Below are 72,089 nucleotides of genomic sequence, written 5' to 3'. Positions count from 1 at the left end.
CTTTCAAACATTCTTATATTTTATTTTCCTTTATTGGTTTCATATTAACTTGTTATGAATTTTAAAACGAAAACGACCACTATCTTCAAACTTCATCACAAGGCCATACGAACTCACAAAAATGCTAATAAATTATAAGAATTTTTAAAATCCATAACCTATATTTTCTAGTAATTTTTATACAAGAAAAGTTATTATGTATACCTTTTTTTATAATGTTAATAACACTAATAATCTCATGTTGTTTAAACACTATGTTTTCCTGAATACAACTGAAATGAGCATAAAGGTAATAATTGTTTTGAACATTTTTATATATTATTTGTATATTTATTAGTTCATATGCACTTGTTACGAGTTTTCAAAGTATTGGTCAAATGGTCAAATTGACTCAAACGATCTCAAATATAAATCTATGGGTAAAACTTAGGAAAACCGGAAAGCACGCCGAAACACATGGGCTGGCACAACTAGTTGTAAAACTATAATTGTTCCAAGTAGCCGGACAAATACATTTTCCCCATAGTCTGAACCATCCCACGTGTTATTCCCTTGCTTTTCGGATTTCTCAATTGATAGAGGCGAGCGTGTCCTGATCTTTCGATGAGATGATAATTATTGATTTGGTGGACGACTTTGACGACCGACTGCAAATATGCACAATGTTGAGCCTTAGCAATCGCTAAACCAACTCCAAGAGGTTATTGACCACGCCGGAGCACAATCAACCTTACCACGAAGGTCTCTTCCTCCAAGCAATTGAAGAACAAGCAAGAATATGATAAAAGCAATCTTAATATTGTGAATATATATGAATTATTGATATGGGTGGGGATCCGAAAGCGGTCTTGGTCTGGTTGTTGGACACAAACGAAGTACATGAAGTTGCAGTGGAAAACTTTTAACTAACCAAATCCAATCCAAAAAGCTACTAGGTTGATCAACTTATATAAGATCAAGGGTTGGTGGCCAAGGAGGTGGTAGGACGTTCCAAGGCAGCCTAAAACTAACCCTAGGTCGTACAAGGCTCATGGACCCAAGTGGAGGTGCTGCAACACCTTTAGACTTGTAGTTTGACTCGGAGTCTGGTGCAACATCACATTGTTTCATAAATATCGCCATGCTTAGAACAAATTTTTTGGTGATTCCAATTGGGCTGGAAAGAAAATAAAATCTTCTTTCCAGAAAAAAAAGAATCAACCAATTTGGAGTTCGTATGAAAAAGTTTTTGACGTTTTTAGACAGTTATGTCTATGCAGTCCGAATTTGAGTCCAGAACGTGAGAGACTTGGACTTTATCTTTTCTTGGGCTAAAAGTGACGTGAGAGAACTTCTTGAATAGAACATAATAATTTCCTTTGATGTGGGAGGACTTGTTGAACAACACCTAATGATTTCCGCTTCCTTTATCTTCACACGTGGTTCGTGCAAGCGTTCGACAATTCTGCATTTAGGCATGGAGTAAAAATAGGTGAAGTATTTTTGTTCCGGATAACATAACGAAATTATTGCATAATTATTATAAGAAATAAGCTCACAAATATAGAAATATGAAATATTTTTGGTCGTGTCCAAGGTAGATATGCCCTCATCACCCTCCCCTTCTTGAAAACAAAGCCGTCCTCGGCGTTGCTTAATCTGAAATATGGCAAAAAAGAGACAAATCATACATGTTGTATATGTATATGTCATCTATTTTTACTTCCCTTGTTTTTTTCACATATGACACATGTATACATGAGTAACTTTCATATGTTATGAAATTTAAAGCCAAAATATTATCATAAGACGTAGAAGGCATGAAAATATTGCAACTAAGTTTGCACATACAAGTGAAGTCCTTATTCATATCAAAAGATTGACAATGTTCATCATTAAACCATCCTAACATTAGTGGTTACACTTCCATTGTTTCAAATTTACATGCTACAACATGCTTAAATAAACAAACATGCAACAAGTCAATTGACATAGAATCATCACAAAGATTAGAGGTCATATGAAAATGATTAAACATTGGCATAATTATTTTCAAAACATATTTGATGCAAATTTGATTTATTCTATGATTGACATGGTTCTTTCTCATCAACAGTTAATTCAATGGGTTCACTCAACATTGTTGATATTGTAGTTACTTAATCACATGGCAAAGTTGAATCATGAACATAGTCCTCCAAAATAGGTTGTGTGACGAAAGTAATGGGTAGGTCATCACACGGTACATTGGAATTGACAAGGCATTCATCATACCCATGTGGAGGTGGAAGATAAGTACATTTTTCATTACCTCTTATGATTAACTCAGATGATGTAGGAATTCCCGATGGAAACGTGTCACATGGTGAAGGTGATGTAGCCCTCACAACAATTGATGTGGTTGTCATTGTACGCCCAGTAGTGGAAGGAACAACCATATCACCTCTTGGAATAAACACCTTGCGCTCGTTCTCCTTATGGGCAATACGTCGTTTTATTTCCTGTTCAGCTTTGCAAGCAAGATGAGACAAACAATCCATAGGATAACACTTTTCATGAATTAATATCCTGAATATCATGATTTAATCCTCCCCAAAATCTATCCATAAAATTTTCTTCACTTTCTTTTAATAAGGAATTCAACAAGGTCGTTTGTAAATCATCATAATATTTTGTTACGGTGTCACTAACTTGTTTTAAATGTTGTAACTTTTTAATCATGTCACGAGTATAATAAGAAGGAACGAATGTGTGTCTCATGGCAAGTTTCAAATCATCCCAAGTAGTAGGTATATAATCAGGGTGTAACCGACAATATCCGCTCCACTAAACTGAAGCATAAGTGCTGAAAGAATCAACCGCGACCTTAACTTTCTTATGTTCAGCAAAATTATGGGAAGAAAATATATAATTTATTTCAAATTCCCATTCAATATATAAAGCATGTCAAAACCGGCCATTAAATGGTGGTGTAGAAACAAGAACCTGATCATGCACATTTGGATCGTTATGCACCTCTTGTAACCGTTGTTTTGGTACCATGTCTCCCACGATCGAAGAAACCCATGAACTGACAACTCTGGATCATGTCATGATTAGTAGAAAAAAACAAAAAAAATTAAGAATATTGTTTCTATGAACTACCGGGTGTGGTGGTAAAACGCTCATAATAAAGCAAATATCAATGTCTTACAAATTCTTACCATGCAGCCGGCGGTGACCGGCAACAGACAGTGTCAATATCTCCGAAGATTGAGTAAAGTGATTACAAGGTGAACATATGTATACATGGTGTAGAAATATGTGGAGCTAGGAAGGCTTAATATATGGTAGCAAAAGAGTAGCAATAATCAATTCAAAGATGCAATGTTGAATAAGCTCTCAACAACGGTACTAGAGACGCGAGCCTAAAACACTAATGGAGTCATGACATACCACAAGTATCAGCAATGTATGATATGAAGTAGGTCTAAATAGCAAGATATAAGTAAAGGTCAAAATGGCAGTAAAGATAATGATGATAAATGACAGCTAAGCATGATATACCAAAAATCTCTATGCAACTTTCCTTCGGAAAATATATGTCAAATTTATCATTTTTTTCTCAAGATTGCCACTGAACCAAGCTTGTCAATGCAAAAAGAATCACTCAATTACGATTTTGTAAGAGGAATCGAAAAATTCAGGAACGAACAACAAAAATATTGACAAACTGTGTTCGCGACCTTCCGAGCGCAAAAAGTCCTATAGAAGCCGATTTGGAGGTGACAATAATGAACATGGTTGATGAACTATTCAGATGCGGCTCGTTGATAGCTCGAATTTGAATGCTCGTGGAGTCAAAACGGACTTTGTATGAGGAAGATATGCCTGTTTTACTGAACCGTGCATAAAAGAGTTTCCAATCCAAATTCAGATACGGGATTGAGTCTACCTAGATCAGAAATTTGTTTTTTTCTCTTCTCTCGTTTTTTCTCACTTTTTTCTCACTTTTTCTATTTTTTTGCTCTCACTTTTTTCTCTTCTCTCCAACAACCAAATAATATGTATATTGGATCAAGCGGGGATGGAAATGACCTCAAGTGAGATAATGACAATGATCGATGGGAATTGGTGGTGGAAATTCATGGACGGTGGTGGAGGACAACGAAAGGGATTACGGGGCAGCGGTGGCATGAGTAATGTGAATATAACACAAAACTCTAAAGGACTAGACACTAAGACCAGCAACTCGACGCGACGATGCAACCGATCATTCAACTATACAAGCACTAAAAAGAAAATTGCAAAGGCTCAGACTGGTTTGGACAAATGATGAATAGATCTAACTTTTTTTGTGTGAATTTTTCTTGGGTAATAGGAAATAAATATAATTCTAATCTTGGGACAAGTGGAAATTCTCACCGAACAACCTGAAAACTAATACCACTTGATAGAGGCGAGGGTGTCCCGATCTTTCGATGAGATGATAAATATCTATTTGGTGGAGACGACTTTGATGATCCGACTACAAACATGCACAACGTTGCGTCTTAGCAATTGCTAAACCAACTCCCAGATGTTATTGACCACGCTGGAGCACGATCAACCTGACCACGAAGGTCTCTTCCTGCAATCAATCGAAGAACAAGCAACAATATGATAAAAGCAATACGAATATTGCAAATATATATGAAATATTGATAAGGGTGGGGATCTGAAAGCAGTCTTGGTCTGGTCATTGGACACAAACAAAGTACACAAAGTTGCAGTCGCTAACTTTTAACTAAATAAATCACATCCAAAAAGCTACTAGGTGGATCTACTTATATAGGAGCAAGGGGTGGCGGTCAAGGATGAGGGAGGACGTCCCAAGGCAGCCTAAAACTAACCCGAGGTCGTACAAGGCCTATGGGCCCAAGTGGAGGTGATGCAACACCTTTGGACTTGTAGTTTGACTCGGATTCTGGTGCAACATCATATTGTTTTGTCAATATTTCCATGCTCAGAACGAATTTTAAGGTGATTCCTATTGGGATGGAACCCACATAAAATCTTCTTTCCAGAAAAAGAACCAACCAATTTGGAGTCCGTACGAAAACGTTGTTGACGTTTTGATACAGGTATGTCTACGCAGTCCGAATTTGATTCCAGAACGTGAGAAACTTGGACTTTATCTTGTCTTCGGCTAAAAGTGATGTGAGAGAACTTCTTGAACAACACATAGTCATTTCCTTTGATGTGAGAGAACTTCTTGAACAACACCTAATCATTTTGTCTTTCGTTATCTTCACACGTGGTTTGTGCGAGCGTTCGACAATTTTGCATTTAGGCATAGATTAAAAATAGGTGAAGTATTTTTGTTCCGGTTAACATAAACAAATTATTGCATAATTATTATAATAAATCACCTCACAAATATGCAAATATGAATTTTTTTGGTCGTATCCAAGGTAGACATGTCCTCATCATCAATTTTGCTAGTAGATCTGTCTCTCGGGTCGTGCGAGTGCCCTTGGACCATTTGACCAATACTTATAAATTTCATATCAAATTCATATGTACCTATCAAAATGATAATAAGATATCAAAATGCTCAAAAAGACCTTACCTTTTTGTGCATGCCATTTGCATCAAGGAAAAAGTAATGTTCAAACTACCTGAGATTGTTAATGTTATTAATATTATTAAATATAAAAATATAAACACAATATTTTTTTCACGAATAAACATTACTTGCAAACGTATGTGATGTTTTCTAAACATTCTAATATTTTATTTCCTTTTTCTGATTTCATATCAACTTGTTATGAATTTTCCAACGACTTTGGCCATTATTTTGAAACTTCATAACGAGGTCGGATGAACTCACAACAATGTAAATAAGATATATTTTCGTGTAAAATTTTTTAAGGAAAAACTATTGTTACATCTTTTTAATTTCAATAATGTTAATAAAATTAATAACCTCATGTCGTTTACACACTAATTGTTTCTTGAATGAAAATGCCATGCAAATAAAGATAACTGTTTTTTAACATTTTGATATCTTATTTGCATATTTATTAGTTCATACACATTTTTTACGAGTTTTGAAAGTATTGGTCAAACGATCAAACGACACTCACACAACCTCAAAGATAAATCTAAGGGCAAAATTGAGCAGAACCTAAAAGTAAGGCAAAAACCCACGGGCTAGCACATCTAGGTGCAAACGGCTAATTGTTCCCACTAAAAATGTTAGCTTTCCAAGCATTGATTAGAATGATTACATGGTCAGCTTAAGAAATGCTCATCTGGTATACATAAAGAAATATGTTTTAAAAGATCATATTTAATTGATGGATTTAGGTATGATCCATAATTACAATTATAGAAGAAGTTTTAGGAAACAAAATATATTACGTAAGGCTGATGTGCTAAACGAAATCATTTACCGAAAAGCTCCCGATAAAAATGAAAACTGGCTTGCCAGCCACATGGCTTTCGTGCCAAATTGGATGACCAGATTGCCACTAATCTTAGTGCTTTCACCATTTTGATATGAAGCAGAGATCAGTAATCAGATCCATTCTTTGTAGGGATCCCAGGGCAAGAGCCTTTTACGTGGAACAAACACATGGAGAGTTGAAAGTTTGTGTGAAGAAAAACCTCCATGTTAGATATAAAAAATTCATCACCCACACTTGCTCTCACTCAATTGATGTGTACCAATAGCTACCTGGGACCCACTACATCGCAGCTAACCTTCCAAGACAAACGTGTGTGCCTCGTGTACGTGGACCGTAGAGATAGAGTTGGGTAGTGACGGGATGCAACGCCCATCTTTCATCTCTCTCATGAACCTATTTGTGAAATGTGATAAAGGTGGAGCATAAGATGAATGACTGAGCTGGTACCTCCTCCTCTATATTAAGCACGTCCTTAATCTTGACATCGAGTTGCCTTTTTCCCTTTGTCAAACTCCGAATTTATCTCTCGCCCGATCCCTCCAAACTTGCAACCCCTTTGAAGTTCCTCACTTGCTTCCAATATCGAGTAAATCCCATTGCATCGTTCGTGGACATGCTTTTCAACCGAGAGCAGGTGCCAACTGCGGTCATCACGGCTAAGGTGGAAGAGCGGTTTGAACGGTACGTCCCGACCTCTAGCCATGTTTTTCGCACTAATATAAAGGTGGCACCGCTCCGACCAGAGTCCTCAACATGGGGTCGTTCGATTCTGTCCAAAAGAGCGTGGACGCACCAAGAGGAGGAGTACGTGAAATGGCTAAGTCTAATTTGTTTTTCAGTAGCTTGACTTCGTGACATCCATCTTGTTCTCCTTAATTTCCTTCATCAATGAATGATCTTGGTTGCAAATTTCTCAAGAGATAGGTGGTTGGGGATGGAAACCATAGATGACGGGAGATTTAAAAACACCTCCCACGATGGATTGGAAAGCACTGTCATAAGCGATGAACAAATCACCTGCACCCGGACCTTATGGTCTGCGCATTCTTTTCATGCATAGAAGCTTATATTTTTTTCTTAAATTAGGGGAAATCTTGGATGCATCTATATATGACTTAGAAGTTAAGTCATTGAGCTAAGTTTTAACTAGGTTCGTGCTAAAACAATTTAGACTAAGTTATTTGAAATTTTATTGTCATATGCCATCTATGCTCTCTTCTTTTGCTATGTTATAAGCGTATAATTAATAAATACTAAGCGCTGATCGAAGTCGCGAATCTCTAGCCTCTATTCTTACACTTGGATACAAATAAATAGTTGGTACGCATGATTAATTAACGCAAAATCCAACTTTTAAACATTGAATAACAATCGTTTTTCTCCATTGTTACACAAACCCTCTCACATTTTGTTCACGAACCTTCCATACTTCTAATATAAATGATTTTTAAAAACTAATCATATCTTTTAAACTCTGACTCTAGTTGAAAAAAATATATATGGAATTTGATTAGGAAAATGTGTAGAATCTACATATGACATTATTTTACCCGTTAAATACTTATAAATGCTATTTTAGATTCAACTTCAATTAGTACCATATAATCTATCTTTCTTTCATACCGGTGTCGATCTGAATTCCAAATGAACACCTGAGCAAAACCAGATTGGAGATGAAACAAAACATCCATAGTCATTGATGCATTCTTGGAGAAAAACTAGCAAAATTCTCCTATTATGTAGAGAGGGAGATAGAGAGAGAACTTAGGATTGACCACATTCAAATGCATTGTGGTTGTCTACGAATTAAAGCCATGGTCGTCGAGGGTGAGAAGGTGGGCAAGCAGCCACGAAGATGAGATGACATGTTGAAATAAAGGACATGGAGCTATTGGGGTCACGCGTCATGGTTACTAGATTAGGGGCTTGTAGTATATTTTTCTACCATTGCAATGCACAAGAACTTCTTCTAGTATGACCTAAACCATAATGGACAATTGCATTTTCACTCCTAGTTGGAACCTACCTACGGGGTTTGCCCTTACTTTTCGACTCTCCTCAATTTTGCCCATATATTTGCCTCTAAGGTCATGCGTGTTCTTTTTTCCCATTTTAACAATACTTTGAAAAGTCATATCAAATTCATATGAACCCATCAAAATGAAAATCAGACCTAGAAATGTACAAAAATACATTATCTTTGTGTGCATATCATTTGCATTAAGGAAAAATAATAATGTTCAAGCTACCCAAGATTATTAATGTTATTAATATCGTTAGAAAGAAAAGGTATACCCGATACTTTTTCATCAATAAAAAATAATTACAAACATCGTGATATTTTATTTTCCTTTTTTGGTTTCATATCAACTTGTTATGAATTTTCAAGCGACTTCGACCACTAACTTGAACTTCATCACAAGGTCATACCAACTCACAAAAAATGCAAAAAAGGTATAAGAATGTTCAAAAAACATAACCTATATTTGCTTGTAATTTTTTTACAAGAAAAGTGATTATCTATACCTTTTTCTTTTTAATAATGTTAATAACACTAATAACCTCATGTTGTTTAAACAATACTTTTTCCCAAATACAAATGATATGCGCATAAAGGTAATGCTTTTCTCAACATTTTGATATATTATTTGTATAGTCGTTAGTTCATATGCACTTGTTACGAGTTTTCAAAGTATTGGTCAAATGAACAAACTCACTCAAACGACATCAAAGAAAAATCTAAGGGTAAAACTTAAGAGAACCGAAAAGTAGGGCAAAACACACGGGCTGGCACAACTTATTTTAAAACTGTAATTCTTCAAGTAGTGGGACAAATACGTTTTTTCCCTTAGTCGGAACCATCCCACATGTTATTCCCTTGCTTTTCGGCTCTCTTAGTTTTTCCATTAGATTTGTCTCTAGGGTCGTGCGAGTGCCCTTTGACCGTTTGACCAATACTTTGAAATTTCATATCAAATTCATATATACCCATCAAAATGAAAATAAGGTATCAAAATGCTCAAAAAGACATTACCTTTTTATGCATGTCATTTGCATTAAGGACAAAAGTAATGTTCAAACTACTAGATATTGTTAATGTTATTAATATTATTAAATATAAAAAAGTAAACACAATAATTTTTCGTGAATAAAAATTACTTACAAAGGTATGTGATGTTTTCTGAACATTCTAATATTTTATTCCAATTTTTCTCATTTGATATCAACTTATTTTGAATTTTCAAACGACTTTGACAATTATTTTGAAACTTCATAACGAGGTCATATCAACTCACAAAAATGCAAATAAGATATCTAAATGTGTAGAAAACATTAACTTATATTTTCCTATAATTTTTTAATAAAAAATGTTATCTATAACTTTTTAATTTCAATAATGTTAATAACATTAATAACCTCATGTTGTTTAAAGACTACTTTTTCTTGAATGCAAATGCCATGCAAATAAAGGTAACATTTTTTTAACATTTTGATATCTTATTTGCATATTTATTAGTTCATACACATTTGTTACTTCAAAGTCTTGGTCAAACCATCAAAGGGCACTCACACGACCTGAGAGATAAATCTAAGGGCAAAACTAAGTAGAACCAAAAAGTATGGCCACATCTACGGGCTCATACATCTAAGTGCAAAAGTGTAATTGTCCCCATTAAAAATATTACCTTTCCATGCATTGATAAGAATGATTATATGATCAGCTTAAGAAATGCCTATTTTGTATACATAAAGAAATATGTTTTAATAGGTCATATTTAATTGAAGGATTTAGTTATGATCTATAATTACAATTATGGAAGAAGTTTTAGGAAACAAAATGTATTATGTATGGCTGGTGTGATAAACGGAATCATTTATCGAAAAGTTGGCGACAAAAATTAAAACTAGCTTGCCAGCCGCATGGCTTTCGTGCCAAATTGGATGACTAGTTTGCCTCTAATCATTGTGCTTTCACCAATTTGATACGAACTAGAGATTAGTGGTTAGATCCATTCTCTGTAGGGATCCCATGGGGAAGAGCATTTTATGTGCACACAAACACATGAAGAGTTGGAAGTTTGTGTGAAGAAAAACCTCTGTGTTAGGTATAGAAAATTCGTCACCTAGACTTGCTCTCACTCAATTGAGGTGTACCGATTGCTGTCTGGGACACACTACACGACAGCCAACCTGCCAAGACAAATGTGTGTGCCTGGTGTACATGGACCGCACAGATGGAGTTGGATACTAATGGGATCCAACGCCCATCCTTCACCTCCCTCGTGAACCTATTTGTGAAATGTGTTTACTTGGAATGTTATATATTAGAAGGTTATATGCTATCTGATGAAGGTGGAGCTAGAGATGAATGACTAAAGAGGTACCTCCTCCTTTATATTAAGCATGTCCTCAATCTTGATATCGACTTGCCTTTTTCTTTGTATCAAGCTCTTCCTTTATCTCTTGCCCGATCCCTCCGAACGTCCACCCCCTTCGTAGTTCTTGACTTGCTTCCATCTCTCTTCAAGCCCATGGCATCGTTGGTAGAAATGCTTTTCAACCAAGAGAAGGCGCTGACGGCGGTCATGACGGTTGAGGTGGAAGGGTGGGTTGTAGGGTACGACCGGAGTCCTTGACGTGGGGTCGTTCGATCCCATCCAAAGGACCATGGATGAGCCAAGAGGAGGAGCACATGAAATGGCAAAATCTAATTTGTTTTTTAGTAGCTTGATCTCGTGACATCCATGTTGTTCTTCTTAATTTCCTTGATCAATGAATGGTATTGGTTGCAAATTTCTCAAGAAATTGGTGGTTGTGGATGGAAACCATAGATGGGCGGAGATTTAGAAACACTTCCAAGGACGGATTGGAAAGCAATGTCGTGAGGGTTGAATAAATCACCTCCACCCTGACCTCATGGTATGCGCTTCTTTTCACGCATAGTAGCATATAGTTTTTGTTTTAATTAAGGGAAATCTTGCATGCTTCTATATATGACTTGGAAGTTAAGTTATTTGAGCTAAGTTGTAACTAGGTTCGCACTAAAACAATTTAGACTAACTTATTAGAAATTTTAGTGGCATGTGCCTTCCATGCTTTCTGGTTTTTTGCTATGTTATGAGCATATAATTAATAATAATTTAAACCTAATCGATGTCACGAATCTCTAGCCTTTGTTCTTATATTTGGATAATAATAATTAGTTGGTACACACGATTTATTTCCCTCTTCATTTATAGGTGTCAAATAAAAATTTCCTTTTTTGATCACACAAGTTTTTGGAGTCATCGATGATGGCATTGAGGGGTGGGCAAGGGGGTGGCATGGTCGCCCTACAAGTTCTAGAAAATCTCACACGCGCACACACACAAACACACTGACACACACACACACACATATCCTTCAAGACAATGAATTATTATATACCATGAAAATTGACGATGACATTGCCCTTTGAAGAAGTTCTGAAAAATCATTAAGTTTCTTCTAGGTATGTGTCCCTCTTGGGTTACACTAGTCGAGTTTTACATGGGCCATTATAGTTTATCTAACATTGAAATGTCTATATTATCTATACCTACTAATAAAGAGAGGAGAGCTTGTGCCCGCCTGTCACACATTTTTTAGAAATCCTATGCCTTTTCTACTATTAAACCCATGGTCCATCTTTAAGTCAAAGTAAAATGAATCATTTTATGTATTTTTACGGAAACACCCAAAATTTTCTGCTAATTAATCCCCAATCCAACTTTTAAACATTGAATAATGAATCGTTTTTCTCCATTGTTACACAAAGCCTCCGATATGTTGCTAACCAACCTACCATACTTCTAAATTAAATATTTTTTTAAAATAACCATATCTTTTAAACTCTCACTCCAATTTTAACTAATTATATATGGAATTTGGTTAGGAAAATTTGTAGAATATACATATGACATTATTTTACAAATTAAAAACTTATAATGTTGTTGTGGATTAAATTCGAAATAGTACCATATAATCTATCTTTCTTTCATACCGGTATCGATCTTAATTCCAAGTGAACACTTGAGCAAAACCAAATTGAAGACGAAAGAAACCATCTATAGTAAGGGATGCATGCTCGACAAAACCTCATTGAGAAAAACTAGCAGATTTCTCCAATTATGTAGAGAGAGAGATTAGGATTGACCACATTCAAATGCATTGTGGTTGTCTAAGAATTGAGGCCACAGTCAACGAGGGTGAGAAGGTGGGCAACCGGCCACAGAGATGAGATGACATGTTGAAATAAAGGGCATGGAGCTATTGGGATCACGAGTCAATGTTACTAGACTAGGGGCTTGTATTATATTTTTCTACCATTAGAATGCATGAGCTCTTTTGCTAGTATGACCTAAATCATAATAGAAAATTGCATTTACACCCCTAGTTGGAACCTACCTACGGGGTTTGCCCTTACTTTTCAACTCTTCTCAGTTTTGTCCATAGAATTGCCTCTAAGGTCGTGCATGTGCCTTTTGCCCGTTTGAACAATACTTTGAAAATTCATATAAAATTCATATGAACCCATCAAAATGAAAATGAGGTATCAAAATGTTCAAAAATACATCCCCTTTGTGTGCATGCCATTTGCATTCAGAATTTTTTTTATCTTCAAGCTACCCAAGGTTATTAATGTTACTGATATCATTAAAATTAATAAGTTATACCCAATAATTTTTTTCATCAATAAAAAATACTTGCAAATATCCTAATATTTTATTTTCCTTCTTTGGTTTCATATCAACTTGTTATGGATTTTCAAACGAATTCGGCCACTAACTTCAAACTTCATCACAAGGTCATACGATCTCACAAAACTACAAAAAAAGATATAAGAATATTCAAAGAACATAACCTATATTGCGTGTAATTTCTATACAAGAAAAGTTACTGCCTATACCTTTTATTTTTAATAATGTTAATAACACTAATAACCTCATGTTGTTTAAACACTAGTTTTCCGAGAATACAAATGACATTCACATAAAGGTAATGATTTTTTGAACATTTTTATATATTATTTGTATAGATATTAGTCAGTATGCACCTGTTACGAGTTTTCAAAGTATTGGTCAAATGGTCAAAGTCACTCAAACTACATCGAGAAAATCTAAGGGTAAAACTTAGGAGAACCTAAAAGTAGGTCCAAACACACGGGTTGGGACAACTAATTGTAAAACTGTAATTTTTCCCTTAGTCGGAACCATCCCACGTGTTATTCCATTGCTTTTCGGTGTCTCAATTTTGCCATTAGGTTTGTATATCGGGTCGTGCGAGTAACCTTTGACCGTTTGACCAATACTTTGAAATTTCATATCAAATTCATATATACCATCAAAATTAAAAAATATATATCAAAATTTTTAAAAAGACATTACCTTTTTGGGCATGCCATTTGCATCAAGGAATAAAGTAATGTTCAAACTACCCGAGATTGTTAATGTTATTAATATTATTAAATAGAAAATGTAAACACAATAATTTTTTCATTAATAAAAAATACTTGCAAACATATGTGATGTTTTGTAAACATTCTAATATGTTATTTCCTTTTTCTCACTTCATATTAACTTGTTATGAATTTCAAACGACTTTGACCATTACTTTGAATCTTCATAACTAGGTCATATGAACTCACAAAAATGCAAATAAGATATTTGAATGTTTAGAAAACATCACCTATATTTTCCTATAACTTTTTTTCAAAAAAAGTTTTGTCTATATATTTTAAATTTCAATAATATTAATAACATTAATAACCTCATGTTGTTTAAAGACTACTTTTTTACTGAATGTAAATACCATGTAAAGTTTTTTTAACATTTTGGTATCTTATTTGCATATTTATTAGTTCAGACACATTTGTTACTTCAAAGTCTTGGAAAAACGATCAAATGGCACTCACACGACCTGAGAGTAAATGGGCAAAACTGAGGAGAACTTAAAAGTAAGGCCAAAACCCATGGTGTGACATCCTCAACTATTGCTACAGTAACCTCTCTATTTAAATTACAGTAAAACTATGCAAAGGATAACACGTCACTTTAATTGCTATTGTCAATCTCGTGTTAGTTCGAAATGGGTCCAATTCAAGTTTAAAATAAAGACACATGATCAAAGTTTTCAAGTATAAAAATAAAAGTGTTCGATGTTTGTCAAACATTACGTAGGGAATTGTCCTTTAAAAATTATTAAATGTGATAGGTATTTATTGCATTGAAATAAAATAAATCTAAAACTATAATTAATTAGAAAACATAAATAAAACAAAAAAAGGAAAAGGAACAAAACCCCCACCCCAACTGGGCCGCCGGCCCATCCAATCTACCCAACAGCCGACCCCCACTATCTCGGGTATAAAACCACCAAACCCTAAACGAACCAGCACCTCCCCATCCCACCTCGCGCCACCACACCTTCCCCACGATCCCCACCAACCCCCCTAGCGCCAGCCCCGTCACCCTCACCCCACGTCCCTGTCGCCCCACTCCCCATCCCAGCGCCGCCACCCCCTCTCCTGGCCTCGCTCCGACCCCAGCGACCGAAGACCCCTGGCTCGATCCAGATCTCCTCTCGCAACCTTCTCCTCAGGTCGATCCCCATCCCCCTCGCTGTTTCGCCCGTACCCCCACATCCCCTCGTCACCCACGAAGCCTCACTGCTCCCCTCGTTTTCCCCAGATTCCACGAGCCCCTGCCTCACAGCCGACGCCCTACCTCGCCTCCTCCACCCCGCGCCAGAGCCCCACATCGCCAGCTCACCGCGCCTCCCTCCCCATCCCGCGCTCGCCAGCGCGCCCCTCGCTGGCTGACCCCCACCGCGTCGGCGGCCGAGCCACCCTCAACGTTCGGCTTCACCCCCGACGGCCTCTCACCTCCGCGCCCCACCGGCCTCCTACATCGCCGGCCGGCCTGGGGCCCTTCACCGGCGCCCTCGACCGGGAACCCTCCGACCACGGTGGTCCTCCGCCGCGCCGCCCCGTCATCGGAGCTCCACCGCCCCTAGCTTATAAGCAGAAAGTTGATCAGCAGAACGAGACGAACCCGGATACATGGTCCATTCGTGTGTCACGCGTCCCTAGCTTATCAAACATGGAACTTTTCCATCGTTTTCAATCTGACCAGTAGTAGCCACACACCCAGAAAATATCATGTGATATTTTCCCGACCCGTCTATGACGGATGTTACTGCGTTAGATCATGCCTAGCTTGCATATTGCCATGTCATGCTTAGTGTTGCACCTGTTGCTGCTATTTATTGTTTCTCCCCCTATTATTACCGGTAGACCCCGAGACTGACGCTGCTGTCGGATACATCTACGACCCTGCCGACCAGCCCTTTGCCGCAGAGCAACAAGGCAAGCAAACACCCCTTGATCATCCCTATATCGCCTATGTCTTTCTCACTCATGCTTGCATTAGTATTTTTGCTACTCTTGTAGTTAGCTACTATATCCGATGCACAGCCTGTTTTTGATGAACTGCTACTTTCACTACTTTTCCTTTAAACTGTTTAGTATAGGTGGAGCAGTCTTTTCTTCTCACCCCGTAATCCAGTTGCCCCGCTTTGCTTTCAAATCTCGATTCCGGATCGACGAGCCAAACTCGGCACAACACTTACATCCCCTTAGTTGTGCGACACTACAGAGATAATATCGGGTACCAAGGGTGACACCTCGCGAAGTACTCCTGATGATATCTCTATAGTACAGCTAGTCGGTCGTGGTTATCGAGGGTGATTCCTTTTTCACCATTCGCGACGATGCCTCTGTCGTGCGACCCCTCAAGTGTGGGACCCTCGAAGGTGATTCCTCTAGGTCCATCTTGACGGATACATCGTTTGGAATCCAACGAGGGTGATACCTCGAATTCCCCTCGATGTTACAACCACACAGTTACTCGACCATGTTACTGGGATCATTGGTGATTAGTTGTTAGGCGGGTGGATTCCCGCGTGTTTGTGTCGATGGCTTAATTAAAATGATAATGGATTTGGGTATTTGATATGGGTTGGTCGGAAGGCCTTATTACACACTAACAATCTGCATGGGAAGAATTATGGATACTCGACGTCGCGGTATGAGCCGACACTCTTCAAACGTCAGCGATGTAGCGACGCGCGCCCGAGTGGTCCCGAGATGCATCGCTCTTGTATTAAGGGGTGATAGGACTGAGATCGGCCGGCCTCGCATCGTACAGGAGCGTGGAGGGCAAGTGGGCCCATGAACCCTCTATGCTTAATTAGGAGCTAGACCGGCGGGCTGGCCTCTCTGCTGAGCTTAGGTGGGGCTGTGATGTGTCGATATTCCGAGGCCGGGTATGACCCAGAAAAGTGTGTCCGGCCAGAGTGTTATCGAGCGCGTCGGGGAATATGTTGTGCACCCCTGCAGGGAAGAACTTATCTATTCGAATAGTCGTGTCCACGGTTACAGGACGACTTGGAGTTGTGCCATGATCTTATACAACTACAACTGTTACTTAACTGGATGTAGTTGCCCCGTGATTTCTTCCTCGCAGGGAGTCGAGGGAGGATCTCTGGGCGTGACCTCATTTTAATATGGCTGCAACAATATGACTATTAATTGTGATACACCTGTTCTACTCTCGTATTTTGCTGCAAGACCCTGAAGATGCTAGTCTTCGATAGGACTAGGCTTTCTCTCTATTCTCGCATTGCTGCAGTCAGTCCACATATAACCCCCGTCATTTGATACTGTTGCATACTTAGCGTAGTTTTGATGTAAGTCTTGCGAGTATTTTGGATGAGTACTCACCGTTGCTTTGCTCCCCCCTTTGGCCCTTGATCCGTTGCTGCGACCAGATGATTGAGCCCAGGAGATGGAGTTTCCTGCCGACGCCTGCCGTCCCGATGGTGTCTTCTTCGTGGAGGCCGCTGAAGAATAGGAGTAATTAGGAGGTTCCCACGCAGGAGGCGTCGCCTCGTTCGATCGTGTTTCTTTTTTGCTAGCCTTCTCTAAGGCACCCCATGTTTTATGTCTGTACTCAGATATTGTTGCTTCCGCTGACTCGTGTGTTTATCGAGCTCCCGTATTCTAGCCCTCGAGGCCCCTGGCTTGTAATATGAAGCTGATATTGTTTTATTTGTGTCTAGAGTTATGTTGTGATATCTTTCCGTGAGTCCTTGAGTTTGATCGTATGCATTTGAATATATGATTAGCATACGATTAAATCGAGGACGTCATACATGGGCTCGCACATATGAGTGCAAAAGCGTAATTGTCCCCATTAAAAATATTACCTTCCCATGCATTGATAAGAATGATTATATGGTCAGCTTAGGAAATGCTTATGTTGTATACATAAAGAAATGTATTTTAAAATATCATATTTAATTGAGGGATTTCGTTATGATCCGTAATTACAATTGTGGAAGAAGTTTTAGGGAAAAAATGTATGATGTATGGTTGGTGTAATAAACATAATCATTTACAGAAAAGCTGGCGATAAAAATGAAAACTCACTTGCCAACCACATGGCTTTCGTGCCAAATTAGATGACCAATTTGTCTATAACATTAGTGCTTTCGCAATTTGGTACGAACCAAAGATCAGTAGTCAGATCCATTCATAGGGATCCCACGAGCAAGAGCCTTTTATGAGCATACAAACACATGGAGACTTGGAATTTCGTGTGAAGAAAAACCTCCGAGTTAGGTGTTAAAAGTTCGTCACCCAGACTTGCGCTCGCTCAATTGAGGTGTATCGATAGTTACCTTGGACCCACTACACGGCAGCTGACTTGCGAAGACATATGTGTGTGCTTGGTGTACATGGACCGCAGAGACAGAGCTGGATAGTGATGGGATCCAACGCCCATCCTTTACCTCTCTCGTGAACCCATTTCTGCAGTCTGTTTACTTGGAATGTTATATCTTGGGCGGTTATATGTCATCCGATAAAGGTGGAGCCAAAGATGAATGACTGAAGCGGTACCTCCTCCTCTATTTTAAGCACGTCCTCAATCTTTACATCAACTTGCCTTTTTCATTCCGTCAAACTCTTCGTTCATCTCTCGCCCGATCCCTCCAAACTTCTAACGCCTTTGTAGTTCCTGATTTGCTTCCAATCTCCGATAAAGCCCATCGCATCATTGGTGGACAAGATTTTCAAACAAGAGCAGGCGTCGACGACGGTCATGACGGGTGAGGTGGAAGGGCGGGTTGAAAGGTACGTCTCGAGCTCTAGCCATGTTTTTTCACACTTCTCGCAAGGTGGCGCTGCTCCGACCGGAGTCCTCGACATGGGGTCATTCTATTCCGTCCAAAGGAGCGTGGACGCACCAAGATGAGGAGCACGTAAAATGGCTAAATCTAATTTGTTATTTCAGTACCTTGATCTCGTGACATCCATGTTGTTCTCTTTAATTTCCTTGATCAGTGTATGGTCTTGGTTGCAATTTCTTAAGTGATTGGTGGTTGGGGATGGAAACCGTAGATGAACGGAGATTTAAAAACACGTCCGAGGACGGATTGGAAAGCAATGTCGTGAGTGATGAACAAATCACCCACACCTTGACCTCAAGGTCTACGCATTCTTTTCATGCGTAGCAGCTTATCATTTTTGTTTTAATTGCGGAAAATGTTGCATGCATCTATATATGACATGGAAGTTAAGTCATTATAGTAAGTACTCCTATTAAATATGTTTGCATTAAAACAATTTTGAGTAACTTATTAGAAATTTTAGTGGCATGTGCCATCTATGCTCTCATGTCCTTGTTTTATTATGAGCTTATAATTAATAATTATTGAAACCCGATCGAGGTCGCGAATCTCGAGCCTCTATTCTTATTTTTGGAGAAAATTGAATAGTTGGTATGCATGATTAACTTCTCTCTTCATTTATAGATGTCAATTAAAAGTTTTCTTTTTCTATCACAAGAGTTTTTGGAGTCTTCGACAATGGCATTGAGGGATGGGCGGGGGGCATGGCCGCTCCAAGTTTTAGAAAATCGCACACAAATACACACACAGAGACACACACACACAAATATGTATGTATATATATATATATATATATATATATATATATATATGTATATCCTTAACGACGATGAATTATTATATACCATCAGAATTGGCGAGGACATTGCCTTTTGAAGAGGTTTCAACTTTTCATTCAATTTCTAGTAAATATGTATCACTCTTGCCTTGCACTAGTCGAGTTTTACCTAGGCATTATAGTTTATCTAACTTTGAAATGTCTATATTATCTATACCTACTAATAAAGGGAGGAGAGCTTTTGCTCCCCGTCACACATTTTTTAGAAATCCCCTCCCTTTTCCACTATTAAATTCGTGGTCCATCTTTAAGTGAAAGTAAAATGAATCATTTTATGTATATTTAGATAAACACCATACCTTTTCTGTAATTAACACATAATCCAACTTTCAAACATTGAATAACAAATTGTTTTTCTCCATTGTTACAAAAACCCTGTGATATTTTGTATATCAACCTACAATACTTCTAAATTAAATGCTTTAAAAAAACAACCATATCTTTTAAACTCTCATTCCAATAAAAAAATATAAATGGAATTTTATTAGAAAATGTGTAGAATCTACATATGACATTATTTTACGTGTTAAATACTTATAAATGCTATTTTGGATTCAACTTTAATGAGTACCACATAGTCTATCTTTCTCTACTATCGGTGTCAATATCAATTCCAAATGAACACCTCAGAAAACCCAGATTGGAGACGAAATAAATCATTTATACTTACGCATGTATGCCTGGCTAAATCTCAATGAGAAACACTAGCAGATTTCTCCTATTATGCACACATAGAGAGAGAGAAAGAGATATAAAGAGCTTAGGATTGACTATATTCAAATGCATTGTGATTCTCTTAGAATTGAGGCCAAAGTTGGCGGGGGTGAGAAGGTGGGCAAGGAGTCGCACAGATGAGATGACATGTTGAAATTAGACATGGAGCTATTGGGGTCATGAGTCATGCTTAGTGGATTAGGGGATTGTAGTATATTTTATCCCATTACAATGCACAAGCTCTTTTGCTAGTATGACCTAAATCATAATGGACAATTGCCTTTTTACCCCTAATTGGAACCTACCTACAAGCTCTTTTGCTAGTATGACCTAAATCATCTTTACTTTTGCTAGTATCCTCAATTTTGCCCATAGATTTACCTCCAAGGTCGTGCTTGTGCCTTTTTTCCCATTTGATCAATACTCTGAAAACTAATATCAAATTCATATGAACCCATCAAAATGAAAATATGGTATCGAAATGTTCAAAACTACAATACCTTTGTGTGCATGCCATTTGTATTACGAAAAAATAATGTTCAAGCTACCCAAGATTATTAATGTTACTAACATCGTTAAAAATAAAAAGATATGTCCTACTTTTTTCATCAATAGAAATTATTTGCAAACATCCAGATATTTTATTTTCCTTCTTTGATTTCATATCAACTTGTTATGAATTTTCGAATGACTTGAACCACTAACTTGAAACTTCATGACAAGGTCATAACATACAAAAATGTAAATAAGATATCAGAATGTTCAAAAAACGTAACCAATATTTGCATGTAATTTTTATACAAGAAAGTTATTATTTATACCATTTTATTTTTAATAATGTTAATAACACTAATACTATCATGTTGTTTACACACTACTTTTTCATGAATACAAATGGCGTGCGCATAATGGTAATGATTTTCTAAACATTTTGATATATTAATTGTATAGTTATTAGTTCATATGCACTTGTTACGAGTTTTCGAAGTATTGGCCAAATGGTCAAAGTCTCTCAAACGACCTCGAACACAAATCTAATGGAAAAACTTAGGATAACCAAAAAGTATACCAAAACACACGGGGAGGCATGATAAATTGTAAAATTATAGTTTTCCAAGTTGCTTGACAACTACATTTTTTCCTTAGTCGGAACACTCCCACGTTTAGTCCCCTGCTTTTTCGGCTCTCTCAGTTTTCTCATTAGATTTATCTCTCGGGTTGTGTGAGTGCCCTTTGACTGTTTGACCAATACTTTGAAATTTCAAGTCAAATTCATATATACCCATCAAAATGAAAATAAGATATATCAAAATGTTCAAAAAGACATTACCTTTTTGTGCGTGCCATTTGCTTTAATGGAAAAAGTAATGTTCAAACTACCCGAAATTGTTAAGGTTATTAATATTTTTAAATATAAAAATGTAGACACAATAAGTCTTTTCATGAATAAAAATTGCTTGCAAATGTATGTGATGTTTTGTGAACATTCTAATATTTTATTTACTTTTTCTAATTTCATATCAAGTTGTTATGAATTTTCAAACGACTTTGACCATTATTTTGAAACTTCATAACGAGGTCATATAACTCACCAAAATGCAAGTAAGATATCTGGATGTTCAAAAAACATCACCTATATTTTCCTATAACTTGTTTTAAGAAAAAGTGTTGTCTACGCCTTTTTAATTTCAATAATGTTAATAACATTAATAACCTCATGTTGTTTAAACACTAATTTTTCCTGAATGCAAATGTCATGCAAATAAAGGTAACATTTTTTTAACATTTTGATATCTTATTTGCGTATTTATTAGTTCATAAACATTTGTTACAAATTTTAAAAGTATTGGTCAAATGATCAAAGGGCAGTCAGACGACCTGAGAGATAAATCTATGGGCAAAATTGTGGAGAACCTAGAAGTATGGCTAAAACCCACGGGCTGGCACATCTAAGTGCAAAAGTGTAATTGTCCCCATTAAAAATGTTACCTTTCGAGGCATTCATAAGAATGATTATATGGTCAGCTTAAGAAATGCTAATGTGGTATACATAAAGAAATATGTATTAAAAGATCATACTAATTGAAGGATTTAGTTATGATCCATACTTACAATTATAGAAGAAGTTTAAGAAACAATATGTATTACGTATGGCTGGGTGATAAATGGAATCATTTACCGAGAAGCTGGCGATAAAAATGAGAACTCGCTTGTGAGCCACATAGCTTTGGTGCCAAATTGGATGACGAGTTTGCCTCTAATCTTAGTGGTTTCACCAATTTGAAATGTGGCACAAATTAGTAGTCAGATCCATTCTTTGTAGGGATCCCACGAGCAAGAGCCTTTTATGTGCATAAAACACATGGAGAGTTGGAAGTTTGTGTGAAGACAAACCTCCATGTTAGGTGTGAAAAGTTTGTCACGCAGATTTGCTCTCACTTAATTGGGGTGTGTCGATAACTACTTGGGACCCACTGCACGGCAGCTGACCTGCCAAGACAAATGTGTGTGCATGGACCGTAGAGATAGAGTTGGATAGTGATGGGATCCAACGCCCAATTGTCACATCTCTCGTGAACCTATTTCGTGAAATGTGTTTACTTGGAATGTTATATCTTGGAAGGTTATATGTCATCCCATGAAGGTGGAGCCAGAGATGAATGACTGAAGTTGCACCTCCTCCTCTATATTAAGCATGTCCTCAATCTTGACATCGACTTGCCTTTTCCCCTCTATCAAACTGTTCCTTTATCTTTCGCCCGATCCCTCCAAACTTCGACCCCCTTCGTAGTTCTTGACTTGCTTCCAATCTCCGGTCGTTCCCATGGCATCATTCGTGGACATGCTTTTCAACCAAGAGTAGGCGCCGATGGCGGTCATTCGGCTAAGGTGGAAGGGCGGATTGAAGGGTACGTGCTGACCTCTAGCCATGTTTTTCGGCACTTCCCGCAAGGTGGAACCACTTCGACCGGATTCCTCGTCATGGAGTCATTCGATTCTGTCCAAAGGAGCGTGGATGCACCAAGAGGAGGAGTCTGTGAAATGGCTAAATATAATTTGTTTTTTCAGTAGCTTGATCTTGTGACATCCATGTTGTTCTCCTTAATTTCCTTGATCAATGAATGGTCTTGGTTGCATATTTCTCAAGAGATTGGTGGTTGGGGATGGAAACCATAGATGGATGGAGATTTATAAACACCTGAGGGATGAAAAAATCACCTGCACCCTGACCTAAATATCTCGACGCTCATAATGTGTTTGAAGATGATTCCAATTGGGCTGGAACGGACATAAAATCTTCTTTCCAAAAAAAGAATCAACCAGTTTGGAGTTCGTATGAAAAAATCTTGACATTCTGAGACAAGTATGTATGTGCAGTCCGTATTTGAGTCCACAACGTGAGACACTTGGAATTTATCTTCTCTTGGGCTAAAAGTAACGTGAGAGAACTTCTTAAGCATCACATAATCATTTCCTCTTATATGAGAGGACTTACTTAACAACACCTAATCATTTCCTCTTCCTTTATCTTCACACGTGGTCCGTGCAAGCGTTCGACAATTCTGCATTTAGGAATGAAGTAAAAAGAGGTGAAGTATTTCTGTTCCGGATAACAAAAATGAATTATTGCATCATTATTATAAGAAATCACCTCCCACATATGCAAATATGAAATATTTTTTCTCGTATCCAAGGTAGACATGTCATCATCATAAATTTTGCCATTAGGTTTCCCTCTCGGGTCGTGCGAGTGCCCTTTGACCGATTGACCCATACTTTGAAATTTCATATCAAATTCATATGTACCTATCAAAATGGAAATACGATATCGAAATGCTCAAAAAGAAATTACTTTCTTGTGCATGCCATTTGCATTAAGGAAAAAAATCAATGTTCAAACTACCCGAGATTGTTAATGTTATTACTTGCAAACATTACTTGTAAACACAATACCTTTTTCATGAATAAACATTACCTGCAAACGTATGCGATGTTTTCTGAAGATGCTAATATTTTATATCCTTTTTCTGATTTCTTATCAAATTGTTATGAATTTTCCAATGACTTTGTGTCACATCCCTGACACTTTAAGCAAGTTAGTCTTGTGCTCATGTCTTCTTTGCATTGCATCTAAGAAATTTTCAACAAGAACAAAGAAAGTGGTGAAGGAAAACTCAAAACCCTAGCCACTTCTTTAAATAAAGGAAATCTCAAACTAGTTAAAATCAATGAACCCAAAATGGCCTCAAGAAAAGTTCAAACTTTCTGATAAATCATGAAAGTAAATGAGCAATGAAGAAAACCTTTTTTTTGACACTTTAAGCATTTTACATAAATGCAAAAAGCTACTGGTTTCAAGTTTAAATTTGAAATCAGAAACTTTAACTTTCAAAAATGTTGAAAACTTTAGGAATGATTGGAAATATTCCAACAAATATTCTAGGGTGCTTAACATAGTTTTTACAAATTATTTGGGAGCTGAAATAAATAGTAGATCAATGTCAGCAATTAAAACAGAAATAAAACAGAAAGAAATGGGAAAAACCTTACCTGTCGCTCACCTCAGCCCGGCCCAGCTGTTCGTCTCGTCTTCCTCCCCCGCTAGTGGACAACAGGAGGTGGCCGCCGCGTACTCCGGCGCGGCCACGCACCTATGCGCCTGCCAGGCCGCCGCTTCGCGCTGGCAAGCACGGGGATAAGCTCCCCGAGCCCGTCCCTATCCATTCCCGTGCTCATTCCTCCCCCTCTCCTCTCGGTTCTCCCGATCCCCTCTACCGCCATTGACAGGAGCTCGAGCTCGAGCTGCCCGTGCCCCTAGCCATAGGATCCTCATTCTGAGTGTGGCGTTAGCTCCGCCTCATCGATCTGGTCCTTCCTGCAGAAGCCGAAGCCTCCCCGAGCCCTGCAACGCCCACGGCACCGTTGTCTTCAACCTTCGGCCGCTGGCGAGCTCTGCTTGATTCATCGCCCTCAGCCCTTCCCCGAGCCGTCTAAGCCCTGCTCTGCACTCCCCGTGAGCATGCGGTCATTTCCCCTAAGCTCTCCCCGTCGATCCCCTCCTCTAGGCTTAGTTCCATCGGAGCCCGACGAGGACCGCCGCTGCAGCTTGTCGCCGGTAGCCCTCCGGTGAAGTGTTGGTCCGTCTGAGGCTACCAACAGCCTCAGGACATCATGTAGATGCGTTAGGTGCCCAGCCCCGAGCGTTTTGACCCCGTATTCGATGGCTTCGACGATGGAAAAACTTGGTCGCCGCCAAGCTCCTCGCCGGCGTTGATTCCGGCCACCCCAGCCCCTGAGGCTTGTCCCATCGTGCGCGCCATCGAGTGGTCGTTCCTCCCGTGGTCTCTGCCGTCAGTTTGGCCGTCGGAGGTGAGTTTCCGAGCCCCCCCGACGTTCTGGTGCTTGCCGGAGGCTCCCCGCCGGTGAGGACGACCTCGCCGCCGGTGGATCTCTGCTGGCCTGAGCCTCTGACGGGTGGGTCCAGCCTCTGCATAGTTTAGAAATAATAAAATAAATCAGATAAATTAATAAGACACTGACATGTGGGTCTAGTGAGTTTAATTAACTAAATAAGATTAATCCTAATCTAAAATTGACCAGAGACACTGACCAGTAGGTCCCACTGGTCAGGTTTGACTTTCAACGCCAGTTGGACCTGCTGATGTCATGCTGATGGAGTAAAAGGATTTTCCAGTATAGAAATAATTCCAGAAATGTTTAAAACTTCAAAAATTCATAGAAATTAATCTGTAACTCCAATGAAAATAATTTATATATGAAAAAGTATCAGAAAAAATCAAGGAATCTGAATAAGCTATTCTCAATCATGTTTGAAAAAGTTACAGAACCCAAACATGTAGATTAATGAATAAGTCACTTCTTATAAATACTTTATAAATGGAATATGGAAAATATTTGAATTTCACTATGAATGACATGATCGAACACTGTTCTAATTACAAACCAGCAACTTAACATGTCATCCCATGCATGTTAACCTCAAGTTGATCTGAGCATCAGGTCGGATCAATTAAAACAGTATCCGAGAATACCTCGTTTGAAGTGATATTTGAATTTGATTCAAATCAACTTCAAACCTAATACATGCTAGCTATATTAGTTTATCACCTTGCATTCTCATGCCATGCTCATGCTTCATCTTGTTTGCATATGATTGTTATTGATTGTTGTCATTCATTTCGGTAGGCTCCGCTCCCCCGGATTCCACCGAATATCCGTCTGACGGATATTGTCCCTCCTCTGAGCAACAAGGCAAGCAACCATTTTGATCATCCCGATAAATCCCATGTTCTTGCTCCTACACTTATTTATTGCATTAGGATCAAATGCTGCAACTGCTTTTGCCACGTTAGTTGAACGCACTTCCTTTGCATGACCTATCCTTATCACAGTAAATAGCCGAACCTTGCAACCTAGCATACCTGGTAGTTGCTTGAGCCATGATGTGCCTTATCCTGCTATGCATGCTATGCTTAGAGTTGTGTATGGTCTGTCATCTGGGAGATGAACAGAATTGTGAGAATGTGTTCGGTAAGCAAAGGTTGTGTGTTGAATCTGATCTGGTAAAGGTACCGGTGAAAGGCTGTGTAGGAGTACATGGCGGGTTGTTTCATTGGAACCGTCCTTAGGAACTGAGTTCCGTGTATGTAATCCAAGACTAGATACTACCACACGTTGGGATACTTAATTTACCCTCTCGACTATTAACCTCTTAGTACTCGGTCCAGGAGTTGCAAGTCGTTTCTGGTGTTTATAGTCATGGTGGAGGCCGTGCATGGTGCTGACCTAAGAGGTGGGCCGTGATGCGGTAGGCAGTGGCACGGTGTACCAAGTGGCACCCGGATGGTGGGCTTGGGAACCCTGCGCACATCGTTTGAGGCCATGGCGGAAACCTCGGCCGGACTTCCGTACGGGTTACTCTCAGATAGGCGATAAACCTGGACTAGGTACTAGTGTGGTTAACGGTCGTGGCCGACTCCCTCGCTGGGCTTCCGCTTGAAGGTTGCCGAGGTGCATGACGTGCACATGGCGATAAGTGGCGAGAGCGTGTGTGACGAAGTACACCCCTGCAGGGTTATGATCTATTCGAATAGCCGCGTCTGCGGATATGGACTACTTGGAGACATATGTTGTTCATAGATAACTTAAATGGCTACTCATAAAAATGGTCAAGATAAGCGTGAGTGTCGTGGACGACATTTCTGTATGGAGACGGAATGATTCCACGATAGTGTATAGTTGTGGTGTTAGTGGACTCGTGTGTGAGAAATCAAGTTGTCAAAATTATTTAAAAATGCAAGTTGTCTAGCCACGAGTCAAATGCCGGCTTTCCGCATGAAAACCCACCATACCTTGTTGATACCTTGCATGAGTAGATAGTTATCCTAAAGTCTTGCTGAGTACCTTCGTACTCATGTTTGCTTAATAAATGTTGGAGAGGTTGCTAATGACCCTAATGGAGGGTTCTTCATAGACATCGACGACGACGAGTAGCTCGTGTCCCAGCTACGATCTGGCCCTACGTTGGGTCTGTAGTATAGTCAGGCCATGTGCCTTCTAGTTGCACCTGTCTGTACTAAGACAGTTTTAAACTCTTCCGCTGGCTTGTAACTGAATGACTGCTATTATGGGTCGTGAGACCCTTAATGTGTAATATTATGTGTGTGGCTCTTCTGAGCCTCTTAAATAAAGCTTGTATGTTTATGGTTATGTTGTGATGCTATCGATGTATCTATACATATCGGTATGCCATGCGTACGTGTGTCGTACTTGATATGTATGGGTTTCGATTACCTAGTCGTGAAATTTAGTAGCACTCCTTACAAGCAAATGCCCCTTTGTGATCCAACGAGCCTTGGTAGTTCGCTACTGCTCCGGGCACATTGGTTGACCGGCATGTGTCCTTCTTAGCTGTTGTGTCTGTCCCCCTTGGGGAAATGTCACGCGATGTAATGGAGTCTCTGTAGCTTGCTACGACTCGTCTACACTCGCTGGTGACCGACACCTGCTTTGTTGGGTCATGTATGCCCGTTCTTGTGCGGTACTGCCACTTTGGTTTGTGACTAGACTTGTCGATCCGGGTTCTTTGACATTGGAATGCTAGCGACACTATTGCATACGTGTGTCAAAAGACGCAAACGGTCCCGGCTAAGGTAAGGCTGCAGTCGTGGAGTTAACCGTGCGTGAGACCGCAAAGAGATGCGATGTGTTACAGGCTAGATTCCTATGACTTAGGATCGGGGTCCCGACAGCGTTGGTATCAGAGCCTGACTGACTGTAGGATTACTAAGCCAAACTGGTCGAAGTTGAGTCTAGAATTGCGTTATTTATATATAAGGGAATTGTTTGTGGAAGGGAACGTAATACTCTTGTTCTCTTCTCAAGTTATTCTATTCTGGTCATCCTCGTGTTTTCTGTGGGAATTAAGGACTAGGTTACTCATCTTCTTCTAGGCTCGTGTTTCTGATCGGTAGATTATAGGACTACGAGTCAAGAGATATTGGGTTTCTTTCATTCCTAGGAAAAGGAAGTAAGTTTGATGATCAGAAAGTTGAACTTGATAGTTGAGTGGTTACGCTATTCCATTTTGGGTTGTCTCAAAATTTGTTTTTGAGCATTTACAGCCGTTACTCTGCCCAATTTTGCATTCAGAGCTCTAATGCTTTTGCATTACTCTCTATTTACAGATGCCTGGTCGTCCTTCTCGACAAGTGGTACGTTTGACTAGGTGCATTGATGTACCGGGTCATACGGCCGTGTTGGTCACGGTGATGTCGGTGTGCGGTTACCGCTGGTACCCCGAGTACACAGTGGAGGAACAGTACCGAGACTTCAACCAGAGCTAGTACATCTGCACTGTTAGGGTATTTCCAGACTACCCTGGAACTGAGGAGCCAATCCATTGGTCCTATGGGTTGGGAGTCACTGTTGACATGGCAGTACAAGATGCTGCCTATTCAATGCTGACCATTATGAGAGCGAGACATGCACTGCTGCAGAATTCAGAGTTCTGCTATGTTCCGGCCTCTCAGCCTGGTGAAGAGGGATACCTCACTGGAGTCTATTTTGATTCTTCTATGGAGGATCCATTACTGCAGTCCACTGTTGAGATGCTAGAGAACAGAGACAGGGATGCTTGTGCTCTCCGCATGGAGCTTTATGCTACCCGTGCCCGGCTGTGGACGGCTTTGATGCAGCTCGCACCGGTAGTCCAGACAGGGTACGGAGATATGGAGATGCTGAACCCTGTTAGGACCCATCTTCCGGCCCACGTTGACTGGCCAGCCATAGGAGGAGTCACACCTCTTCGGGGACCCCTCTTACCACCAGTCAGGGGACCAAGGCCACATCCGTGTCCTTATGGATCCCAGGGATCTCATGCTAGAGTGGTTCCTGATCCATAGGTTGAGCTTCCAGGTCATGGAGGTAATCTCTATGAGATGTTCTATGCGGATGCCTGAGCTGTGAGCGGAAGGACAGTATGGTAGTAGCCATACGTTCACAGTCCTGCGTGACTTGTGAAGTATGCCTGTAATGTGAAATGAATTCCGGAGGCCTAGATAAATAATGTATAGGAAGCTTGTAAGCCTCTGATGAGTAGTTTCATAATTTCAGTAGTTTGCTCTTCGGTTAAGGTTGTACTGAACTATGTAAAGGTGTGTATGAACCATGGTGTATATATAGCAGTTGCTTGTTACCATGTTGTTCAGATATTCATTTCCGCATTCCGTGTGTTCAGTACATTCTTAATCCATAGCTAGTATTGATATGATATTGGTCTAAGCTGTGAGTTTGTTTGTCAGGATGGTGTTCACCAGGTTGAACCGTGGACCTGGTCATGAGCAAGGCGAGGGTAGTCAAGCGTTGCAGGAAGACCTGCCTCACCCGCCCTCTTTGGCGGAAGTGATGCTTGAGGCAGAGAGAAACAAAAGGGAGACCAACCGACTGCTGGAGCGTATTGAGCAGAATATGGCTCGTCAGCCTAGGAATGTTGCAGTGTCCCTCAACGACTTTGTGAAGCTGAATCCTCCAAAGTTTCATCATTCCGTCCATCCCCTCGACGCTGATGACTGGCTGTGCAGCATCTCACGCAAGATTCGCTTTGCGAATGTGTCTGAGGCCGACAAGGTGACCTTTGCGGCGTATTTCCTGGAAGGACCCGCCAATCTGTGGTGGGAGAACTTTGAAGCTATGCGTCCCGCTGAACCAGTAGCCACATGGACAAACTTCAGTGCAGCCTTTCGTCTGCACCATATCCCAGAGGTCCTGATGGACAGAAAGAGAGAAGAGTTTTGTGCCTTCACTCAGGGCAAGTTGACCGTGGATGCCTATAGCCGCGAGTTCGGTAACCTCGCCCGCTATGCAACAGAGGAGGTGTCTACTGACGCCAAGAAGCAAGCAAGATTCCGTAAGGGTCTGAGCCCTGAGCTTCGTCGTGATCTGCGCCTCCATGAGTGTGCAAGCTTTCAAGCCCTGGTCAACAAAGCGATCAGTGCCGAGACTGGTCATACTGACTTCGAAGCCACAAGGAAGCACTCCCGTGACTTTGGCTCGTCTTCTGGTTCCACGTTTCCAAAATGCAGGTTGTGGGTTCCGAACAGTTCTCTGCCGCCAAGATACACTCCGAGGCCATCCTACGTGGCGCCTCAGACGAATCAGGCCAACCCTCCAGCAAAAGCTTATGGTGGTCCAGCTAGCAATGCTGCACCACGTGCCAACCAAGTGATATGCTACAAGTGTGGAGAACCAGGGCACTATTCCCGTGAGTGTCCTCAAAATGTGGGTGCCAAGCAACCCGGAAAGTCCGTCGGGCAAGGCAAGTCGGGCAAAGCTTACTATGTGAAGCCAACTCCTGCACGTGGCCGTGTGAACTATGTGTCAGCAGAAGAAGTTGCAGAGGATCCCGATGTCATGCTGGGTACGCTTCTTGTTAATCATCACCCAGCGTCCGTTCTCTTTGACACTAGGTCTTCTCATTCCTTCATTTCAGAAAGTTATGCACAGTTGCATAACATGTCTTTTTGTGATATGCCAATTCCATTGGTTGTCCAAACTCCTGGTAGTAAATGGCAAACCTCTAGGATAACCTATGACAATGAAATTCTAGTAGATAGGCTAGTTTTTCTAGCCTCATTGATACCCTTGAAATCTTCGGATATTAATATCATCTTGGGCATGGACTGGATGTCAGCTCACTATGCCAAGATTGATGCTCATTCTAGAAATGTCCAGCTTACCCATCCCTCGGGTGAGATAGTAAATGTCTCTACTCGAGTTGCCAAATGCCAACTCTATTCCTTAAATGCCAACCCTCTTCCAGAACTTGAAGACATCCCAGTAGTCCGTGACTTCCCGGATGTTTTTCCAGAGGAACTGCCAGGAATTCCACCTGACAGAGATGTAGAGTTTGTGATAGATCTTGTTCTCGGAACTGTCCCAATAGCCAGAAGACCTTATAAGATGGCACCCCTGGAGCTAGCCGAACTTAAGAAGCAACTAGATGAGGCCTTGAATAGAGGTTTCATTCATCCTTGCTCTTCTCCTTGGGCTTGCCCCATCCTCTTTGTCAAGAAGAAAGACGGAATGGATCGGATGGTTGTAGATTACCGACCAGTAAATCTGGTCACCATAAAGAACAAGTATCCGCTCCCCAGGATCAACGACCTGTACGATCAGCTCGCTGGATCCTCAGTCTTCTCCAAAATGGATTTGAGGTTGGGATACCATCAAATCAAGATCAAGAACGGGGACATTCCAAAAATGGCTTTTGTTACTCGTTATGGCCAATACGAGTACACTGTCATGTCCTTTGGTTTAACCAATGCCCCAGCCACCTTCTCTCGTCTGATGAATTCAATCTTCATGGAGTATTTGGATAAATTCGTTGTGGTATACCTCGATGATATTCTCATCTACTCGAAGAACGAACGAGAACATGCCGAGCATCTAAGGCTGGTATTGATGAAACTTCGAGAGCATCGCCTTTATGCCAAGTTTTCAAAATGTGAATTCTAGTTACCAGAAGTGACCTATCTAGGTCACGTAATCTCTGGTAAGGGTATTGCTGTCAATCCCGAGAGAGTTCAAGCTGTCCTTGATTGGACTCAACCTGAATCGGTTAAGCAAGTTAGGAGTTTTCTTGGTCTAGCGAGCTATTGCCGCCGCTTTGTCGAGAATTTCTCCAAGGTTGCAAAGCCTCTAATTGAACTCCTCAAGAAGGATAAAAAGTCCGAGTGGACACCACAGTGTGAGCATAGTTTTCAGGAACTGAAAAGACGCCTGACTTCCGCACCTGTGTTGCTACCACCAGATTTTTCTAAGGACTTTGTTATCTATTGCGACGCCTCGCGACAAGGATTAGGTTGCATTCTCATGCAAGATCGTCATGTGATCGCATACGCATCTCGACAGTTGCGTCCACATGAGGATAATTATCCCACACATGACCTTGAGCTTGCAGCTGTGGTCCATGCTCTAAAAACCTGGCGACATTACCTTCTGGGTAATCGTTGTGAAATATTCACTGATCACCAAAGTCTGAAATATATCTTCACCCAGCCGGATTTGAATCTTAGGCAAAGACGGTGGGTTGAGTTGATCTCGGATTACGACTTAGGGATAACTTACACCCCGGGGAAGGCCAATGTTATGGCCGATGCACTGAGTCGTAAATCTTATTGTAACAATTTGATGCTACAACAAGGTCAACCACATCTCCATGAGGACTTTCGGAAGTTGAATCTTCATATTGTTCCTCAAGGATTCCTTTCTACCCTGGTGGCGAAGCCTACCCTTAAGGATCAAATCATAGCCGTGCAGGCCTATGATAAGGGTATATCCCGGATCAAGGAGAATATCGCTAGTGGCAACGCTAGGGATTTCTCCATCAATGAGAAAGGTGTTGTGTTCTTTCAGAACCGTTTAGTGGTTCCCAAGAGCAAACGTCCATGGCAATTGATCCTTAAGGAGGCTCATGATTCTCCTCTCACCATTCATCCCGGTAGTACTAAGATGTATCAGGACCTACGCCACAGGTTCTGGTGGACTAGGATGAAGAGAGAAATTGCTGAGTTCGTTGCTAACTGCGATGTTTGTCGTCGAGTTAAGGCAGAACATCAAAGGCCTGCTGGCACCCTTCAACCTCTAGCTATTCTTGGATGGAAATGGGATAAAGTTAGCATGGATTTCATTACCGGATTTCCCAAGACCAAGAAAGGAAATAATGCTATCTTTGTGGTCATTGACCGTCTTTCCAAAGTGGCTCATTTTCTTCCCGTTCGTGAGAGTATAACAGCTAGCCAGCTAGCAGAATTATATGTCTCTTGAATAGTGTCTCTTCATGGTGTTCCCCTGGAGATTAACTCGGACCGTGGGAGTATCTTTACTTCTCGCTTCTGGGAAAGTTTTCAGAATGCCATGGGGACTCACTTATCTTTTAGCACTGCTTTCCATCCCCAATCAAGTGGTCAAGTAGAAAGAGTGAATCAAATCCTAGAAGATATGCTCCGAGCTTGTGTTATATCGTTCGGTATGAATTGGGAGAAGTGCCTTCCATTCGCCGAATTTGCTTATAACAATAGTTATCAATCAAGCTTGGGCAAAGCCCTTTTGAAGTTCTCTATGGACGAAGATGTCGAACACCTCTTAATTGGTCATAAACCGGAGAGAGGCAACTCTTTGGCCCGGATATGATCCAGGATGCAGAAGAGCAGGTTCGCATTATTCATGAAAAGTTGAAAACAGCCCAGTCTCGTCAAAAGAGCCAATATGATCGTCATCATAAGGCTGTGACCTTTGAAGTTGATGAGAAGGCTTACCTTCGGGTTACACCTTTGAAGGGTACCCATCGATTCGGTATCAAGGGAAAGTTGGCTCCTCGTTACATTGGTCCTTTTCGCATTCTTGCCAAACGAGGAGAAGTTGCCTACCAGTTGGAACATCCTCCGCATCTTTCCAAGGTTCATGATGTTTTCCACGTCTCGCAACTCAGGCGTTGCTTTTCGGATCCTATCCGTGAAGTGGACCACGAAACGCTTGATCTCCAAGATAACCTTTCATACCGAGAATACCCCGTGCGTATTCTTGATCAAGCTGAGCATACCACTCGACGTCGAAACCTCAAGTTTCTTCAAGTTCAATGGTCAAATCATTCTGAAAAGGAGGCAACTTGGGAAAGAGAGGATCATCTCCGACTTGAGTATCCTGCGTTATTCCCGACGACTTCTAAATCTCGGGACTTGATTCCTTTGAGTGGGGTTGAGTTGTCACACCCCTGACACTTTAAGCAAGTTAGTCTTGTGCTCATGTCTTCTTTGCATTGCATCTAAGAAATTTTCAACGAGAACAAAGAAAGTGGTGAAGGAAAACTCAAAACCCTAGCCACTTCTTTAAATAAAGGAAATCTCAAACTAGTTAAAATCAATGAACCCAAAATGGCCTCAAGAAAAGTTCAAACTTTCTGATAAATCATGAAAGTAAATGAGCAATGAAGAAAACCTTTTTCTTGACACTTTAAGCATTTTACATAAATGCAAAAAGCTACTGGTTTCAAGTTTTAAATTTGAAATCAGAAACTTTAAACTTTCAAAAATGTTGAAAACTTTAGGAATGGTTGGAAATATTCCAACAAATATTCTAGGGTTCTTAACATAGTTTTTACAAATTATTTGGGAGCTGAAATAAATAGTAGATCAATGTCAGCAATTAAAACAGAAAGAAATGGGAAAAACCTTACCTGTCGCTCACCTCAGCCCGGCCCGGCTGTTCGTGTCGTCTTCCTCCCCCGCAAGTGGACAGCAGGAGGTGGCCGCCGCGTACTCCGGCGCGGCCACGCACCTGTGCGCCTGCCTGGCCGCCGCTTCGCGCTGGCAAGCACGGGGATAAGCTCCCCGAGCCCGTCCCTATCCATTCCCGTGCTCATTCCTCCCCCTCTCCTCTCGGTTCTCCCGATCCCCTCTGCCGCCATTGACAAGAGCTCGAGCTCGAGCTGCCCGTGCCCCTAGCCATAGGATGCTCATTCTGAGTGCGCCGTTAGCTCCGCCTCGTCGATCTGGTCCTCCCTGCAGAAGCCGAAGCCTCCCCGAGCCCTGCAACGCCCACGGCACCGTTGTCTTCAACCTTCGGCCGCCGGCGAGCTCTGCTCGATTCGTCGCCCTCAGCCCTTCCCTGAGCCGTCTAATCCCTGCTCTGCACTCCCCGTGAGCATGCGGTCATTTACCCTAAGCTCTCCCCATCGATCCCCTCCTCTAGGCTTAGTTCCATCGGAGCCCGACGAGGACCGCCGCTGCAGCTCGTCGCCGGTAGCCCTCCGGTGAAGTGTTGGTCCGTCTGAGGCTACCAACAGCCTAAGGACATCATGTAGATGCATTAGGTGCCCAGCCCCGAGCGTTTTGACCCCGTATTCGATGGCTTCGACGATGGCCGAACTTGGTCGCCGCCAAGCTCATCGCCGGCGTTGATTTCGGCCACCCCAACCCCTGAGGCTTGTCCCATCGTGCGCGCCATCGAGTGGTCGTTCCGCCCGTGGTCTGTGCCGTGAGTTTGGCCGTCGGAGGTGAGTTTCTGAGCCCCCCGACATTCTGGTGCTCGCCGGAGGCTCCCCGCCGGTGAGGACGACCTCGCCGCCGGTGGATCTCAGCTGCCTGAGCCACTGACGGGTGGGGCCAGCCTCTGGATAGTTTAGAAATAATAAAATAAATCAGATAAATTAATAAGACACTGACATGTGGGTCCAGTGAATTTAATTAACTAAATAAGATTAATCCTAATCTAAAATTGACCAGAGACACTAACCAGTAGGTCCCACTGGTCAGGTTTGACTTTCAACGGCCAGTTGGACCTGCTGATGTCATGCTGATGCAGTAAAAGGATTTTCCAGTATAGAAATAATTCCAGAAATGTTTAAAACTTCAAAAATTCATAGAAATTAATCTGTAACTCCAATGAAAATAATTTATATATGAAAAAGTATCAGAAAAATTCAAGAAATCTGAATATGCTATTTTCAATCATGTTTGAAAAAGTTATAGAACCCAAAAATGTAGATTAATGAATAAGTCAATTCTTATAAATACTTTATAAATGGAATATGGAAAATATTTGAATTTCACTATGAGTGACATGATCAAACACTGTTCTAATTACAAACCAGCAACTTAACATGTCATCCCATGCATGCTAACCTCAAGTTGATCTGAGCATCAGGTCGAATCAATTAAAACGGTATCCGAGAATACCTCGTTTGAAGTGATATTTGAATTTGATTCAAATCAACTTCAAACCTAATACATGCTAGCTATATTAGTTTATCACCTTGCATTCTCATGCCATGCTCATGCATCATCTTGTTTGCATATGATTGTTATTGATTGTTGTCATTCATTTCGGTAGGCTCCGCTCCCCCGGATTCCACCGAATATCCGTCTGACGGATATTGTCCCTCCTCTGAGCAACAAGGCAAGCAACCATTTTGGTCATCCCGATAAATCCCATGTTCTTGCTCCTGCACTTATTTATTGCATCAGGATCAAATGCTTCAACTGCTTTTGCCACGTTTTTGAACCCACTTCCTTTGCATGACCTATCCTTGTCACAGTAAATAGCCGAACCTTGCAACCTAGCATACCTAGTAGTTGCTTGAGCCATGATGTGCCTTATCCTGCTATGCATGCTATGCTTAGAGTTTTGTATGGTCTGTCATCTGGGAGATGAACAGAATTGTGAGAATGTGTTCGGTAAGCAAAGGTTGTGTGTTGAATCTGATTTGGTAAAGGTACCGGTGAAAGGCTGTGTAGGAGTACATGGCGGGTTGTTTCATTGGAACCGTCCTTTGGAACTGAGTTTCGTGTATGTGATCCAAGACTAGATACTAACACACGTTGGGATACTTAATTGACCCTCTCGAGTTATTAACCGCTTAGTACTCGGTCCAGGAGTTGCAAGTAATTTCTGGTGTTTATAGTCATGGTGGAGGCCGTGCATGGTGCTGACCTGAGAGGTGGGCCGTGATGCGGTAGGCAGTGGCACGGTGTACCAAGTGGCACCCGGATGGTGGGCTTGGGAACCCTGCGCAATTTGAGGCCGTGGCGGAAACCTCGGCCGGACTTCCGTACGGGTTACTCTCAGATAGGCGATAAACCTGGACTTGGTACTAGTGTGGTTAACGGTCGTGACCGACTCCCTCGCTGGGCTTCCGCTTGAAGTTTGCCGAGGTGCATGACGTGCACATGGCGATAAGTGGCGAGAGCGTGTGTGACGAAGTACACCCCTGCAGGGTTATGATCTATTCGAATAGCCGCGTCCGCGGATATGGACTACTTGGAGACATATGTTGTTCATAGATAACTTAAATGGCTACTCATAAAAATTGTCAAGATAAGCGTGAGTGTCGTGGAAGGCATTTCCGTATGGAGACGGAATGATTCCACGATAGTGTATTGTTGTGGTGTTAGTGGACTCGTGTGCGAGAAATCAAGTTGCCAAAATTATTTAAAAATGCAAGTTGTCTAGCTACGAGTCAAATGCTGGCTTTCCGCATGAAACCCCACCATACCTTGTTGATACCTTGCATGAGTACATAGTTATCCTAAAGTCTTGCTGAGTACCTTCGTACTTATGTTTGCTTAATAAATGTTGCAGAGGTTGCTAATGACCTTAATGGAGGGTTCTTCGTAGACATCAACGACGATGAGTAGCTGGTGTCCCAGCTACGATCTGGCCCTACGTTGGGTCTGTAGTATAGTCAGGCCATGTGCCTTCTAGTTGCACTTGTCTGTACTGAGACAGTTTTAAACTCTTCCGCTGTCTTGTAACTGAATGACTGCTATTATGGGTCGTGAGACCCTTAATGTGTAATATTATATGTGTGGCTCTTCTGAGCCTCTTAAATAAAGCTTGTATGTTTATGGTTATGTTGTGATGCTATCGATGTATCCATACATATCGGTATGCCATGCGTACGTGTGTCGTACTTGATATGTATGGGGTTCGATTACCTAGTCGTGAACTTTAGTAGCACTCCTTACAAGGAAATGCCCCTTTGTGATCCAACGAGCCTTGGTAGTTCGCTACTGCTCCGGGCACATTGGTTGACCGGCATGTGTCCTTCTTAGCTGCTGTGTCTGTCCCCCTTGGGGAAATGTCACGCGATGTAATGGAGTCTATGTAGTTTGCTACGACTCGTCTACACTCGCTGGTGACCGACACCTGCTTTGTTGGGTCATGTATGCCTGTCCTTGTGCGGTACTGCCACTTTGGTTTGTGACTAGACTTGTCGATCCGGGTTCTTTGACATTGGAATGCTAGCGGCACTATTGCATACGTGTGTCAAAAGACGCAAACGGTCCCGGCTAAGGTAAGGCTGCAGTTGTGGAGTTAACCGTGCGTGAGACCGCAAAGAGATGCGTTGTGTTACAGGCTGGATTTCTATGACTTAGGATCGGGGTCCCGACACTTTGACCATTATTTTGAAACTTCATAACGAGGTCATATGAACTCACAAAAATGCAAATAAGATATATGAGTATTTAGAAAACTTCACCTATATTTTCCTGTACCACTTTTTAAGGAAAAACTGTTGTTTATAGCTTTTTAATTTCAATAATGGTAATAACATTAATAACCTCATGTTGTTTACAGACTACTTTTTCCCCGAATGCAAATGCCATGCAAATAAAGGTAATGCTTTTTAAACATTTTGATATGTTATTTGCATATTTGTTAGTTCATACACATTTGATACAAATTTTTAAAGTATTGGTCAAACGATCAAACGGCACTTGGACAACCTCAGAGATAAATCTAAGGGCAAATTGAGCAAAACCTAAAATTAAGCCCAAACCGCACGTGCTAGCACATCTAAGTGCAAAAGTGTATTTGTTCCCATTAGAAATGTTACCTTTCCATGCACTGATAAGAATTATTATATGGTCAGGTTAAGAAATGCTTATGTGGTATACATACAGAAATATGTTTTAAAAGATCATATTTAATTGATGGATTCAGTTATGATCCGTAATTACAATTATGGAAGAAGTTTTAGGAAACAAAATCTATTATGTATGGCTGATGTGATAAATGAAATCATTTGTCGAAAAGCTCGCCATAAAAATGAAAACTGGCTTGCCAGCCACATGGCTTTCGTGCCAAATTTTATGACCAGATTGCCTCTAATCATAGTGCTTTCACCATTTTGATAGGAAACAGAGATCAGTAGTCAGATCCATTTTCTGTAGGGATCTCATGAGAAAGAACCTTTTATGTGAGTTGAAAGTTTGTGTGAAGAAAAACCTATGTGTTAGCTGTAAAAAATCATCGCCCACCCTGCCTCTCGCTCAATTTAGGTGTACCAACAGCTACCTGGGACCCACTATATCACAACTAACCTGCCAAGACAAATGTGTGTGCCTGGTGTACGTGGACCGCAGAGACAGAGTTGGGTAGTGATGTAACACCCTGGTTTTCGCTCCCTGATTTTTTTTCATTTGCGGGATTTAACCCCCGTCTTTTTCTCGGTGTTAACGGATTTATTTCACCCTGGGAAAGTAAATATGGTCATCTAGCCTTGCCTTCCCTAAATTCTCCCCAGTCTAGCCTTTCCACCCAAAATATCTTCTCGGGGTTTTGCCGTCAAAACCCTACCCTCCGAATTGTGGGAAGGGAAACCCTGATCTCTCCTGTTTCAAACGAACCCCAATTTCTTTTGCCCTGTTGCCTCCCAAACCATTTCCCAATGATCATCCCTTATCTTTAAACCCTGGATATGCGAAAATATTGCTAAGTCCTTTGCAATATTTTTTATTTATAATTAATTCCTTTTTACTGCTAGTTGAAGGAATTAAATCCAGCAAAATAGCTATCCATCTCCAAAGCTTATGCAAACTTGTGGAGGTATTCTTTGTGATCATGTTGAGCTCCCATAAAATATTGGGTATCATAGAATAAAGGAAAATTGCATTTTTCTATTTAATGCCAATATTGCATTTTGGGCACTTTCTAAAGGAACTACCATTTTGGTAGCCATTAAAAATCCCAAATAAATTGTGGAGCTTCTCCTATCCATATCTTCCCCAATTCCATCAAGATCCCAAGATCCATAGTTCAAATTTTGAGCACCACATCAAATTGCAAGTTCTGTCCAGTTGGGAAATTTGCAAAGGAAGTGCTCTATTCCTTGATCTCCTTGAGCTGAAACTTTTTATCATGGTTTACAATGTTAAATCACTAGTGAATACCAAAAACCAGCTCCATCCCTTTCTTCAATGTTGTCCAAGAAATTCTCCTAACTTTCTGCCTGTTTGGAAGCTTTGTGAAGGAAGTACCATGTAGGCATTCCCAAATGAGCTAAATTTTTCCAGCATCTCCATATATTCAAATTAACCCTCTCCACCAAATTTGAGCCAAATGCATGTAACCATTTGAACCCAGCTTCAAATTCAATTTTCTGGACCAATTGTTGGTTTGTGAAGGAAGTGCTAGCTAGGATGGGTTGTTTGTCGTGGAAATTTGCCAAGGCACTCATCTTAGTGAATCATTTCCACACACGAAAAATCAACAGGTTCCCTTTAGCCAATATTCCAGAAAAGATCACAAACAGGTTGTTGTCAAATCATGTTTGTGCAAGTCTCTCTTATCCTAGAGCCTCCCAGCTCATTCCAAACCTTGATCTCATCCTTTTGAGCAGTAAGGAAGGTGTTGGACATGATTGGTCACGAAGGAAAGTGACAGAGGGGGTGGTGCACGTGATGACCACAGGCAGAGCGTGCCAAATGCAAGCTCTATGCATTTGGGCCCTCGGCCACATCCACTCCCTCTGCCTCTCACGTCCCCTCCATGTCCAGTAGCTAGCCCGTGATCGTGTGGTCATTCCCCCCCTCTGTTCCTCGCCATGGACGTGTCTGCCGACCACTGGAGCAATGGCAATCTCCCTGGAGCTTCGGTCACCGGCGAGAGATGTCTAGAGCCTTCTTAAGGTGCTTCCCGAGTCCCCCGCCCTCTCCAGCAGCCTCTTCGCCCCCTATCCCTCTCCTAAAGATGGAGCTCTCTGCTCCTCTCCTGGCAGAGGCATCCGGCGCCGTTTCCACTCGGACGATTCAAGCGTCAGGGCTCTTTCCCTCCTCTCCAGCCTCACCTCTGCCGTCCCCGAGGTTCCTGTGCACCGCCGCCCCCTCCTATTGCGAGCCGGAGTCGCCGTGGCCGTCACTGGCATCAAGCTCCGCCGGAGCTCCCTGTCTCGCCAGGTCTCTCGTCGCCCTCGGCGCGCGGGTCGTGCGGGAATGGAGGCGACGCTTTGCCCCGAGCCCGCCGGTGCCTCTCCCTCGACCCAAGTTAGCCGGAGCCGCCCTGGTAGACCCCCGTCGCCGGTGCCTCCTCTCTGTCGTGTAGCGATCTGGAGGAAGAAGAAGGTGTAAGGAGAGAGAGGAGAGAGAAGGGACCCGACAGGTGGGCCCCGACCCCACCTGTCGATGAGAGAGCAACCGCTAGCTGGATTAAGTGGAAACGACCCGGCAAGGATTATGCTTTCCCCAAGGGAAAGCGTACTCTTCCAAAGTGCGCGACTCATAGAACTGCCAGGGACCCTTGTGGAAATATTCTTTTTGCAAATAGGTCCCTAACAGAAAAAGGCTTGTACCTTTTTGCTCGGGACTCTGATCGAGGTGAAACCAACGCTCACGTCTTCGTCTCGTCAAGCCCTTCATGTTGGTAACGTTTTCACAAGGTGGTTACATAGTGAAAATGACCCTCTTGCCCTTGTCTCCAATCATCCCCCTTCGAGAGAGAGCGGTATCCGGCGATCCTTTCCACGGACTTTCCGCACCTCTTCCAGGAGTATTCTTCGACCCCAGGCAAGCCGACCATCTGATATATGCCCTAAAGCATTGCTCTGTGTTGTTCGTGCATGATTAAATTAATATGGTTGTCATTGCATGTGTCGTAGTGGATTGTATGTGACTCTGATGAACCCTTGCTCGCATTTCCTTCAATGACAGCACCACACCCGAGTCTGAGCTGCTTTCGGCCGTCCAGGATGGATGCAGACTTTATAATTATCTCGTCGACAGCTAGCTCATGTTCTGAGCTGCTTTTCGGCCATCGCGGGCAGCTGTTGAATTTCTTTCCGTGGTAGGGACCCTATGCTCTGAGTTGTGCTTCGGCCATCTTAGGGAACTGCTACTTTCTTCTTATCAACACCGCCTCCTGCTCTGAGCTGCTTTCCAACCATCTTGAGTCGGAGTTGAGTTATTCCGGTAACGTCCCAGATCTGCGTTGTAAAGACCGTTCTGGTGGCTACCGATTTATTTGCCGGTTTTATGCGAGGGTTCCGAGGGTCTAATTTACGGTTAGAGCTTGTAAAGTAATAACTTGTCATTTACATATTGTCTAGTTAATGACTCATAATATAGAGATAGGTTGTGGTGTTTCTACCATTCTTATTTCATGCATAATCATCATCTTGTTAAGTCATTGTTGACAACAACCATGCTTCATAAATATGTTGTTAAAACCAACCTAGTGGTTGATCATGAGTCACATGTCCGGGCACAATCGTACAACCACATCTTGTCAATATGGGACGGCCGTGACTTGAGCTGTTCGCGTGATCGCTCTCACCGGTACCTCCAAAGAGGGAGGGTTATGCACGTGTACTACCCTTATCAGGTAGGTGGTGATAACCCTGTGAGCCCAGTTGAGATGTTAGGGCCGTCCCCGGTTGGGACATTTTTGTTTGGCCACGACAGTGGCAGGTGTCATGAGGACACAGGGCCACCCAGGGCAAGACTCCGGAAGGGAGTGGTTGTCGGGGATACGATGAGAGGGTCACGGTTCAGGCAAGTTTCATTGGAGTAATGCTGGTCCACCCGAATGGGATCACGAGGTCGGTGCTCTATAGTGTGGGTAAAGTGTGCAACCTCTGCAGAGTGTCAAATCTATTCGAATAGCCGAGTCCACGGTATTGGACAGCCCGACCAGACCTCAGTAGGTTATCAACCGTAAGAGTGATGATAATGATGGAAGAACTTGTCTGGTGTAGACATTGGAAGATGTCCGTTATATGACATGTTAGCCATGGGATGGCTATGAGATGACTGGTCGGATGACCACATGAGTAGGATTGGATTTGGATCAGATTCAGACTGGATCATGAGAATAGTCGGAGTATAAATCATTTACCTAATATGCTTTACCTTATCGCATTTACTTTAGAAGTTATATTGCTAGATAACAGTGTTATACCTTGATAATTAACATGGCTAGATAAGTATGCTATGTCATGATGATTAATATTGCTCTAATAACAAATACATGCTTGAATGCCATGGATTGCTTTGCTTGGTGTATATGTTAGTTTGGTTTGCTTGTGATTACATTCAAAAGTACTCAACGGCTTTTAACGTGGCCAGGTTCACATATGGATCCGTCGTATGCAAGGAACTAGAGCGTTCGCAGGCTAGGAGCGTAACACAATCAGATCCCTATGGATTGGAGCTGCATCAAGACCGGGCTGCCGTAGATAGAGCTTTTTCTGCTGCCATCACCCTTGTAGCTCATCCTGTAAAACTCTTATATTCATTAATAGAAATGCCTATGTTCATGATGCCTATTCTAAACGTGCATGCCAGAGTGATTTCCTGGGCTGGTATGTGCGGCGATCGTCTGTCTACAGTGGTAATCAGGCGGAGCGCCACAACTAATGGTATCAGAGCATCCAGGCCGACTATAGGTTACGCTAGCCAGACCTCACTGTCTTGTGTTCAATAGAAAGCCCAGTTGGATTTCAGCCATCTTTGCCACTTGGCACGGCTACTATTGATCATAAGGCAACCCCATAGGTTTTCGGCTCCATCAGACCCCAACTCTCGTGGCCCGTACCTACGGTGTGAAATGCTTGCACCAGGCAATGACCCGTGAGCCCTTAAACCCTTAGGTAAACAAGATACCTTACCCTGTTTGCTAGCCATGCCATTCCTCTTCTCACTCTAGTTTCCTTTGGGAAACACTTATAAATTATATCTCTCCTCAACAAAGTTAGGAACGTTGACTAAGCCACTTTGGCTATGGTCCTGTGTTGGGTGTGATGCTCTTTAGGGAAGTAGTAGAGTCTGGAGACTAGTGCTACCAGGAGCATTGTATGGTTTCACTTCTAAATCCTTAGAGATGCATCGAGTGCTCTATATTAGTTATACTAGTGAATCCTTGGGCATGTTTAAGGTCCGCAACACTTGAGCTTTATTTGCTTTTTGGTTTTTCGCAATTCCCATTTCTTTTTTCAGTTTCATTTTTTTCCTGCTCCGACTGGATCCATCTACAAGAGTTGTCTAAGAAGATTAGCATGCAACCGGGATAATACCAATAATCCCGATTTCAACCAAAGTCAAGCCATGCCAACTTCCTGATATTCAGAACATTACCACCGGATCTGTCAAGAATGAAGAATGGGTCAGAAGCAGAATCATGTGCCCTAGACAAGGCCAAAATGTACCCAAGGGAAGTTGCCTCAGAACCGATCATACCCGAGGAAGCATTCGGGAAAGCTACCAAGGATGAACATCAGTAGGGACAAATTATTCAGTCCGCGATACAGGGATTATTAACGTCATTGGGCTAAACCCTGAGTCTTTTCCCCATGGACCCAAGAATCATTTATCACCCACCAAGGACATATTTCAAGAATGAATGCACCAAGAACAACAACAAAACTCCGGTATGTTGGTACAAATTTCAAGGAAAATCTTGAACCTCAATGGTGCAAATATAAAATTTTCCGGGCACTGTGAACAAGGTTTGTCAGGAATATGGATAAGTTTGTGGTTATCCGAATCAAGAAGCACCCAATATGCTTGGAAGCTCAGCTGAACCAAATGGAACCATCTGTCAACTACTTGTTATCGGCAACACCTAGTTTGAACATATGGCCTTCCGAATCACTTGTCCACATGAGGTCTGCACCAGTCATGCATCTTTTACAACAACAACAACCAGACCAGCGGAAGCACAAGCGATGTATGGAATATCTTCAGCCAAGGTATAGCATGTATCAAGTTATGGCTCTACTATGGGTAAAATTCCGGATAATTCAAAAGGAAGCCAGAACCGGCTCTAGATCCGACGATATATCTTAGCAAAAAGGCTTCTGGAATAAGTAACCTAGCCTTCCCCCACAAGCTACCAAAAAGAGCTTATGGTACCACACTGTCTCGCTACACCCCCCGGTGAGAAACCCTTTTGGGATACGACACTCCCATATCAGGCTACCGCGGAAAGCTTCGGGCATAAGGGACCCGACCTTCCGCATCAAACCACAGGAAGGAAAGATTTTGAGGTATGATAACCAGCCTTGTTCAGCATGCTACTCTAGCAAAAGCTTCAAGTATAAGGAATTCAGTCTTCTCCAACACGGCATTGTGCCGACAACAAGTTTGTCAGAAGCAAGAACTAGCCGGTACACATATTCGCCTCAGAACCCAGTCATGATGGAAGGATCTATCCTACACTTGCATATCCTGTGAACATACAGTATAGTGATTCAGTTCATGAGAGCCACTCATGCACGGGAATGACTATGTCAGAGAAACAACGGCCCTATGTTGAAAACAAGGATATGAGCACCGCAACCCCTACGAGATACACAAGAATAAGTTGTGAGAACAAGCCAACGCTCAGTGAAAACAATCAAGGAATGGTGTTGGTGTAACATGAAAAGTACATCAAAGGAGTCCTCAAGACCAAAGAAGTTGAGGGCATACAACCTCCATGGCGGTCAACAAGATACAACTTCACAGATAGAGAAGTATTACTAGTGTTTGTCAGGCTCTTGCATATGCGGCCACATCAATGTACTACTTACGGTCACAAGTGAGTTTGCCGCACCCATCATGAATACGGGCCATCAACCCAGATAAGAAGCTATGCCATAAAAGATACCCCAAATGATAGGTACACTATGCTCATCCCCGTGATCACAACAAGGACTGCAGAGACTATATATGACAGAGCCATCCACACGAGCAACAGAGTCTGAACAAGACAGTAAGAGCAAATAGTTGAAGGCACAACGGCAACAACATATCATAGACATCATGACGTCATGGGAATAAGAGACTACTACGATTATTTTGTGGTCATGCCTGACACTGAAGTTGAGGATATAGCAGCAATATCTCGGTGAGGATAACTCCTTGAGTTATGGATCACATGAGAGCAACTTTAGGATGGATAAGACATAAAGAAAACACCAGATTGAGAAGTCTGACACGGCAAATATAAAGCCACTCCCATTCACTTGAGTACATACGAGCACGTGAGCTTGGTACCAAGAAAGGATGTATTACCCATGATAGTCAGGGTATGAAGCATTACAATAAAGCCTGAAGTAGATACTTCCGGGCCCTGGAACTACAATGTTCAATTGACAGTACCCGCTACCCCACCCCGCAAGAACACTATAAGAATAAAGGGTATACCCGACGAGAAAGAGAAGGATTTAAGAAAGCCATGTGCAAATACAACACTTGGTCCCTCCGAAGAGGCAGTTAAAAAGTCAGACAATCAATGAAGGCAGGACAACTGATGGATCCAAGTCACACACAGGTAAGTCCCCTTTCCCTGGGAGGTAAGCTTGGAAATCTTGAGGACGAGATTTTCTTAAGGGGGTAGGTTTGTAACACCCTCGTTTTCGCTCTCTGATTTTTTTCATTTGCGGGATTTAACCCCCGTCTTTTTCTCGATGTTATCGGATTTCTTTCACCCTGGGAATGTAAAGATGGTCATCTAGCCTTGCCTTCCCTAAGTTCTCCCCAGTCTAGCCTTTCCACCCAAGATATCTTCTTGGGGTTTTTCCATCAAAACCCTACCTTCCGAATTGTCGGAAGGCAAACCCTAATCTCACCTGTTTCAAAGGAACCCCAATTTATTTTGCCCTGTTGCCTCCCAAAACTTTTCCCAATGATCATCCCTTATCTTTAAACCCTGGATATGCAAAAATATTGCTAAGTACTTTGCAATATTTTTGATTTATAATTAATTCCTTTTTCTGCTAGTTGAAGGAATTAAATCCAGGAAAATAGCTATCCATCTCCAAAGCTTATGCAAACTTGTGGAGGTATTATTTGTGATCATGTTGAGCTCCCATAAAATATTGGCCATCGTAGAATAAAGGAAAATTGCATTTTCCTATTTAATGCCAATATTGCATTTTGGGCACTTTCTAAAGGAACAACCATTTTGGTAGCCAGGAAAATCCCAAATAAATTGTGGAGCTTCTCCTATCCATATCTTCCCCAATTCCATCAAGATCCCAAGATCCATAGTTCAAATTTTGAGCACTACATCAAATTGCAAATTCTGTCCAGTTGGGAAATTTGCAAAGGTAGTGCTCTATTCCTTGATCTCCTTGAGCTGAAACTTTTCATGGTGGTTTACATTGTTAAGTGACTAGTGAATACCAAAAACCAGCTCCATCCCTTTCTACAATGTTGTCCAAGAAATTATCCTAAGTTTCTGCCTGTTTGAAAGCTTTGTGAAGGAAGTACCATGTAGGCATTCCCAAATGAGCTGAATTATTTCCAGCATCTCCATATATTCAAATTAACACTCTCCACCAAATTTGAGCCAAATCCATGAAACCATTTCAGCCCAGCTTCAAATTCTAGTTTCTGGACTAATTGTTTGTTTGTGAAGGAAGTGCTAGCTAGGATGGGTTGTTTGTCCTAGAAATTTGCCAAGGCACTCATCTTAGTGAACCAATTCCACACACCAAACATCAACAGATTCCCTTTAGCCAATATTCTAGAAAAGATCACAAACAGGTTGCTTTCAGATCATGTTTGTGCAAGTCTCTCCTATCCTAGAGCCTCCCAGCTCATTCCACACCTTGATCTCATCCTTTTGAACAGTAAGGAAGTTGTTGGACATGATTGGTCACGAAGGAAAGTGACAGAGGGGGTGGTGCACGTGGTGACCACAGGCAGAACGCGCCAAATGCAAGCTCTGTGCATTTGGGACCTCGGCCCCGGCCACTCCCTCTGCATCTCGCGTCCCCTCCATGTCCAGTAGCTAGCCCGTGATCGTGCGGTCATTCTCCCCCCCCCCCCCCTCTGTTCCTCGCCATGGACGTGTCTGTCGACCACTGGAGCAATGCCAATCTCCGTGAAGCTTCGGTCGCCGGCGAGAGATGTCTAGAGCCTTTTTTGAGGTGCTTCCCGAGTCCCCCTCCCTCTCCAGCAGCCTCCTCGCCCCGTGTACCTCTCCACAAACCGGAGCTCTCTACTCCTCTCCTGGCCGAGGCATTCGCCGCCGTTTCCCCTCGGACGATTCCAGCGTTCGGGCCCTTTACCTCCTCTCCAGCCACACCTCTGCCCTCCCCTAGGTGCCTGTGCACTTCCACCCCCTCCTATTCCGAGCCAGAGTCGATGTGGACGTTGCTGGCATCAAGCTCCGCCAGAGCTCCCTGTCTCGCTGCGTCTCTCGTCCCCCTCGGCGCGCGGGTCGTGCGGGAATGGAGGCGGCCATTTGCCCCGAGCCCGCCAGTGCCTCTCCCTCGACCCAAGGTAGCCGGAGCCGCCCTGGCAGACCCCCATCGCTGGCACATCCTCTCTGTCCCACGGCGATCTGGAGGAAGAAGAAGGCGTAAGGAGAGAGAGGAGAGAGAAGGGACCCGACAGGTGGGCCCCGACCCCACGTGTCGGTGAGAGAGCAACCGGCAGCTGAATTAAGTGGAAACGGCCCGGCAAGGATTACTCTTTCCCTAAGGGAAAGCGTACTCTTCCAAAGTGCGCGACTCGCTGAGCTGCCAAGGACCCTTGTGGAAATATTCTTTTTGCAAATAGGTCCCTGACAGAAAAAGGCTTGTATCTTTTTGCTCGGGACTCCGATCTAGGTGAAACAAACGCTCACGTCTTCGTCTCGTCAAGCCCGTGATGTTGGTAATGTTTTCACAAGGTGTTTACATAGTGAAAATTACCCTCTTGCCCTTGTCTCCAATCAGACCCCTTCGAGAGATAGCGGTATCCGGCGATCCTTTCGGCGGACTTTTCGCACCTCTTCCAGGAGTATTCTTCGACCCCACGCAAGCTGACGATCTGATATATGCCCTAAAGCATTGCTCTGTGTTGTTCGTGCATGATTAAACTAATATGCTTGTGATTGCATGCGTAGTAGTGGATTGTATGAGACTCTGACGAACCCTTGCTCGCATTTCCTTCAATTACGGCACCACGCCCGAGTCTGAGCTGCTTTCGACCGTCCGGGGTGGATGGCGACTTTATAATTCTCTCATCGACAGCTAGCTTGTGTTCTAAGCTGCTTTTCAGCCATCACGGGCAGCTGTTGAATTTCTTTCTGTGGCAGTGACCCTATGCTCTGAGGTGTGCTTCGGTCGTCTTAGGGAACTGCTACTTTCTTCTTATCAACACCGCCTCATGCTCTGAGCTGCTTTCCAGCCGTCTTGAGTTGGAGTTGAGTTATTCCGGTAACGTCCCAAATCTGTGTTGTAAAGACCGCTCTAGTGGCTACCGATTTATTTGTCGGTTTTATGCGAGGGTTCCCAGGGTCTAATTTACGGTTAGAGCTTGTAAACTAATAACTTGTCATTTACATACTGTCTTATTAATGACTCATAATATAGAAATAGGTTGTGGTGTTTCTACTATTGTTATTTCATGCATAATAATCATCATGTTAAGTCATTGTTGACAACAACCATGCTTGATAAATATGTTGTTAAAACCAACCTAGTGGTTGATCACGAGTCACCTGTCCGGGCACAATCATACATCCACATCTTGCCGATATGGGACGGACGTGACTTGAGCTGTTCACGTGATCGCTCTCATCGGTACCTCCAAAGAGGGAAGGTTATGCATGCGTGCTACCCTGATCTGGTAGGCCGTGATAACCCTATGAGCCCAGTTGAGATGTTAGGGCCCGTCCCCGGTTGGGACAGTTTTGTTTGGCCACGACGGTGGCAGGTGTCATGAGGACACAGGGCCACCTAGGGCAAGACTCCGGAAGTGAGTGGTTGCCGGGGATATGATGAGAGGGTCACGGTTCAGGCAAGTTTCATTGGAGTAATGCTGGTCCACCTGAATGGGATCACGAGGTCAGTGCTCCATAGTGTGGGTAAAGTGTGCAACCTCCGTAGAGCGTCAAATCTATTCGAATAGCCGAGTCCACGGTATTGGACATCCTACCAGACCTTAGTAGGTGATCAACCATAAGAGTGATGATAATGATGGAAGAACTCGTCTGGTGTAGACATCAGAAGATGTCCGGTATATGACATGTCAGCCATGGGATGGCTATGAGATGACTGGTCGGATGACCACATGAGTTGGATTGGATTTGGATCAGATTCAGACTAGACCATGAGAATAGTCGGAGTATAAATCATTTACCTAATATGCTTTACCTTATCGCATTTACTTTAGAAGTTATCTTACTAGATAACACTGTTATACCTTGATAATTAACATGGCTAGATAAGTATCCTATGTCATGATGATTAATATTGCTCTAATAACAAATACATGCTTGAATGCCATGGATTGCTATGCTTGGTGTATATGTTTGCTTGTTTTCCTTGCGAGTACATTCAAAAGTACTCAGCAGCTTTTAACGTGGTCAAGTTCACATAAGGATCCATCGTATGCAAGGAACTGGAACGTTCGCAGGCTAGGAGCGTAACCGAGTCAGATCCCTGTGGATTGGAGTTGCATCAAGACCAGGCTACCGTAGATACAGATTTTTCCGCTACCATCACCCTTGTAGCTCATCTTGTAAAACTCTTATATTCATTAATAGAAATGCCTATGTTCATGATACCTGTTGTAAACGTGCATGCCAGAGTGATTTCCTGGGCTGGTATGTGCGGCGACCGTCTGGCTACAGTGGTAATCAGGCGGAGCGCCAGAAGTGATGAGATCCAATGCCCATCTTTCACCTCTATCATGAACCTATTTGTGAAATGTGATTACGTGGAATGTTATATCTTGGCAGGTTGCATTTCATTTGATGAAGGTGGAGCATAAGATGAAGGACTGACCCGGTACCGCCTCCTCTATATTAAGCACATACTCAATCTTGACATCGACTTGCCTTTTTCCCTTTCTCAAACTCCTACTTTATCTCTCGCCTGATCCCTACAAACTTCCAACCCCTTTGCAGTTCCTGACTTGCTTCCAATCTCCTATAAATCCCATGGCATCATTCGTGGACATGCTTTTCAACCAAGAGCAGGTGCCAACTACGTTCATGACGGCTAAGGTGGAAGGGCGGGTTGAAGGGTACGTCTCGACTTCTAGCCATGTTTTTCGCACTTCTAGCAATGTGGCACCGCTCCGACCGGAGTCCTCAACATGGGGTTATTTGATTCCGTCCAAAAGAGCGTGGGTGCACCAAGAGGAGGAGTCTGTGAAATGGCTAAATCTAATTTGTTTTTCAGTAGCTTGATCTCGTGACATCCATCTTGTTCTCCTTAATGAATGGTCTTGGTTGCAAATTTCTCAATAGGTAGGTGGTTGGGATGGAAACTATAGACAAGTGGAAATTTTAATAGACCCTCCCATGATGGATTGGAAAGCAATGTCATAAGCGATGAACAAATCACCTGCACCCTGACCTCATGGTCTGCGCATTCTTTTCATACATAGCAGCTTATAAAAAATTTAAAATTAGGGGAAATCTTGCACGCTTCTATATATGACTTGGAAGTTAAGTCATTTGAGCTAAGTTTTAACTAGGTTGGCGCTAAAACAATTTAGACTAACTTATTAGAAATTTTAGTGGCATGTGCCATCTATGCTCTCTTGTTTTTTGTTGTGTTATGAGCGTATAATTGATAATAACTAAAACTCGATCGAAGTTGCAAATCTCTAGCCTATATTCTTATATTTGGATAAAAATAAATAGTTCGTACGCACGATTAGTTTCCCTCTTCATTTATAGGCATCAAATAAAAAATTCCTTTTTCTATCACACGAGTTTTTGAAGTCTTCGATGATGGCATTGAGGGGTGGGTGAGGGGGGTGGCATGGCCCCCTCCAAGTTCTAGAAAATCATACACACACACACACACATACACACACATGTGTGTGTGTCCTTAAAGACGATGATTATTATATACCATGAGAATTGTCGAGGACATTGCCCTTTGAACAAGTTCCAAAAAATCATTCAGTTTCTACTAAATATGTGTCACTCTTGCCTTGCACAAGTCGAGTTTTACCTATTTCATTATTGTTTATCAAACATTGAAATGTCTATATTTTCAACACCTACTAATACAGCGAGGAGAGCTTGTGCCCCTGTCACAATTTTTTTTATAAATTCCGTGCCTTTTCCATTATTAAACCTAGGGTCCATATTTAAGTCAAAGTAAAATGAATCATTTTATGTATTTTTATTGAAACACCGTACCTTTTGTGCTAATTAACCCCCAATCCAACTTTTAAACATTAAATACGAATAGTTTTCATCCATTGTTACACCAATCCTCTCATATTTTGTTCACGAACCTACCATACTTCTAAATTAAATGATTTTCAAAAACTTACCATATCTTTTAAACTCTAACTCCAATTTAAAAAAATGGAATTTGATTAGGAAAATGTGTAGAATCTACATATGACATTATTTTACCCGTTAAATACTTATAAGTACTATTTTGGATTCAACTTTAATTAGTACCATAAAATCTATCTTTCTTTCGTACGAGTGTCGATCTGAATTCCAAATGAACAACTGAGCAAAAATAGATTGGAGACGAAACAAACCATCTATAGTCACGGATGCCTGCTTGGCAAAAACCTATTTGAGAAAAAACTAGCAGATTTCACCTATTATGTAGAGAGAGATAGAGAGAGAGAGCTTAGGATTGACCACATTCAAATGCATTGTGGTTGTCTAAGAATTAAAGCCACGGTCATCGACGGTAAGAAGGTGGGCAAGCTGCACACAAATGAGATGACATGTCGAAATAAAGGATATGTAGCTATTGGGGTCACGCGTCATGGTTACTGTATTAGGGGCTTGTAGTATATTTTTGTACCATTACAATGCACAAGCACTTTTGCTAGTATGACCTAAATCACAATGGACAATTGCATTTTTATCCCTAGTTGGAACCTACCTACGGGGTTGGCCCTTAATTTTCGACTCTCCTCAATTTTGCCCATAGATTTGCGTCTAAGGTCGTGCGTGTTCCTTTTTCACATTTGAACAATGCTTTGAGAATTCATATTAAATTCATATGTGTCGGGACCCCGATCCTAAGTCATAGGAATCCAGCCTGTAACACATCGCATCTCTTTGCGGTCTCACGCACGGTTATCCCCACGGCTGCAGCCTTACCTTAGCCGTAACCGTTTGCGCCTTTTGACTCGCGTATGCAATTGTGTCGCTAGCAATCCAGTGACAGAGAACCCGGATCGACATGTCTAGTCATAAACCAAAGCGGCAGTTCCGCACAGGGACATGCATACACGACCCAACAAAGCAGGTGTCGGTCACCAGCGAATGTAGACGAGTCGTAGCAAGATACAAGGACTCCATTACATCGCATGACATTTCCCTAACGGGGACAGACACAACAGCTAAGAAGGACACATGCCGGTCAACCAATGTGTCCGGAGCAGTAGCGAACTACCATGGCTCATTGGATCACAAAGGGGCATTTCGCTGTAAGGAATGCTGCTAAGGCCTACGGCTAGGTATTCGAACCCCATATATATCAGGTACGACACACGTACGCATGACATACCGATATGTATAGATACATCGATGGCATCACAACATAACCATAAACATACAAGCTTTATTTAAAAGGCTCGGAAGAGCCTCACACATAATATTACACAGAAGGGGTCTCACGACCCATCATAACAGTCATTCAAGTTAGAAGCCAGCTGAAGTAATTAAACTGTCTGAGTACAGACAGATGAAACTAGAAGGAACATGGCCTGACTATACTACAGACCCACCCTAGGGCCAGATCGTAGCTGGGATACCAGCTACTCGTCGTCGTCGATGTCTAGGTAGAACCCTCCATTAGGGTCATTAACAACCTCTGCAACAAATTATTAAGCAAACGTGAGTACAGGGGGTACTCAGCAAGACTTTAGGATAACTATCTACTCATGCAATGTATCAATAAGGAATTGTGGGGTTTCATGCGGAAAGCAAGCATTTGACTCGTGGATAGATAACTTGCATTTTTAAATAATTTTGACAACATTGATTTCTCGCACACGAGTCCACTAACACCACAACAATACTCCATCGTGGAATCATTCCGTCTCCATACGGAAATACCGTCCATGACACTCACACTTATCTTGACAATTTTATGAGTAGCCATTAAAGTTATCTATGAACAACATATGTCTCCAAGTAGTCCATATCCGCGGACGCGGCTATTCGAATAGATCATAACCCTGTAGGGGTGTACTTCTTCACACACGCTCTCGCCACTTATCGCCATGTGCACGTCATGCACCTCGGCAACCTTCAAGCGGAAGCCCAGCGAGGGAGTCGACCACAACCGTTAACCACGCTAATACATAGTCCACGTCTATCGCCTATCTGAGGGTAACCCGCACGGAAGTTCGGCAGAGGTTTCCGCCACGGCCCCAAACGATGTGCGCAGGGTTCCCAAGCCCACCATCCGGGTGCCAGTTGGTACACCGTGGCACTGCCTACCGCATCACAGCCCACCTCTCAGGTCAGCGCTATACACGGCCTCCAGCATGACTATAAACACGAGAAACTACTTGCAACTCCTGGACCGAATACTAGGCGATTAATAAGTCAAGCGGGGTCATATTTCAGGGCCCATCATGTGGTAGTATCTCGTCTTGGATTACATACATGGAACTCAGTTCCTAAGGGCGGTTCCAATGAAACAACACGTCATGTACTCCTACATAGCCTTTCACCGGTACCTTTACCAAATCAGGTTCAACACACAACCTTTACTTACTGAACACATTCTCACAATTCTGTTCATCTCCTAGATGACAGACCATACAGAACTCTAAGCATAGCATGTATAACAGGATAAGGCACATCATGGCTCAAGCATCTACCTGGTATGCTAGGTTGCAAGGTTTAGCTATTTACTGTGACAAAGACATGTCATGCAAAGGAAGTGGGTTCAACTAATGTGGCAAAAGCATTTGAAGCATTTGATCCTAATGCAATAAGTAAGTGCAGGAGCGAGAACATGGGATTTATCGGGATGATCGAAATGGTTGCTTGCCTTGTTGCTAAGTAGAGGGACAATATCCGTCAGTCGGATATTCGGTGGAATCCGGAGGAGCGGAGCCTACCAATAGAAATGGCATCAATCAATAACAATCATATGCCACAAAATGATGCATGAGCATGGCATGAAGATGCAAGGTGGTATGCTAATGTAGCTACCATTATTAGGTTGAAGTGGATTTGAATCAGATTCAAATATCACTTCAAACGAGGTATTCTCGAATACCATTTTAATTGATTCGACCTGATGCTCAGATCAACTTGTTTTTAAAATGCATGGGAATGATATGTTAAGTTGTTGGTTGTGATCGAACAATGTTTGGTCGTAGCATTTGAAGTGGAATTCAAATGATTTTCAAATTCCAACTCCAAAGCATTTATTAAATTTAACCTATTCATCATTTTACATGTTTGGTCCAGTAACATTTTCAAACATGTTTGAAAATGACATATTCAGATTCCTTGGATTTTTCTGATACTTTTTCATATATAAATTATTTTCATTGGCGTTACAGATAAATTTCTATGATTTTTAGAACTTTTGGGCATTTTCTGGAATTCTTTTAAATCAGAAAAGCTACTTATTGTGTCAGGCCCATGTCAGCATGGCGTCTGCCGTCGGCCGACCTGGTCAGGTCAAACCCAATAGGGGGGACCCACTGGTCAGCCTCACAGGGTTAACCCCGCGCTGACCAGCCCCTGATTGCTTTTGACTTGCGACTGGGGCCCACTGTCAGTGACTACTTAGCGTTTTAAACGTGCATTTGCGAGGCCAGGTCATCCCCTGCTGGAGACTGACCGGCGGCGACCAGATCCGCGACAGATCTTTGTCGGAGAGTCGCCGGAGATGGCTGTGGTGCTCGGGATCGAGGGCTGAGAGCACTAGGAGGATCCCCAAGCTCAGCCTCATCCAGTACTGGCCTCAAGGAGGACTGGGGAGGACCGGAGGTCACCCGCGACGAGCTGAGGCGGCGGCCGGAGCTCGGGCTCGTCGGTCTGGTGGCTAGGGTGCACTAAACTGAGGGGAAGAAGAGGGGAAACGAGCGCGAGCTCACGGTGAAGGCAGTGGAAGGCTTAGATGGCTCGGGGAGGCGCTGTGGGCGACGAATCCAACGAAGCTCGCCAGCGGCCGAAGCTTGAAGACGACTTTGCCGAGGGCGTTGCAAGGCTCGGGGGATCTTCTTCTTTGGCAGGGACGGCCAATTTGTTGAGGCGGAGCGAATGGAGCACTCGGGGGGAAGAACCTGTGGCCAGAGGCTCGGGCAGCTCGAGCTCGAGCTCCTGTCAATGGCGGTAGGAGGAGAGGGGAGGAATGGGTCGCGGGGATGGATAGGGTCGTGCTCGGGGAGGTTATCCTCGCCTTGCCAGCGGACCGAGACGTCCAGGCAAGCACGGAGCTGCGTGGAGGCGTCGGGCGTCGCGGCGGCCACCTCCTGCTGCCCACTGGCGAGGAGGAAGATGACACGGGGGAGCTGGGCCTGGGCCAGGTAAGCGACAGGTAAGTGTGTGCTATTTTTTTTCTTGTTTTGTTTCTGTTTGTGCACTGATTTGAATTCCCATTTGTTTTGGCTCAAATATTGGTTCAAAAATCATTTTGAACCTACTGAAATATTAGTTGGAATGTTTCCAACCACACCTGAGGGTTGCAACATTTTTGAAACTTGAAAAATATTTGAATTCAAATTTAAACTTGAATTCAGTAGCTTTTTGAATTCAAATAAAATGCCAAATGTGTTTTGAAAATAGTTTTCTTTCCTGATTATTTGTTTTCATGAATTATCAGAAAAGTTGAAATTTTCTTGAGGCCATTTTGGGTTCATTGATTTTAACAAGTTTTGAATTTCATTTAAAATGAGAAGTGGCTAGGGTTTTTGAGTTTTGCTTCACCACTTGCTTTGATCCTGTTGCAATTTCTTGGATGCAATGCAATGAAGATATGAGCACAATGCTAAACCTTGGTTATGGTTCCAGGGATGTGACAATATGAACCCATCAACATGAAAATCAGATATCGGAATGTTCAAAAACACATTACCTTTATTTGCATATCATTTGCATTAAGGAAAAAAATATTGTTCAAGCTACCCAAGATTATTAATGTTACTAATATCATTAGAAAGAAAAGGTATACCCAATACTTTTTTCATCAATAAAAAATAATTGCAAATATCCTGATATTTTATTTTCCTTTTTTTGTTTCATATCAACTTGTTATGAGTTTTCAAACGACTTCGACCACTAATTTGAACTTCATCACAAAGTCATACGAACTTACAAAAATGAAAAAGATATAAGAATGTTCAAAAAACGTAACCTATATTTGCTTGTAATTTTTTTACAAGAAAAGTTATTATCCATACCTTTTTACGTTTAATAATGTTAATAACACTAATAACTTCATGTTGTTTAAATACTACTTTTTCCTAAATACAAATGTCATGCTCATAAAGGTAATGCTTTTCTTAACATTTTGATATATTATTTGTATAGTTATTAGTTCATATGCACTTGTTACAAGTTTTCAAAGTATTGGCCAAATGATCAAACTCACTCAGACGACATCAAAGACAAATATAAGGGTAGAACTTAGGACAACCGAAAAGTAGGCAAAAACACACGGGCTGACACACTTTATTTTAAAACTGTAATTGTTCCAAGTAGTGGGACAAATACGTTTTTTCCCTTATTCGGAACCATCCCTCATGTTATTCCCTTGCTTCTCGGCTCTCTCAGTTCTACCATTATAAGTGTTCTCGGGTCGTGCGAGTGCCCTTTGACCGTTTGACCAATACTTCAAAATTTTATGTAAAATTCATATATACCCATCAAAATGAAAATAAGATATCAAAATGTTCACAATGACATTACCTTTTTATGTATGTCATTTGCATTAAAGAAAAAAGTAATGTTCAAACTACCAGATATTGTTAATGTTACTAATATTATTAACTATAAAAATGTGAACACAATAATTTTTCATTAATAAAAATTACTTACAAATGTATGTGATGTTTTCTGAACGTTCTAATATTTTATTCCTTTTTTCTGATTTGATATCAAATTGTTATGAATTTTCAAACAACTTTGACCATTATTTTGAAACTTCATAGCGACGTCGTAAGAACTCACAAAAATGCAAATAAGATTTCTAAATGTTTAGAAAACATCACCTATTTCTTCCTATAATTTTTTTAATAAAAAATTATATCTATAGCTTTTTAATTTTAATAATGTTAATAACATTAATAACCTCATGTTGTTTAAAGACTACATTTTTCCTGAATGCAAATGCCATGGAAATAAAGGTACTGTTTTTTTAACATTTTGATGTCTTATTTGCATATTTTTTAGTTCATACACATTTGTTACTTCAAAGTCTTGGTCAAACGATCAAAGGGCACTCACACGACCCGAGAGATAAATCTAAGGGCAAAACTGAGTAGAACCAAAAAGGAAGGCCACAACCCACGGGCTAGCACATCTAAGTGCAAAAGTGTAATTGTCACCATTAAAAATATTACCTTTCCATGCATTGATAAGAATGGTTATATGGTCAGCTTAAGAAATGCTTATGTCGTATACATAAAGAAATATGTTTTAAAAGGTCATATTTAATTGGAGGATTTAGTTATGATCTGTAATTTCAATTATAGAAGAAGTTTTAAGAAAGAAAAAGTATTATGTATGGCTGGTGTGATAAAAGGAATCATTTATGAAAAGCTGGCGATAAAAATTAAAACTAGTTTGCCAGCCGCATGGCTTTCCTCCCAAATAGGATGACCAATTTGCCTCTAATCTTAGTGCTTTCACCAATTTGATACGAACCAGAGATCGCTGGTTAGATCCATTCACTCCAGGGATCCCATGGGGAAGAGCCTTTTATGTGCATACAAACACATGGAGAGTTGGAAGTTTGTGTGAAGAAAAACCTTCGTGTTAGGTGTAGAAAATTTGTCACCTAGACTTGCTCTCACTCAAGTGAGGTGTACCGATTGCTATCTGAGACCCACTACACAAATAGCTGACCTGCCAAGACAAATGTGTGTGCGTGGTGTACAAGGACCACACACACGGAGTTGGATAGTAATGGGATCCAATGCCCATCCTTCACCTCTCTCGTGGACCTATTTGTGAAATGTGTTTACTTGGAATGTTATATCTTAGAAGGTTATATGTTATATGATGAAGGTGGAGCTAGAGATGAATGACTAAATCAGTACCTCCTCCTCTATATTAAGCACGTCCTCAATCTTGATATCGACTTGCCTTTTTCATTGTATCAAACTCTTCCTTTATCTCTCGCCCGATCCCTCCAAACTTCCACCCCCTTCGTAGTTCTTGACTTGCTTCCAATCTCTGTTCAAGCCCATGGCATTGTTGGTGGACATGCTTTTCAACCAAGATAAGGCGCTGACCGTGGTCATGACGGCTGAGGTGGAAGGGTGGGTTGTAGGGTACGTCCCGACCTCTAGCCATATTTTTTCGCACTTCTATCAAGGTGCCACCGCACCAACCGGAGTCCTTGACGTGGGGTGTTTCGATCCCGTCCAAAGGAGCGTGGACGCACCAAGAGGAGGAGTACATGAAATGGCTAAATCTAATTTGTTTTTTATAGCTTGATCTCGTGACATCCATGTTGTTCTCCTTAATTTCCTTGATCAATGAATGTTATTGGTTGCAAATTGCTCAAGAGAATGGTGGTTGGGGATGGAAACCATAGATGGACAGAGATTAAAAACACCTCATAGGAGGGATTGTAAAGCAATGTCGTGAGCGATGAACAAATCACCTGCACCCTGACCTCATGGTCCGCGCTTCTTTTCGGCATTGCAGCTTATAGTTTTTGTTTTAGTTAGGGGAAATCTTGCATGCTTCTATATATGACTTGGAAGTTAAATCATTTGAGCTAAGTTGTAACTAGGTTCATACTAAAGCAATTTAGACTAACTTACTAGAAATTTTAGTGGCATGTGCCATCTATGCTCTCTTGTTTTTGCTATGTTATGAGCGTATAATTAATAATAACTAAAACCCAATCAAGGTAACGAATCTCTAGCCTTTGTTCTTATATTTGAAAAAAAAATAGTTTGCACGCACGATTAATTTCCCTCTTCATTTATAGGTGTCAAATAAAAATTTCCTTTACCTATCACACGAGTTTTTGGAGTCATGGATGATGGCATTGAGGGGTGGGCCAGGGGGGTGGCATGGCCCCTACAAGTTTGAGAAAATCACACACGCGCGCGCGTACACACACACACATATATAGGGATTGACTATTTGTCACCGAGGGCGTCACCGAGGGTGACGAATAGTTATTCTTCACCCCCTCTATTTTTACATCAATGCATCATAATTTTACGTTTTATAAATTTTGTCTTATTTTATACGTAAAAAGAGACCGTAATAAAATATATAATCACAGTAAAAATATTTTTTGTTATGTAAAACTACAAAGATAAAAATATAGTATAAAATATACATAAAATATATATATTATGGTTTTATGACCTGTATTTTTGTTTTTATGCCAAATTTGACATAATGAATCAATATGAACGTAATTATTTTCATTACAAATGTAATTTATTTACGAAACGATTGTAAGATTACCTTGTGTGAAGAATAACTTATTGTACACCCTGGATGATGAATAGTCATTATATATATATATATATATATATATATATATATATATATATCATTAAAGACGATGAATTATTATATACCTTGAGAATTGTCAACGGCATTGCCCTTTGAAGAAGTATGTGTCGCTATTGCCTTACACTAGTCGAGTTTTACCTCGACCATTATAGTTTATCTAACATTGAAATGTCTATATTATATATACCTACAAATAAAGGGAGAGATCTTGTGCTCGCCTGTCACACATTTTTTAGAAGTCCCGTGCCTTCTCCACAATTAAACCCATGGTCCATCTTTAAGTCAAAGTAAAATGAATCATATTATGTATTTTTACGAAAACACCCTACATTTTCTCCATTGTTACACAAAGCCTCTAATTAACCCACAATCCAACTTTTAAACGTTGAATAATGAATTGTTTTTCTCCATTGTTACACAAAGCTTGTGATATTTTGGTAACCAACCTACCATACTTCTAATATAAATGATTTTTTAAAATAACCATATCTTTTAAACTTTGACTCCATTTTTAACAAATTATATATGGAATTTGGTTAGGAAAATCTATAGATTATACATATGACATTATTTTAACAATTAAAAACTTACAAATATTATTTTGGATTAAATTTTAATCGGTACCATATAATCTATCTTTCTTTCATACCGGTATCGATCTTAATTCCAAATGAACACCTCAGCAAAACCAAATTGGAGACAATAGAAACCATCTATAGTCACATATAGATGGTTGGCAAAATCTCACTGAGAAAAACTAGAAGATTTCGACTCTACTCAATTTTGTCCATTGATTTGCCTCTAAGGTCGTGCATGTGCCTTTTGCCCGTTTGACCAATACTTTGAAAATTCTTATAAAATTCATATGAACCGATCAAAATGAAAATGGGATATTGACATGTTCAAAAGTACATTACCTTTGTGTGCGTGCCGTTTGCATTAAGGAAAAAAGTTAATGTTCAAGCTAACCAAGGTTATTAATGTTATTAATATAGTTAAAAATAAAAATGCATACCCAATACTTTTTTCATCAATAAAAATTACTTGCAAATATCCTAATATTTTATTTTCCTTCTTTGGTTTCATATCAACTTGTTATGGATTTTCAAATGAATTTGACCACTAACTTCAAACTTCATCACAAGGTCATATGATCTCACAAAAATGCAAAAAATATATAAGAATATTCAAAAAACATAACCTATATTTGTGTGTAATTTTTATACAAGAAAAGTTATTGTCCATACCTTTTTATTTTTAATAATGTTAATAACACTAATAACCTCATGATGTTTAAACATTATTTTTCCCTGAATACAAATGAAAATTGCATAATGGTAATGATTTTCTAAACATTTTGATATATTATTTGTATAGTTATTAGTTCATTTGCACTTGTTACGAGTTTTCAAAGTATTGGTCAAATGGTCAAAGTCACTCAAACGACATCAAAGAAAAATATAAGGGAAAACTTAGGAGAACCTAAAAGTAGGTCAAAACACACGGGTGGCACAACTAATTGTAAAACTATAATTTTTCCATGTAATGGGACAAATACATTTTTCCCTTAGTCGGAACCATCCCACGTGGTATTCCATTGTGTTTCGGCTGTCTCAATTTTGCCATCAGGTTTGTCTCTCAAGTTGTGCGGGTAACCTTTGACCGTTTGATCAATAGTTTGAAATTTCATATCAAATAAATATATACCCATCAAAACGAAAACAAGATATCAAAATGTTCAAAAAGACATTACCTTTTTGTGCATGCCATTTTCATTAATGAAAAAAGTAAAGTTCAAACTACCCGAGATTGTTAATTTTATTAATATTATTAAATATAAAATGTAAACAGAATTATTTTTTCATGAATAAAAATATTTTCAAACATATGTGATTTTTTCTGAACATTCTAATATGTTATTTCCTTTTTCTTATTTCATATCAACTTTTTATGAATTCCAAACGACGTTGACCATTACTTTGAAACTTCTTAACAAGGTCATATGAACTCACAAAAATCCAAATAAGATATTTGAATGTTTAGAAAACATCACCTATATTTTCCTATAACTTTTCTTAGAAAAACTGTTGTCTATAGCTTTTTAATTTCAATAATATTAATAACATTAATAACCTCATGTTGTTTAAAGACTGCTTTTTTACTGAATACAAAAACCATGTACATAAAGGTGAAGTTTTTTTTAACATTTTGATATCTTATTTGCATATTTATTAGTTCATACACATTTGTTACTTCAAAGTCTTGGTCAAACGATCAAAGGGCACTCACACGACCTCAGAGATAAATCTAAGGGCAAAACTGAGGAGAACCTAAAAGAAAGGCCAAAACCCATGGGCTCGCACATCTAAGTGCAAAATCCTAATTGTCCCCATTAAAAATATTACCTTCCCATGCATTGATAAGAATGAATATATGGTGAGTTTAAGAAATGCTTATGTTGTATACATACAAAAAGATGTTTTCAAAGATCATATTTAATTGAAGGATTTAGTTATGACCCATAATTACAAGTGTGCATGACCAATTTGTCTGTAATCTTAGAGCTTTACAATTTGATACGAACCAGAGATCAGTAGTCAGATCCATTCATAGGGATCCCACGGGCAAGAGCCTTTATGAGCATACAAACACATGGAGACTTGGAATTTTGTGTGAAGAAAAACCTTTGAGTAATTGAAAGTGCGTTATATCGACTAGAGGGGGGTGAATAGGAGATTTTTAGAATTTCATCACTGAGGAAATTCCTTTTGAGGAAATTCCTCACTAATGACTAACTTACAGCAGAAACAGTAAAGGATCACAAGTGCAAAGTTTCACAACAGTAGTTTTTTAGTGTGAGGAATGTGAAAACAGATTGCACAGTGAGCAGGCATGCAAAAAATAGATGAGGATTAACTAGCGTGAAGAATTTGGGGTTGAGGAATTTCAGAGAAAGTCTTCAGCAAATTCTTCAAATAGTAACAGTGAAAGTCATCAACACATAATCTGAGGAAAGTAAGGAGTTGAGGAATGAGAACCCGTTTCACAGCAAAGACAGTAGTTGATGACCCAGTTCCAACTGCTGTGACAGTTGTACATCTGGTTTGGAGTGGCTTGGTATTGAAACCAAAGGACACACAGTCCCTACCGTATTCTTCTTGGGCTAAGAACACACAGTCCTTGCCCAACACTCGTGGTAAGTCTTCAGGGCAGATTTCCAAACCCTCACAAACTTGGTCACCCGGCGATCCACAATTGACTGTTGGATTGCTCTAGACCATGACGCCTAACCGTCTGGAGGGTGCACAGTCCTCAAAGGTAAAAGGCTTCAGTCCCACACAGGAACAACTTCTTCAGTGATGCTCAATCACTTGGTTCTATGTTTGTGGTTTGGTGTTTGGGGTATTTCCTCACTGATGAATTACTCTCGAAGACTCTGAGGAATTGGGTTGCTCTTATGACAAGTGTCAGTTTCTAACGGAGCAGCCAACCAGGTAATGGTTGTGGGGGGCGGCTATTTATAGCCTCGGAGCATCCCGATATGATTTGACACTAATGCCCTTAAATGATATGACTGTTGGTGTGGATAAGACCAATGATGTGGCGTGGCTATCGAAACGGTCGGAACCCTCAACTTTGAGAGTCCTCATGTCATTCGTATTCCTCACTTGAGGCTTTTGGTAGGATTAGGCTTATGTTGAGCATCATGAGGAAATTTATTCCAAAGTGTAACTTCGACCCCCTTTAACAGTACGGTGTTCATATTACTCAAGTGTGAAGAAAATAAAACAGAAAGAGTAAATCTTCATGCTTCAAAGTCTTCAAAATGATTTTCTTCACGACACACCGAATTCCTCAATTTCAATATCTTCATGAGGAATATCAATTTCATTGCAGATTCTTCGCGATTCAATTCTTTAGCTTCAGACCAATTTCTTCAACCGAAGATATACATTTTTAGGGGTCGATATTCATCAAATATTCCAAACTCCTCAGTGACTTATAGATCCTGTGTACACTCAAGAACACATTAGATACTTAACCTATAAGTCTTCAAACCACCAAAATCACTAAGAGGCACTAGATGCACTTACAATCTCCCCCTTTTTGGTGGTTGATGATAATTAGGTTAAGTCTTCAACAGGGATAAAAATATGAAGTGTAAATGCTCATTTGAGGAATTTGAAATCAAGATTCAGAGAGACTCCCCCTGAAGAACTGCATATCTTGAGGATTTTGCTTTTCACAGCAAATGCACATTGATAATTTTTATCATGGAGATCTCCCCCTGAGTCTTGTAAATCATGCATACATGTAACGTATAGCATGAAGAAAATAAGATGCATGATGACAAATGGTATCTGACGAATTCCAGCACGTGTGCATTAAAAACTTGAGGAATAAGCATGCGAAGAAAAACGTTCAAAAGCATCAGAGTACCATCAGGCTTAAGTTACAACTCATTACATAAAAAGTTCAGAAGAGCCAAGAGTTTGTAACTTAAATATAGTTCATAAGCCACAAAATATCCTGCTTGAAGACTAAATCTCAAGTTTCTCCCCCTTTGTCATCAAGTGACAAAAAGGGACAAACTGAGGACTAATGCCCGTGAAGACTTCACTTCTTGGCGGTTGATGAAGATGCGTGGTGCTTCTTGGGAGTAGTCTTCTTCCTTGGACCGGTGGCAGTGTCGTGTTGTTCTTCATCAAATTCAGCAGTGCGGAATGAAGAAAAGGAACTGCCTTCAAGGTCTGGGACTGGAATTGGCCTGAACTTCTTCTTGGGAGGCCACGACCAGTCAAAGTCTCGCTCAAAGTCCAATTCTTCAAGTTCTGTCTGAGTCTTCAGATGAACAAGTGTGGCCCAGGTGCGATCAAAAACCTCATGCAGATAGTGATGGTTAAGCTTCACAAAGTTCTGTTTTCCAGTGAGGGTTTTCACAATGGCGCCGAATTGGCGTTTGACCCACTTGTGATTGCGATCCACCTTCTGGTGAAGACTGAGGAGAAGCTCTCTTGTATTCATCACGCGAGGAGCAACGGGGCTTGGCGGGTGAGTCTTAGTATAATCCCATGAAGAATAAGCTTCTGGCTCTCTGAACTGGCCATCAAGGGGCCTACGGCCTTCATCAATCACTGACTTGCCTTTTCCTTCAACTGGCTCGAAAGTCTTCTTGTTGACCCTGATAGGAGGCATATAATCAACATGGTTGTTGAAATCACGTGGAAGTTGATGCCTGTCGTTGTCCTGATGAATCTCATGATCCATGGGGCATATATCTTGTGATCAAATGGACACATAGCATTGTCGGCCAAAGTCCTCAAGAAGAAATCATGTATGTTGATAGGAATACCATGGATGATGTTGAAGAGGATATTCTTCATGATGCCTACGACATCTTCTTCATCATCATGGCCTTTGATCGGTGCAAGCACACTGTAGAGGATTCTGTAAACAGACCTTGGTGTATATTTGAGCTTGTGGACGAGGAAGGTTTTTCTCGGTGGTTTCCCTTTAGACAAAGGCTTCATGAGGACTTCCATCATCCCGTTGGGAAGCTCACGCTCACCGTAAAGCTTCACAACCTCCTCCGAGGGAATTGATACTGGCAGTTCATGCAGTAGCTCATTAGCAGGAGCCTTGTAGTGAGTGTTTTGCGTCATCCAGTCAAACACCCAGGTGTTAATGTCTTCAGGATCGCCAGATATGTGAAGAGTGGCATAAAACTGAAGAATGAGCTCACTGTTCCAATCAGAGATGTCTGAGCACATTGGTAGCAGTCCAGCTTCATGAAGGACATTGAGGACTGGAGCCAGGCATGGTATTGCTTCAAGTTCAACATGAGGAATATGCATGTGCTGAAATATCTTATTTCTTCCACAGAACACAGAGGCATAGTAATTCAGCTGTGTCCTCGACCAAAACTTCAGATGTGTGATTTGAGGCTTATCATAGGGATTTTCTCCAATGAAGTACATGCGTTCTTCAAAGAAGTTCTCCTTTTGAAACTGTGGTCGCTTGGAGAATGGCTGACGTTGCATTGGCTGAAGATTTTGCTGAGGAACTGGAGGGGAGACAACAATTGCAGTCTCTGGGTTTAGCACGACGAAAGCATTTTCTTGGTCTGGTGCATTTTCCTCAGCATTGTCCTCAGGGTGAGGAATTTCATCAGCTTGGGCTTCAGGCTGAGGAGTTTGCTCATGTTGTGCTTCATGTTGAGGAATGGGATCTGGTTGGGCATCGGCTGAGGTATTTCATCAACTGGAGCATCCTGTTGAGGGTTCTGCTCCGGAGAAGGAATAGGTTCATTCTGAGCCTCGGTGTGAAGATCTTGCTCAGGTCGAGGAGTTGGGTCAGCGTGTTCCTCATCTTGAGGATTTTTCTCACGACTTTGAATTTCATCATCTTGAGGAATTTCACTTTGCTCTTTCTCAGCTTGTTTGGTGACAGAGGCAGTTTCATCAGCTGGTGCAGCTGATCCTTGTGCAGTGTCTACCTGAGGAATGGAGGGCTGAGGACTGTCGTCAATACGAATTTCTTCGTCAGTAAGTTCCTCAGATGCAGCATCCTTTATTTCCTCATCTGGCCCTTTCACCTGGTCTTCAAAAGTGACCATTTCATACGATGGAGCGATGTTGAGGGGCACAGGGTCGAGAGGAGCCTTTTCTTCAAGCGCTTTGAGGCGCTTGGCCTCAGTGTTTTCTTCTGCTGAGGAGGCCTTTCTCTTTTTGGCTTCCTTCTCAGCAGCCCTGGTCTTCTTCACGTCTGATGCACACGGAGTCATCTTCTTCACCCTTGAAGCTTTTGGTGAAGGGGTTCTCTCGACAGATTCATCAGCTGGCTTTGAGGAACCAGCTGGAACAGAGTCATCAACTTGCTTTGAAGCAGCAGCTGGATCAGGGGCAGTCGCACCAGCTGTAGCAGATTCATCAGCTGGATTTTTCGTGGTGATTTCTTCAATAGCCGGTACATCCACACGGCTTTCTTGGGGTATTTCCTCAGCTTGAGGAGTTTCATCAGCTTGAGGAGACTCATCAGCTGGCTCTTCAATCAGAGGCTGAGGAGTTGATACTGGAGGGGCAGCCTTCTTGTTGTAGTCGTCAACAACTTTAGTGGCAAATTTGATGAAACTGCTTTTGAGACTCTGACGATCAGATAGCTTGGAGTACTTATCAGTCAAAGTCTTCAACTCGGCATATGTTGACACCAGTGCATCAGGCGTCAAGTTGAGGAGATTCTGCTTGAGGAATTTCTCCTTTTTGACCTTAGCAACCTTGGCCTGTTTGGCTTGCTGCTCCTTCCACTTGGCCTCGTTGATGAATGTGGCCACCATGTGGCTGATGCCAGGGGGAAGTTTCAAATCATCAAGCGGAGTGTTGGGGTCCTCATACCATATGTTTATGTAGTCTAGGAGGACCTTGGGGTCCATGGCCAGAGGAATGGCGCTACCAGAAGCTTGAGCTACCCTCTCCTGCTTGTTTCTAATTATAGCTTGCAGGGTTTGATCATCATATTCATCACTACCCTCTGATGCAGACGGGACTGTGATGATTTTGCTGGGGCTTGGTTGTGTTCCTCTTTCAGCAGACACCTGAGTCGTCACAGGAGGTGGTGAAGAATTTGTCTCCGAGCTGTTTGCAGCTGGGAGTGAGGAGCTGGAGGTAGCGGGCCGTGGCTTCATGACTGGCTTCAGTTCTGGTTTTGAAACCTGTGGTGGTGCGAATTGCTGAACCATAGGTCTCAGCAGCAGAGGAAGTAGCCGCAACTGAAGCAGCAGCTGAGGATTCATTGAATTTCCTCACCGCAGCATCTGCCTTCTTCTTAAGCTTAGCCAAGTGCTTGTCCTTTTCATCAGGATAGTCACCAAGGGTCTTGAGGCTTGAGGGGTGTGTTACTTGATGAGCCTCAAGTGGGGCCCGTTTGCCAGGAGGCTTCAGGGCGAATTTCTTCGCATACTTGGCAGTTACAAATCTGTATTCCTTCCATTCCTTAGCCCATCAACGTTCTATCTTCTGAAGCCGAATCTTTCTCTTGGCCATTCTTTCATTTTCATCAGGTGTGCAATAGTCCAAGTAAATATCCTCAGGGATATCCAAAGCTGTATTCTGCTCAAGTTTCTTCCCTCCCTTCTGTTTCGTGTCATCCTCCATTTTCTTCAGCTGAGGATTTTGCTGATGAGAATGAACTCTTGAGGATTCTGATGAGACTTGAAGATTTTCTTCAAGAAACGCTGCAAATGAGTTAATGTGATGAGAACCGAGAGATTCGTCAGCTGACATGTGTGTACGTGTGAACAGAGTATAGTTGCGAAGAATTTGGAGAGGTCATATGCGTTCTCAGGTTTGAAAAAAATGAAAAAGTTTGAGAGTTGAGGAATTTAACTAGTGGTTGAGGAATTTGCCTAAGCATACTGTTCTTGGGTTCCAGAGTTGTACAGATCCGAAAATTCGCACAATTGAGGAATCTCGTGAAAATCTTAGATGCTTAGTGAAGTTCATCAATGGTGTGGTGATAGGCAGTGTTTGAGGAATTACAGATGTAAAATAGTAGATCTAACTTGCTGTAAAAATAGGGTTTTTTACCCTTGATGGCGCGCACGAAGAACACAGGAAAGTTGTAGAGAGAAGCTCTTCGGTGCGTATCCAATGCGCCCTAACCCGGCAGCAGAGGACGTCTACGGCGGCGGCGAACAAGGATGGTCCGACTCCGGCGTGGTTCCGGCGACGGAGAAGTCGAGGCAGTGAAGCTCTTCTTCGCCGACGCCGAGACTCCCAGCGGTGGCGCTAGGGTTTGGTGCTTTTTGTTGTAGCAGGAGAGCGATGGGGCGAAGAGGTGTTTGCCGAGGGGGATAAGGACATATTTATAGCCAGGCAGTTACTGTTGGCGCGAAGAATTCAGACCAAACAACCCCTGCCTCTACGTCTCCACAGGACACGTGTAGCTCCCGAGCAAGGCGATGGAGACAGTGGAGATCGTGGTTATCCGAAGGTGGGAAGCGGGGTTCAGTTACTGTGCATTAAAGAAGCATTTTTGAAGATTTGAGGATTTTGTTACAAAATCATCAGCTAACAAGGAAGAAGTGAGGGTTTTGAACAAAGTTTCAAGTAGAACGCATATGAAGAATTGAATAGACTGGATGAAAATAGCATAGAGGGAAAGTAGGGTCCGATCACATTCACTTAGATGAAATATCATCTTGAAGAAATAGCTACAAGTGAATGTTGTTGAAGACTTGAAATCACAGTCTATCTAGTCAAATGAAAGTCATCAAGTGTTTTTTTGAAGAAAAACAAGTTTTGAGCAAATGGAACTTTGAAGAAAATCAACTTGAAGAATTTCACGTTGGGCGGTGGCTGACCCACCATATAAGAATGTTGATTATAGACGCCACGTACAATTGTGGTAGGGCCTTGAGAATCAATTTCTTCGTTGATTTCTTCACATTTAGAGTGATGTTCTTCATCAGTTGAAGAAAATCGATTCATCATGTGTTGCACATCTAAGTCATCAATTTTGCATAAGTGTTAGGATGTGTGCATGTTTTTACAAAACATTTGAAGATTCTAAGATATTTAGCTCACACCGCAACTTGCAAAACCTTTTCTTATCCAAGGGCTTAGTGAAGATATTTGCCAGTTGATCATCAGTCTTCACATGGTCGATGAGGATATTGCCCTTGAGGACATGGTCCCGAAGAAAATGATGACGAATCTGGATGTGCTTAGTCTTCGAGTGCTGTACTGGGTTGTATGCAATCTTGATTGCACTCTCATTGTCGCAGTAGAGAGGCACATTCTTCATGTTGATGCCGTAGTCCTTGAGGGTTTGCTTCATCCATAGTAATTGAGCACAGTATGAACCAGCAGCAATGTACTCAGCTTCGGCAGTGGAGAGTGATACACAGTTCTGCTTCTTTGAGGACCAGCAAACTAGTGATCTTCGGAGGAAATGGCATGTACCAGAAGTTGACTTGCGATCCACACGATCACCAGCATAGTCAGAATCAGAATATCCTACCAGATGAAGATTGGAGCCCTTGGGATACCATAATCCTAGTGTTGGTGTGTGAGCTAAGTATCAAATAATATCCTTCGCAGCCTTATGGTGTGCTTCCTTTGGTTTTGCTTGAAAACGTCCACACATGCAAACACTAAGCATTATATCTGGCCTAGATGCACATAGATACAATAAAGAGACAATCATAGAGCGATATACCTGCTGATCAAATTCTTTACCATTTTCATCAGTGCCGAGGTGGCCGTTGGTAGGCATTGGAGTCTTGGCACCTTTGCATTCATGCATGACGAATTTCCTCAGAACATCCTTAAGGTATTTCTCCTGTGATATGAAGATTCCATTGCGTTGTTGACGAATTTGAAGACCTAAGAAGAATATCAGGTCCCCCATCATAGACATCTGATATTCTTCACTCATCATGTAAGAAAATTCATCGCTGTATCGTTTGTCAGTACAACCAAAAATGATATCATCGACATATATTTGGCACACAAATAGCTCATTATCATAGGATTTAGTGAAAAGAGTTGGATCGAGTGAACCAGGTTTGAAGCCTTTCTTCATGAGGAATTCCTTCAATGTGTCATACCATGCCCGAGGGGCTTTCTTGAGACCATAGAGCGCCTTTTTGAGTGTGAAGACTTTGTCTGGATTCTTTGGATCCTCAAAACCTGGGGGCTGAGCAACATATACTTCTTCCTCAAGCTTACCATTGAGGAATGCACCTTTCACAACCATTTGATATAAGATGATGTTATGATGATTAGAATAAGCGAGTAGTATTCGAATAGCTTCAAGTCTAGCAACAGGTGCAAAAGTTTCATCAAAATCTATTCCTTCAACCTGGGTGTAGCCTTGGGCTACAAGTCGTGCCTTGTTCCTCACCACTTGACCGTCCTCAT

The sequence above is a fragment of the Hordeum vulgare genome, chromosome 3H (genome assembly GCF_904849725.1).
Source record: "Hordeum vulgare subsp. vulgare chromosome 3H, MorexV3_pseudomolecules_assembly, whole genome shotgun sequence".
Taxonomy (NCBI): Eukaryota; Viridiplantae; Streptophyta; class Magnoliopsida; order Poales; family Poaceae; genus Hordeum; species Hordeum vulgare.
Note: the sequence above shows the minus strand (reverse complement) of the source record.